General features: G+C 40.7%; 3 protein-coding genes across 3 annotated transcripts; all 3 read right to left on the bottom strand.

Moving 5' to 3' along the window:
- Positions 1–21,662: 21,662 nt before the first annotated feature.
- On the bottom strand, positions 21,663–25,373 carry SPTSSA (serine palmitoyltransferase small subunit A). The gene is made up of 2 exons (XM_057428649.1): positions 25,192–25,373; positions 21,663–22,164 (listed from the first exon to the last, which is right to left on the bottom strand). Exons 1-2 carry the CDS (start codon positions 25,292–25,294, stop codon positions 22,061–22,063), a joined length of 207 nt encoding a protein of 68 aa, XP_057284632.1. The 5' UTR covers positions 25,295–25,373; the 3' UTR covers positions 21,663–22,060.
- Positions 25,374–28,267: 2,894 nt separating this feature from the next.
- Positions 28,268–33,440, bottom strand: EAPP (E2F associated phosphoprotein). The gene is made up of 6 exons (XM_057428572.1): positions 33,298–33,440; positions 32,649–32,830; positions 31,509–31,607; positions 31,055–31,178; positions 30,087–30,200; positions 28,268–28,574 (listed from the first exon to the last, which is right to left on the bottom strand). The coding sequence occupies exons 1-6, from the start codon at positions 33,369–33,371 to the stop codon at positions 28,310–28,312; spliced, it is 858 nt and encodes a 285-aa protein (XP_057284555.1). The 5' UTR covers positions 33,372–33,440; the 3' UTR covers positions 28,268–28,309.
- Positions 33,441–33,640: 200 nt separating this feature from the next.
- SNX6 (sorting nexin 6) lies at positions 33,641–62,459 on the bottom strand. The gene is made up of 14 exons (XM_057428488.1): positions 62,351–62,459; positions 62,148–62,195; positions 56,591–56,695; positions 55,700–55,810; positions 53,959–54,080; positions 51,827–51,950; positions 50,735–50,830; positions 49,292–49,397; positions 46,732–46,807; positions 45,398–45,437; positions 44,135–44,221; positions 43,052–43,211; positions 41,916–42,001; positions 33,641–35,526 (listed from the first exon to the last, which is right to left on the bottom strand). Exons 1-14 carry the CDS (start codon positions 62,354–62,356, stop codon positions 35,473–35,475), a joined length of 1,221 nt encoding a protein of 406 aa, XP_057284471.1. The 5' UTR covers positions 62,357–62,459; the 3' UTR covers positions 33,641–35,472.
- Positions 62,460–72,089: the final 9,630 nt, after the last annotated feature.

Genomic DNA, 72,089 nt, shown 5'->3' with positions numbered 1-72,089 from the left:
TCATCGTGCCAGAGGTGCTGCCGTCATTTCTGCTCCATCTCAGTAACTCGCAGTATAATGGGATCTTCTGGCCACACAACCCATCTTCCCCCAAACAAGCTTCTCTCTCCTTTGGTCTTGATCAGATTTAATTTTAAACATTAATTTATTTTGCTACACACATTTATTCCAGGAAAGAGTGGTTGCTTTGCTGCTATGTATAAATCAATTGTTCATTCTTTGCCTGAGAAATATATGCAGTTCTGCTTGCTCCATCACAAAAGGGATGCATCAGCAAAGGGAGTGTTTCTGGGACAAATGTTATGGATCATTAGAAACCCAGGAAAAGTATAGAGGCAGCACAATGAAACAGGCTGTTATCTAAGAAAGAAGATGGGTGCTTCAATATACCCTTTAAAAAAAACACAGATACTGTGTACCTGATAAGGCACAAAATATTTTATTTCAGTGATTTAACATGGGATATTCTAAGATATACAGTAGGCACCGTTGCTATAACAACATGCCAAGAGTGCTACTGCCATAGCATTAAAACTGCAGGTATTTGTGATGGAGTTTGATTCATAAGCAAAGAGACAAAAGCCTAGAAGGCTGCAATAAGCAGAAGCCTGAGGTCAAGTCACATACTTTTACTTTTGGGGAAAGAGGAGGAAAATAAAGAGCTGCAGGATTCAAATGAAGAAAAACCGGCATTAGATGGTTCTAATGACCACACACAGCCTGAACAACTGCCTAGCATCAACACTGCTTCTCCATAACGGATTCAGTTTTGTTGCAATGACAAAAAATGGCCCATGTCAATACAAGGAAGAGCTCTTTTTCACCTCTTGAATGACTAAGCAATGAGGCTAACCTACCATCCAAGGTGCCCATTTAATGGTGAGCTCTTCTGTTCCTGGCTTATCTTGGGAAAGATGAATTTGTTCTCATTTTGCTCACTGTGGTGTGTCAATCCTCTGGAGAAATGACAGGTATTGCAGTCTAGATGAATTTATTGATGAGCAACTGACTCATATATTTTTGACAAGTAATAGTTTTGGTGTCTCCTGGAGTTTTATCAAGGGAACTCTTTCCTAGCAATAACACATGAGGCAGAACATCAACAGAGAGGAGCTCAGTCTTTATGGCACCTACCACTGAGAGGGCTTAGTACCTCATTGCTATTTTCATTAAGTCACCCAAGTGCCGAGTGACTTTGCACAGGAACAATTCGTATAGGAACCGATTTCACAAAGAAGCTGACCAATCAGGATTAGTCTCAGAGGTACAGCAACTGAACATTGGGCAACTCAGCCTGCTCCCAAATGAGTCACAAAAATCTCCTCATCGGGGTAAATGCCAAGATATACCAGCTACAAGTCACAGCCGTCATGCTCCATTTTAAAAGATTTGTATCCTTATGAACTGTTAGTGGGATCGAGACAGAAGCATGATGCTGCTAACCTTGAAACACTGGAATTAACCATTTCCACAATCATTTAGATGGCTCTGTCCTGTAGCACTGATTCAGATGACTGAATTATCTCCTGGACCAGAAAGGAGACAATTTGTATATATATATATGGGAAAGAACAAGAACTATCAGAAATTTAGAACCTCACCTAAGCAATATATTTTGCATCTCAAGAATTATATGAGATAAATCTAATTTAAAGGTTGTGGGTTACTGTCTCCTTTTGTGTTTTCTTGTACATCCTGTACAACCTAGGGATGGGGATTACTCTGAATACAAACAATCTTAGCAAAATAAACATGGGAGAAACTGCAAGAAATATTATAGATATTTTTCCATCACCTGAGAAAAGAGTGGGTCTTATTCAGGAGATACAAATCAATAACCAAAGCCAAATTGAGGAAAGCCTTGCCTGTTTTTTTCAGACAAATATGGTCCATTCATGCCAGCCTGATAAACACAGTGATGTACTAACACAAATTAACTAATCTTGCTGTCACACAGTTTGCAGCTTTGTAATCATTTGTAGCTCAGTTCATTGTCACTTTTCAATGTGTCTTAATTGGCTGTAAATTACTGCATTGTATTTTATATACCTGGCTTTGTTGCAATTTCAATTAACACTGCTGACATTGTATTTTCATTATTGTTATTATGCTGACAAGGAACACGTTTGCATGTGTTTTCTGTTGGCCTCCGGAACATCAGCTTTATGATAGGCTGTAAGGTTCACCATTACTGAGCTGTCCCTCAATATTAAGTTCAGAAAACAGCAAACACCTAAAACCACAGAATTTGGCCAGTGCAGAGTCAACCTTCTCCTCGCAGTGCTGAGAGCTAACTGTATGGTACATGACACAAGCACTGCATCCAGGCCACCCATGTGCAGCATCAGCACCCATCCCCAAGGATCGCAGAACAGACCTACAAAAGGTGGGCACTCTCCAGCACAGTTCACCCACATCTGCTTCCCTTCTCCATGACCATCACAAAATCCAGGAGGTGCACAGGGATGTTATGAAATCACCATCACTGGGGACCTTTCAGGTTAGACAGACTTCAGTTCAGCAGATGATGCTTGCTGATCTACACAGCTGGTCCGGCACTTGAGTGGAAGATGAGTAAGGCAATGTCCAGCCTCATTGTCTCTATGGATCTCAGATTTTGCTATCCTAGCATTGACTTGACTTTCCCCCTTCCCTATTCATGAAAACAAACATCTTGTTTACTTAAAAACTCACAAATGTGCAAAGAATTGAGTGCTGCATCCCCTTCACAGCAGTCTAACTGGTTTTGACCATTAGTACACTGATCATTAGACTGTTTCAGAAAACATAAGTAAATTGCCACACTTGTGAGCAGAGGGAAACAGAAAAGGGGCACTGCACTGGCCAGTGTGCTCAAAAATCACCTCACCACCAAAAGCACTCACCACAGCATGGAACCATACCAGTCTGCTCTGTCCAAATATGTGGATGGATTGCCCAAGAGTACCTGGAACAGTTAAGATCAAGAAGACAGGTAAAATACCTGCTAGATTAGACATAAAGCTGCAGTGCAATTAGAGGTGTGGTAGGAGCATACCCGAGCCTGAGGCTTCCTCACCTACGGGGACAGGAGCAGAGGTGCTGGGGGCCACTGGTCCTGGACAGCCTGTCCACAGCCAGGTCCCTCCACATACACTGCCAGGAAGCCCCCAGGTGGGAGCCCTGTGAAACACCAAGCACCAGTCTGACTACAGTAATCTCAAAGGATCAGGAAGCCACAGCTGGTAAAACTTTGCTTTAAAGATGGGCCCAGAGAAGCCAAGATCACTGCACAGTTGGGCTGTTAAGACCAAAGAAAACAGACACTAGCACGGCATCGCCTGGGCACTGCTGTCATTGTGCTCTGCATACCAGGTATGACAGCAAAAGCTGAACCTACAAGAGCCTTCCCATATGGAATGGGATGCATCTCAGCTGTACAAGTCATTTGGTCCTTGTATTTCAAAGGCAACCACTGTTGGTGGCAAACAAAAAAGCAAAAACACATACTTCTACCAGGTTTCACCAGAGAGCCATGATTTACACGTGCTTTTGAAATCTACAAAAGCAGGTATTTGTTCCTTCCCCATACCAAATGCTTCTGGTAACAAGAAGTAACAAGCCTTCCCTGACAATGAGGGGAAACTTCCATTAGCATATAAAACCTGCGGGCTGGAGTAAGCAGTAGGTCATAATCAGGAGTAATTTTATGGCAGACAAAGTCAGAGCAATGTACTGGACTGTGGCTCACCAGCAGAGCTCCTAGGTAATCTATAACTAGCACTCCACATTTCTTTTCAAACCAATCTATCTACAGCTGCTGCATGAAAACAACCTCAGCAAGTAAGTACAACACAAGTGTAAATCTAGGTGTAGAGAAAGCTCAAAGAGAGCTGGGTAAGCAAACAGGAAGAGTTGTTATTGCACAGGTTATGTTAAAAATCAAACCAAATAAAACCAGAACAGTAGGGTAATAAATACAGAAACTATGTTATCCATAATCTAAAATGCAGATGTCCTTGCCTAAAAAGCCTTAAGGAAAAGATAACCAGACAAAAGCTAAGAAAATGGGATGAACCTGGAAACAGACTTGTAGTACAACCAGAAAGGACATAAATTTGAAACAGCACATGAACTGAAAGGGAAAAGACAGAGCAAAGAGGGACAACAGCAGAAGAAAAGCAGGAGGACAACAGAAAAAGAACAGTCTTGTTATCTTCCTAAACTCATTTTGTTTATTAAAGATTTTGACTGTATGCAGAGCCTGGGCTTGGGTGTGCCTTGTTTGGCAATGAATTGCAATATAAACAAACTCCAGCTGTGATGCACGGAAGGTCTAGGAGCAGTGGGGAGCTTAATGTCTCTAATGCCTGGTCCTAAAATGAGGCATGGGAGGCTCCAGATAAACTTTGGCATGTAACACATTTCTGAGGGGAATTAGGAACTGGATAAATAAGAGTTTGTCACTGCTGTGCTCTGGATATATTTGCAAAATGGAAGTGGTGATGAGATCAGAGTATTTCCTTCTGCATTGTGCCCAGGCAGTCATCCTTGTGCCTCCTTTTTAACTGCAAGAGCTATGGTAGATCAAGAAGAGGGGAGAGACGTAAAGGAATACTGTGTTTAACTTACCTTCAGGCCTACCCTTTAAGCATTGCAGCTATGTCCAGATTTGACTTGAAATATAAGCCACCTAAAGTATGGGTTTGTGCCACTGTAACATAGTAAGTTTTTTCCATGCATATAAGCTTTTCAAAACAAAAAGTAAGTGTCTGGAAGTCAGCTTTAAGTAAAGATAAACAACACTATGTTTTCAAAGCTTTCATTAAACCCACAAGCTGGAAAACAATCATAACCTTTCCAGTCTCTGTGCATCACAAGAAGAAAGCGCACAGGGACCACATTCCTCCATTGTGGGGAAGCAGAGTACATTTGTGGGCACAAGCTATCCCCACTCAGCTCCACCGCCCTCAGAGCACAGAGCTTTATTTGACTCCATATTTGCCTGCTGAGGTTTTCAGAGGCAGAGATAAAAGCACAATTAAGGACAGCATATAAAACCTCTGTGCCTGAATTCACAGTCCAGAAGTGAGGATTTTTACTCTTCATCTCAGTACTACTCCTTACCAAGCAATGCTATGTACTTCTATGCTGTTGTTTTGTTACCTAGGCTCCCATTAGTGCTTACTTACCCAAGTTTGACCACAAGTACTTACATCCATAATAAAAAGATGTCTAACCCGCCACCCTGGTATGCAGCATACCTCTCACCCTTCACAAACATCAGGAAAACATCACTACAGGTCTGGCTCTGAGGCCAAGGTTTGGGAGCTGCAGAGGCTAGTACAGACACTGAACCATGCTTCCCAGTCTCCAAAGATTAGTTGGAGCCAGTTCTGGAAAATAAATGGGAGATGAGGCTGATGAGGGACAGCAAGCAAGGTGGTGATGGCAATGACTCAGATAAGAAGTAATGCCCTAAAGACAAAGAATTATTTCAGCTTCTTGAGTATAAGAAGAGACTTCAGATACCAAGAACACAGCAAAGTTGCTTTCTTCCACAGGCGTCTGGTAGGATATATCATAGTAGTATGCTCACAGAGTGCAAAAATTACTTATCAACAGCACAAACAACAACAAAATACACACACACTCTGTGTGTGTGATAAGCCAGTGCAAATCAAAAAGTCAGTGCCCCAGTTCCCAAAGCAAAGCATGATGCTGTGGACACCTACACACCCTCTAGCACACAGACTGATAGGAAAAGGCCTGGCTCTTACCCAGTACATCCAGTTAACCCACCTCCTCAGCTGCCCATTTTCCAGCCAGGCCACAGCCTTCAGAAGCAGATTCTGGGAAGAAGGAGTCAGTAATGCCTCATGCACGGCTCCATCTCCCTTCAGAAACACTTTGTGAGCCAGAATTTGGTTTAATCCAGTTTCTTGTTGTCTTCAGCCACAGATGGCCATTGCAATTATCTATCTAGTGGCTTCTAATAAAAATAATAATTAATAATCAACATTACTGGTGTAATTATGAGCTTCCACTGAGCAACACATGAACACCCAATACCAGGCAATCCCATCTCTCGGGTTATTACCAGTTTTTCAAGACACTATCATATAAAATGGTCCTTACTTCAAGTCAGGACTGAATCATCCTATCATCCTACCAAAAGCAGGTTAAATTAAGATGTATGGATGTTTACCACTGCCAATCACTCACCAATTATGATAAAAAAGGTTAATTCTGAAATTAACCTTTTAATTTTGTTTATTTTGATGATTTTTTAAATTTTGTTTCTATCACCAAAATATAATGCATTAGGAAAATGCCTTTTTTTTTTTCTCCTCTTTTTTTAAGAAATGCTTGGATTTCCACGGGCCAATAAGAGCCAAGAAGTACATACGACAGGTAAGTTCACACGAAGTATCCACATTTATTCCATCCTTTAGAAATGCCTGTTCCTTGGAGTAAAGTTTTGAATACTCTTCAGCTTGAGGTTCCAGCTTTAACCCAACCTAGAACACAGTTAGTATCAGCAGACAGAAAGGAGGCATGAAATTCATCCCTGGCAGTGCTAAAAGCCAGGCTGGACAGGGCCTTGCGTGACATGAGCTAGCGGGAGGCATCCCTGCCATGGCAGGGGAGTTGGAATCATGTGATCTTAAGGTCTTTTCCAACCCAAACCATTCTGTGATTTTATTACTGGATTACCCCCTTTTCAACCCTTCATTATGCCAAGAGACTGCATTTAGCACCGGTATATGTCTGCAGGAATTGAAAATCTCTGATGTTTTTCCTTCTGTTATCCCTTGTTACCTTCCGCTTCCTCAGCTGTTGCCAGGCTCGCCATTAAAGTTAGCAGGAATGGATCTGCAGAAGACGGTAAGCAATGGAAACTTTTCTCCCGAATTTTTCAGGGCACTCTCCAGTCTCATCCATCACATTCTGGTGCTGATGAGTGATGATAACACCATCACCAGTGGTGTAGCATAGAGCTGGTAGTGCAATAAGCGTGCAACCCGAGGATGAGGTAGGGTTTCATAAGGCTTTGAGAGGTCTGAAACAGTATCCTAAAGTTAATGCAAGTAGGTCCTATTTGAACATCTCTCAAGGGAAGGCAAAGAGCCCTGTCCACCCAAATGTCTTAAGCACAGCCTAAAGTGCAGTCTAAACCGTGAGAGGGTTTTTAGGCAGTTTGCCAGAGATACACTCATTACAAAGTGCAGCAAATGGACTTTCATCAGAAAATGTATTTTGATTTTATTCTTCACTGAAGTTCAATGTAGTTCAATGTACCTAACTGCCCTAAATAAGAAGTAAAAAAATCTCACATGGATCCGCTCTGTGCTGCCACAGACTGAACTATACCCCATACTGTAGTCAGCTCAGGCTATCTGCAGTTCTCAATCCCGTGCAGAACGGAGCTGTTCAGCCAAGGATTTTGCATCAGCAGTTCCCTGTTGATTTGCCTTGAGGATAGAGATCTCTCACTTCAGAGCCTTCAAACAGACACCACACTTCACCAGCACCAAGCTCACTTTACAGAAGCATTTACTCTGAGCGAAAGGAAATACAAGTTTTTCGCAACTATTCAACTCCATTGGATTTAGTTGGTTTAAGGTTTGAATTTTAAGTACCCACTTAACAGAGGGAGAACAAATAAGTGGTAAATACACTACACTCAGCACACAATACAGCAAGGTAGCATGATCTCTCCTAACAGTTCAGACACACTGAGTTGAAATCACAACACTTGGCACATCAGTGACACCAATCCCACTGATTTGAATGTGGCTGGGATTGCCCAACATTTTGACCAGGCTAATTCCTAATCCCTGCACTATCTATCTGAAGACAACTGGGAAACTGAGGAGGAAAGGAAGAGCACTGGCTCAAGACAAGCAGAGGCCTGTCCTCCACTCCACTTGTTGCTATGCTATCACCATTACGGCGTGGGGCTCATGAGGTCCAAACCAGGGTGCTCCTCACCGCAGCACCACGGAGCCTGCAGCCAAGGCACTGGACCTGCTGCAAGCACACACTAAGTGGAAAAAGGAAGGAGCCAAGTGAAGGCAATGGGCTTCACCATTTCTTAGGAGTAGCTGAAGTGATAGGCTGTACCACTGCCAGCTTCAGCACAGTTTCAAAACAAGCTATATTTTCCCCAGTGAGAATCCAAATAAAATCTTCTAAAGACAAAGAAACATCACAAAATTATTATCTGCTGCTAGAATATTTACATCCTACACTCCTGTTCCTTTCCCATTACTCTGTTTCCCTTGAGTCACCAAGAAGGGGGCTTTCACCAGTGAGCATCAGAAAACCACCCAGGGTTTCTGTACAAGTTGTTGGCTTTTTCAAATTCAATTTTCCCAGCCTCAGTGTCCAAAGCTCTGCTCTCCACTTCAAAGACCAGCCCTATTGACATGCTTTGACCCTCATCTCCCTTCAGCTTCATTACCTGTATCAGGTAGCCTTGGATAGATACGCTTGCATTAAATAACACTGAACTGCCTCATTTATTCAGGCTGAGATGAGCCCTACAGAGAATGTGTTTAGCTCAGGGTTTCGAACAGCACGCCCTGCTGCCCTCCCTGCAGCCAGCCCTCCTTATCTTTCACCACCACTTTCCATCTCCAGTTCTCTCTCCCCTGCTCCACAAAGAACATATCCAGCCTCTGGAGCCTTCAACCTCAGCTCTGCCCTCTCGCAGCTTCACCAACCACAAATGCTGCACACTTTTTACAGCTGCCAGGAAGGACAACATTTTGGGAAAGAAGAGTATTTTCTGGAAGTGGAGTGGGTATTACTATCTCTTCCCAAACATACTTCACAGTCACTCTTTATTCCTCTTCAGACATTGCATACAAGCTGTTTGCTAAGATGCCTAAGAAGCATTCCTGGGATGGGAAGAAGGGTGCCTATCAGCCAACCAGGGGCTGCAGTGCTGACAGCCAGAAATGATCAAGACTTGTAATTGATTAGGCCACATGACCTTCTTTGCTACATATTCAGTGGCCTTATGACACATGTCCTCACTTCCTTAACAACTGATCTGCACCTCTTCCCTTCTACATCTCCTCCTCACATCCCTTGGTACAGGTCAATGCTGCATACAGGAGAGGAGCAAGGAGGTATTCATCCACAGGCCATCGGCTTTGCCCTATCACATACATGTGAACAGGCAGTATTTCTTCTGGAAGGACAGGTAAGATAAAAAGATTCTGCCTTTTACTCTGAGAATGCTGTGAGGTCTGGACCGCATCAGGAGTTAATCACAGAAAGCTCTTCAACGACCTCAGATAAAAACAGGGATGTGTACAGAAAACAATCTAGGTCACATTACTAAAGATGAGTATAAGACAGAGGATAGCAGGAGTGCCTAGGGACAAAATCAGGAATGGGAAGATAAAGTGAGATGTTAACTAGAAAGGGACATTAACACAAATTCTTCAGCAACTGGAAGAACAGGAAATCCAGAATAGGAATTCGGAAAAGAAAAATATCCCAAAATGGCACAAGTCCAAGACAATTTTTAACCCAAAAGCCCCAATAAGAAGAATAGGTTGTGATAACTTGGCCATCTTTTGCATATTTGTTCATATAATGTTCTTTGTTCTAGAATAATTAAAAAAAAAAAAAACAACCAATCAACCAACAACAACCAGAGGAATTAATCCCAGAAGTGTTGATGGTCATCCTGGAGAACTCACAGACAGTTTCTGGCAGACAGAAAATCTACTGCACCTCTAACAAGTGGAGGAAAAAGAGGAGTTGGAAATTTAAAACCTGCTATGTCGAATTACCAGAATATTTACAAGAATCAAGCACACCATCTGCAAACCCACCAAAGGTACTAAAGCAGATGAATGCTAGGGAATGAATCACACCAAGCCAATCTGGTTTCCTTTCACAACAGAGCAACAGGCCTGTGGACAGGGAAGAAGCAATCAATGCCAAAACTCAATTTCAGTAAAGGCCTTTGATGTCACCTAACATGACAATTTTGTAAGCAAGGTGCAGAAACAAAAATTAGATCAAACCACCATAGGATGGCTGCAAAAGTCATCAGACACTGTTCCTAAGGGTAATTATCCACAGCCCCCTGTCAAAAAGGAAAGATGCATTGAACTGGATAACTGCACCATTTCCAGCTACATTTAGTGTTTTCACTCAGAATTTGGACAATGGAATAAACCTTATTAAATCTGCACATGAGAAAATAGGGAGAACTGCAAGTATACTGGACGGCAAACAGAATTCAAAATAAAACTGGAGAAGCACTTGGGAAAAGGAGACAAATGGAGCAGGAGCTTACATCAAGCATTACATTTTCATAGCAACATCCAACAGAATGACTTTGGGACATTGTGAGGTAACAGGCCTAAGAGGATGGGAAAGCAATAGATATCAAGTGGAAGGCAAGTCAATATAACTCCACTGTGAACAGGCAAACATCAGACAGGGATGTATGAACAGGACTATTTCATGTGTCTTTCAGAATTTTTCCATTTTAGTTGGCACTGATAAAGCCTCAGATGAGATAACATCCAGTTTCAGAAAAGATTTGAGGCACCTTAGCTTATAGGAGATAGTTAATTCCCTGCCTCATCCCTCCAGCCTTGAAATATCTAAAAGCCTGCTGCAAAGAGAAAAGGAACAATCAGTCACCTTTGCACACAGTGGACAGGACAGGTAGCAACAGGCTTAGATGGGAGCAGAACTGTGGTTAGAAATGAGGAAAATCTTCATAATTGGAAGGGTAACAGCCCCACCCCACAAACAGATTGCCTAGTTTGTTCCTTTATTTGTACAAGCATATGATGCATGCAAAAAGCATCTTGAAAAGACATGTAAGGACAAGAACAACCAGATCTCTTGGCTCCCAAAACTGGAGATGATCCACTGATCACAAAGACTGCCTTCTTTTCAAGGCCAGGCACTGCTTTTTGCTGGGCTAGCAGTTACCAAAATGAATCTGTAATTCAAACAGAGCTTTGCAAAAGCACAGAGCTGGGAGCAGCTGGGGAATCAGCCACTTCCAGACAGATGGATGACATTTAATTTTCACTAGTGCAAACTCCCTGCTCACTAACAGCACTCTCAGCAAAGGGTGATTCTTGGGGGATGGTTGTTGCTTGATGGCTTTGCAGGAAGGTTGATTTGACTACAAACCTTAAACTTACAGCTTGTTTAAAAGCATAGCAGTTGTTTGATGTTTGTAATCCACTTGACATTCTGGCTTGTTATACCAGTACATCAAGCTGGTATGACAAACAGGCTAATTAAATGGAGAGCAGGGACTATTTTCACAAGTTTCACCCATACCATAGAGATAAGCTCTAATTCCTTGTGTGCTGTCACTCAAAACAAGTCACTGTGTTTCGAGTTATTGCCAGGGGGGTTGCAGGGATCAGGTAGTTACCCTGATACATCAGTTGCCAGTGGGAAATCTGTCTCATTCCCAGAGTGAAATAATCGGTCTTTCAGTTGTAAAGCAAAGTTGGAAGCATTTGGGGCCAAACACATACAGTGGATCAAGGGATACCTAGCCTGGACATGTTCTAATAAGGATGTAACAGTCTTCCTGATGCTCTCCTAAATTCATTTGGATGTGAAAGCAAGGACTGGAAGCCAGGTTCCCCCAGGTGTGTCACCATACTACTGCATTTTAGCTACCCAAGTAAAGTTGGTGTTAACCTCAGCTACCAAGGGTACCCATATCCTGTACCAGTTAAGACAGACATACTGACAAGAGAAATTAAGATTCTCATTTTGTCAGTATCTCACAGCCCTTATAGTCCAAAGAAGCTAAAAATTACTTTAGACAAGAGCAAAAGCTCCTCCCCACCCTTTTCAACTACTGCAAAAGGACACCAAATAAAGGTCTAGTCTCTGACTGAAGGCACATAAGTGGCACTTTTTTAGGGTTCTGACACCTACAAAGAAAAAAGTTCTTTACAAAGTGGGGGGTTTTCTTGAGGAAGATCCAGGACTGGAAGACAACAAAGCATTCCTTTTTAACAGTTCTTCTTAACCACACATTGTTTGGGAATTCACAAAACAACATCAACAGCAATTCTGTAATAACCAAAAGGAAGGAAAACAAATTACTCCACAAAAACTAACTGCAAAACCAGGCTTGTTTTCCCTGGTTCACAGTTTCAGGCCTTTCATAAGAGCAACCACCTCCCATAAGTAAGCTATCTTCAAATTTACAGGGAACAGCCTCAAACTAAATTAGTGGGAATTAGATTCTACTCTTTGCTCTCTTCCAAAACCAATACTTTACTGAAAATGGAGATGAGACTTTTGGATTTCTTAACAGCAGCCATTCATGACTATGACATGCTAAGTTTCAAGTATAAGTCTCCAGCTCTGGATATGGACAAATCAATGTTTAAGCCCAAGAGAGAACTTGGAACATGCACTGGGGGGGGGGGGGCAGTGGGCGGGATCACTTTAACAATGTACTAACAACAAGGCATGGGGCAAGTCCATGAGACACCTATTCTGAAAATACAGCTCATCAGAAGGTACATAATTCTGCTCAGTTCATAAGCTGTTCAGTTTTACAGGAAACTGATTTCAAAACATTGCAGCACATGCTCCTCCTGATTCTTTTTTTCTCATTTCAAGCTCAGAAAACAGCACTCTGTGCTCTTTAGTTTTTTCAGTCTCATTAACTATAACTTTCTTATTGGCTAATAGTAGAACTGAGGGAAATACAATCTTGCTGACCTTGCTATAAAGGCCATCTTGGGACCACGTCACCATCATCATCTCACACATTCCCTGTACTTCGTCATCCTGAGAGATCCTAATACTTCAAGTTCTATATAATTCTCCTAATGCCTACTGCTTCAGTTGTCATTATAGAATCATAGAATCATAGAATCGTTAGGGTTGGAAAAGACCTTAAGATCATCTAGTTCCAACCCCCCTGCCATGGGCAGGGACACCTCACGCTAAATCATATCACCCAAGGCCTTGTCCAACCTGGCCTCAAACACTGCCAGGGATGGAGCATTCACAACCTCCCTGGGCAACCCATTCCAGTGCCTCACCACCCTAACAGGAAAGAATTTCCTCCTTATATCCAATCTAAACTTCCCCTGTTTAAGTTTGAACCCGTTACCCCTTGTCCTGTCACTACAGTCTCTAATGAAGAGTCCCTCTCCAGCATCCCTATAGGCCCCCTTCAGATACTGGAAGGCTGCTATGAGGTCTCCACGCAGCCTTCTCTTCTCCAGGCTGAACAGCCCCAACTTCCTGTCTTCATACAGGAGGTGCTCCCGTCCCCTGATCATCCTTGTGGCCCTCCTCTGGACTTGTTCCAACAGTTCCATGTCCTTTTTATGTTGAGGACACCAAAACTGCACACAATACTCCAGGTGAGGTCTCACGAGAGCAGAGTAGAGGAGCAGGATCACCTCCTTTGACCTGCTGGTCACCCTCCTTTTGATGCAGCCCAGGATACGGTTGGCTTTCTGGGCTGCAAGCGCACACTTAAGCTGGCTCATGTTCATTTTCTCATCAACCAACACCCCCAAGTCCTTCTCCACAGGGCTGCTCTGAATCTCTTCTCTGCCCAACCTGTAGTTGTGCCTGGGATTGCTTCGACCCAAGTGTAGGACCTTGCACTTGGCATGGTTAAACTTCATGAGGTTGGCATCAGCCCACCTCACAAGCATGTCAAGGTCCCTCTGGATGGCATTCCTTCCCTCCAGCGTATCAACTGAACCACACAGCTTGGTGTCATCGGCAAACTTGCTGAGGGCACACTCAATCCCACTGTCCTTGTCAGCGACAAAGATGTTGAACAAGACTGGTCCCAACACCGATCCCTGAGGGACACCATTCGTTACTGGTCTCCAGCTGGACATTGAGGCATTGACCACAACTGTTTGCGTGTGGCCATCCAGCCAGTTCTTTATCCACCGAGTGGTCCATCCATCAAATTGATGTCTCTCCAATTTAGAGACAAGGATGTCATGTGGGACAGTGTCGAATGCTTTGCACAAGTCCAGGTAGATGACATCAGCTGCTCTACCCCGTCCATCAGTTCCATAGCCCCATCATAGAAGGCCACCAAATTGGTCAGGCAGGATTTCCCCTTAGTGAAGCCATGCTGGCTGTCACCAAGCACCTTGTTGATTTTCATGTGCCTTAGCATGCCTTCCAGGAGAATCTGCTCCAGGATTTTGCCAGGCACAGAGGTGAGACTGACTGGTCTGTAATTATGATCCATGTAAATGTTTTGGTATCACTCCTTCACCTGACTTCTTCATTAGTCCTTAAGGAACAATAGAAAAGCTGGTTCAAACTGATTTCTAGAGATCACCTAGTCCAACCTCCCACTGAAAGCAGGACTGCTGCCAGCAGTAGTTCCAGTCAGGTTAGTCATGGCTTTATCCAGCCAAGTCTTGAAAACCTTCAAGGACAGAGGTTTCACAACTGCTCTAAGAAACTTGCTCCTGACTCCTAACCATCTTTGTAGCCTCTTCTGGATAGTTTCTCACCATGCTTCTGGAAAAAAATAGCCCCAAACCAGACAGAGTACTGCAGCTACAGCCTCAAAAGCACAAAAAGGATAATAATCTCCCTCGATCTGGTGGCCATGTTTTCCTACGCAAACAGACTGATGTATTTGTGTTGTAAACTCACTGTTGACTCACATTCAGCACATGCCACTGTAACTCTCAGCATCTCTCTCAACAAAGTGGAGAGTTCTGCACTTCTCTTCATCAAACTGCATGAGGTTTCTATCAGCTGAATCTTGAATCCCAGCTCTATCTTTCAACATATTCTTTCTCTTCCTCACAGAGGAATGCTGTAATAATCAGGGTCATGATACTAGTAGAGATGATGTTTAGTAAAGATACTAAACCTCAAACCCAGTATCACCTTACAGAGTATTCCACTTTTAGCTACCTTACAAATGAACAATGAGCAACTGATTTGAGCCCAGTGGTCCAGCCAGTTCAAGCCACCAAACAGTCCATTCACTTTACTCATACCTCCTCTGGTCCAAATGAAAACACTCTGGGAGATTGTGTCAAAAGCCATTCTAAAGTCAAGGTACATGAACATCCACCACTGCCCTCATCCACATAAGTTGTCATTTAATCATATAAGGCCACCTGGTTGTCTAAGCAATCCTTTTACACATCTCTACAGCCTGTCCTTAGTTCTTCACGCTTCTTGTGTGCTCTTCTTCAGCCTTCTAGTTCACTAACAAGCACCTTGTTTACATAAGTAAGCCTTTTGCTTATACTCGGGGCTTTCTCTCCAAATGTTAGTTTTGAGCCAGTAACATAAGCAAAAGAATAAGCTGATGCGAGTCTGACACCTGTAACTAGGTACTTGTGTGGTTTAAGCTTAGCCAGTAACTCAGAACCATGCAGCCGCTCGCCCACTTCCCTCCCTTCTTCCTCCCCATCTCTCGAGGAGCTGAACCCAGGGCAGTACTCAAAATCAGACCTAGCGTGCCTTTGGTAACTCCGCAGATGATCTGACAGCACAATCCTGTTATGCCAGCAAGAATATTATGCAAAGACATCTTCCAGCATTTCGTAACCTTACCGGTATGTATTAAATGGCAACACTGTAAAATGTATTCTGAGGCATCAATTTCCTGCTATTTGAAATACACGAAGCAAGAACAGCTTGAAGGAAAAACAAAGAGCAGACAACAGCTAAGCAGGAGAGGAACACAAACTTAGACCAGAGGATTTTTGCTTTAAATTCTTATCTGGTCATACTTAACTTTGTCTCCCAAGGTAGCAAACAAACTTCATAGAAAAGGCAAATACAGATCAATCATTGCTAAGATGATTTTTTCCCCAAAGAATTCTTTTGGGATAGTACATCTTGTCATTGTGAAATATGGGCCTGAGATACACTGTTCATCTCAGATTACAGGAAGCATAAAATGCAAGCTATGACAAGACAATTCCACCTGCAGATGTGCGCATGAATAAAAAACAATTGTATGAACATTAGTGAAATGTGATCATCTATTAGTTCCAACCATGAGATTTCTTAGAGCAAGCAGGAACATGTAGGCTTATGAAGATTTACATCCATGTACTGTCAGTTTTAATGAAAAAGCAACCAGCTACAACTATAAAGTGAATCTTGTGCTTCTTTAATAAAGAGGTTATCCAGATAATGTTTAGCAGGATTAAATAAAATACTATGGTTTTTGGTTGTTTTCTTTTTTGTGGGAAGATAGTAGTAAGCTGTTTATTAATCATATGCTTCATTTCTAAGCATTAAAGACTAGAAGTCTTTATTGCTATTTATTTCAAGCAATAAAGACTAGAGGAGCCATCTATGAAATCAGTCACCTTTTTACTGTTAAAACACCCTCAACATAATACAGCCTACTGAAACTGCTGTGACAAAACTGATACTGTCCACAGCACACACCCTTAAAGAAAGAGGAACAAAAAACCAAAAAAAGGATTTTCCTTTAACCTATAAAAGTACGTTTCAGCCAGTAATAGGCTGCAACAGAAAATCACCAACACGAAGGATGGCTGCTCCCTGCAGAGACACACAGCCTTTTCTAAGATTCTTACATTTAGTGTGTAGCTGCAACTGGCAAATCCTATATCCAATTTAGTGATTTTTGCTCCATGATTATCTGTCTGCAACTGGCATGTCCTATATCCAATTTAGTGATTACTGCTCCACAATTCTCTGTCTAGCTTAAGACAGGTGTCAAGGCTGCAGGGTTTTCCATCAGTTTATTTCATCAAAACATCCATTTACGCAACACAAGATATAACAGTAAAGCCTTTAGGATGATTACTTAGTCCCTAATCCCAAACACCATCACTCCAAACCTCTAAATAAATATATAAATCACTGTCACATCCTACCAGAGCTAGCAGGTGCCTTTTTGGCATAAAGGTTCTCCAACCTAGATAAAAACCCATGGGTACACACATTCCAACCACACAGCCTAAATATGCAGCTGTATTACCAGGGTAGTATTATCCACTCTTAAACCAACTCTTTTAGCTTGGCAGCCATTATGTTTATATGATATACTTTCTTTTGTCTAGTAAGTTTTGGGGCTTAGCACAGGGATCAGCTTCAGATTTGAAAACAAAGCTACACTTTCTGTTTAAAAAAATAACTCCTACATTATTCAAAACATTAGAAAAACCAATTTTATAAATATTTAAGTTTCACAGAAACCAGAGGCTTTGTAAAAGAGTTTTCATCCCTCAGCTCACCCTGTCACTTGCTCAAAGATAAACAAAATTTTCATTTCCAGTCTGTCTTTGGTATCACTTGCACTTGTATGCACCTTCCCTTCGATTTTACATAATGACCCAATTTTATATAGCTGAAACTCATTTAAAAACTCCTGCAGAATGAAGAATGCCATTAAGAGAGGGTCTTCTCCACACAACAGAGTATAATCTGTAACAGACTTCAAAATGTCAAGCAGTTACATACTTGTGGGATTACAAATTTTAACAACAGCAAAACAAAGGGAACAGTTGTAAGTATAAAACAGGAGTCTGATACTTGACAAGTCTCCCTCCAAAATAAAGCATGTCTCTGTACATTCATATTATAAAGTCTAAACACCTGATCCATAAATAGATGCAGCTTATAAATTGTACATATATATCATCAACTTATTCATTATTAAAATAAGCAGTGCCATCTACAAAATAAAGTGCTAGCCAGTGCCTTAGTTTGGTTTTGGGGGTGTTGGTTATTTTTTTTCTTTTAATACGACAAGAACTCCACCAACAAAAGGATAAATTTTGTTATGTGTACGTGCTGGATGGCTCATAGAATCCACGAGAGCACTGCAAAGAGGCAGAGCAGCAACACAACCTCGGCATAGTCTGACTTTCAGCCAAGGCCGCCTACCAGCTTTTGTATATTGTGTTAAACATTTAGTGATAAGGTATTGCATAACATAATTCACTGTTTTACTTAACTGTAAGTACTTGCAACATTTGAGAGAGACACCTGCTGCCATTGCAAAACTGCTGTGAAGAAAAAGCTCAACCTTAGTGATGCTTTAGAAATCAGATCAGCATTTGAATCAGGTTTACATCAAGGCCTGTTCAACTCTTATACAGGTAAACTCTCAAGGAGAGTGGATATTAGTAATTTCTCAGTCTTCAACCATGCAAAGACTGTTTCGATGGGTTAAGGATCTTGTCACAACAGGTTACAAAAAGCAAATGGGTTTCTGCTGAAATTCCACACTGCGATCAAGATCAGATCTAGTATTTAATCTCTCCCTTTTACACAGAGAGGAAGTTGGATCCAGCTCTGGATTACGATGCCAGATTTTCTCCTTAAACCACCATTACACAGACACAAGGCAGAGAAGACAGCAGCTCTTGTGCTCAATGATGACTGCTGTCTAAGGCTGATCTAGCAGACCAAATGGAGAAAACACCGCCAGCCACTCAGAAAGCTTCATGATTTTGTCTTAAAAAAACAAAACAAAACAAAAAAACAAACACTGGTGTCAGGATAACAGGTCAGCAAGAGGGGAAGAAACTTTCCCTACAATAGTAGTCACAGAAACCATGAGCAAATTAGCAGATGAAAGGAACTCTTGGCACCGAAAACATTTACTGGGGTCCCAAGTCCAGAGTATGCTGCTCTGGCATTTCAGAGGATAGCTGCTGCCTCCACAGCTTTATGCACAGCCCACTAACCCCATGGTATCAGATCTCTTTCAAGTTTTGTCTCTTCACCTCAGTAAAAACTCTATTTGTCATTAGCCAACAGCAGATACCACTTCTTCAGTATTTATAATGCACACTTCATTACTGCATCTGAATGAAACAGGGCAACACTTCACACCATACCAGTTACACCAATTTGCACTACTACAGGGCACATCTGTAATGTAAGACACATCTTTACAACGTCATGCACTTCTCACACCTATTTCTTTTTAATATTGAGTATTAACACAAAAGCACAAATGTCTTTCTTGCTAAATTTTGACAACATCTCACTTCAGGATTCTCTGGTGATTTCCTTCACAGGGTAGTTAAGAAACCAGAAAACAAAACAGTAACACAGCCTGTCTCTAAACTAATTACGACATAATAATTTCTGACAAGAAATAAACTGGTTTTATGTATCTGTGTGTATATACATATATTTTGTGTGTGTGTCTATAAATATATATACAAAAAATAACTGACCCAGGACACACATACATACACAGATCCTGGATCTGTTTCCATCTCCAGACTGACTTTCTGCAATACTATGCCTCAGTTTCCTCTTTTGGTTAAGGTAGCCCCTACTGCAAAGGTTTTTAATGATTACTTCTTCAGCACCCAGCCCTGATGCCAGCCAAGGTGCCCCTGCAGAGCTGGCTCTGGAAGCCACCAGGGTGAGAGCCTATGCAAGGGTCCCTGCCAGGGCAAGCAGCACAGCAAGTCATCCCACTGAGCAGGTGTCCCAGCCACACCTTCTGCCAGCCCCAGGCAGGGGCCTACTGATGGAGCTGGTATGCTCAGTCATGCTGTTAACACAGTTAATGTATTTCTGATGACTCAATCTAAACTCTAAGAGCTATTGCTATCAAAAGACTAGTATAAAGCCACTTACAGAGCGCTCGATTTTTTTCCCTCATTTCTCACAATTATTTTTTCCCACTTTATCTAAATTACTGATGGCTCAATTATTATCACCCTCTTTAAGCAGAGGCATAATTGACCAGCTACCTCCACCAAATGGTATTTAAGCTACCTTCCAACTCCAGTTTGCACACAAAAAGTTCACATTTCTATCATACGGTAGATATGATCCCCCAACTAACATGACAATAAAGCAGACCGCAGTGGGAAAACAATTTGGCAGCCTTGACTCATCTATTATTCAAATTTAATGATTAATTAAATCCCTATCAACACTCTTACCTGAAAAAAGAAAACTTACTCTGCTTCATAATTATTATTCCTTGAACCATCACTTCACTAGGTCAACTTTAGGAAAAGGACACGCTGCAGAAACTTTCTTCTAGAAATTCAAACTCCAGTAACATACAGTATTTTATTAATGAAAATATTCCATCTTTAACAAAGTATCCAGAATCTAAAATAACAGCCCAAGACTATGAGATTCTTGGTTTATAATTAAAAACAGAAATGCTGAAAAAGACTGCACTGAAATTAACAAATTGAATCCAAGTATGATATCGATCAAGCCCACTCCAACGTAACACAGTTGGAGGTTACAGTTTCTCTTTTTTCCCCTCTCAACAAGAAGCAGATGGCTGATAAGTCAGTATATCAAAGCCCTTCTATAAAACCTTTCACAATTAAAAGTTATGTTTACTGTTCCTAATGCCACCACACAGAAGGGCTTCCCCACATACAACTAAAACCCTTTCTCAGCAGTAGATGTGTATCAATCACAGAAGTAGCTCAAAAGAAATAAACATCACAGTACCAGTTTGATCCATGGACAGCAGGAATTTATGCTACATAACTTCAAAAAGAGTATGTTAACCTATCTTTATCTCCATATATACTTAAAATACTCATATAAAAAAACAAACACAAACACAAACATACACACAAAAGCCACCACCCCAAAAACCTACTATGTTTAGATATCCAACTATTTAATAAGCGAAGGCACTTGCTGAGAATTGGGAGACTCCTACTAACTTTGGTAAAGCTAGGGTTCACCTAAGAAGCTTACAGATCCCAAGATGATAATGGAGTTTTTAATCAAATACATATGAAGTTCTTAAATACAGGGGGGAAACCCACTCTTTTAAGTATGGACTTGAGAAAATTAAATACACCTAAAAGACCTTTGTCAAGTATCTTTTACCCCTTCTTGGAAAGTTCTGAAAAAAGCAAGCAGCATTCAGAAACACATTAACTTCTCCAAGAAAGCTCTGCATCAAAGCTCTGCTTTTAAACTTTTATTTTTTTAAACAACAACAAAAAAAAAACCCGCACTTAGGAAAGTTGCCATCATCTTACATTTCAGGATACAAAACTGAAAAAAATCCCTATTAAAAAAAAGACAGGACTTCAGCCAAGTATTCAGCTACTTATTGCTGTAGTTGTAACTCAAGTCCATTTAAGCCCCTATGTTTTGGTCATTTGTAGTGAGAACATGTTTGGAACACTAGCAGCAATAGAAAACCCCTTTCAAACCCAGACATAGCTACACTGTTGAGTGAACATTAGCAGAAACCACAACCACGGGGACATAATAAAGCATCCTGTAAAAGTACAATTGAATTGATAGCTAGAAAAACAGGGATGATTTAAAGTGCTATCCCAAAGCCATATGTGGGCCTATGTCAGTAAAGAAAAGTACTTTTCCCACCACTAGATAAAGCCCCAGACCACAGTAGTACTCCAAACATAATGAATACGGTCTTCATCCTGCCTCAATGCCTCATCTCCCCTCCCTCCTCCAACAGGTAGCATACAGAAACTTGAAGGAATTGCTAATTCCAAATGTAGGTGATACTCACAAATATACTGTTGAACAAAGTCTGAACAGCAAAGAGTACACCTGAGTTCAGTCGTACAAACTAACTTCTGTAAATAGCGTTAGACGAATATATTCATGTCTCTAATATGAATCTAAATGTATTTTCTTACAAAACGCATTAATAGAAATATCCAGGCAAGTACATACCATACAATAGCAAAAGCTTTAAGCCCCATTTAATAAGATGACTTTTCAATTAAAAATAGAAGGCAATTAAGATTTACTCAAAATTACAATTAAGAAAAGCTTTCACAGTGCAATATTGAAACTGTCACAAAGTTAAGAAAATACTGATATCAAAGTACAATCACAATGTTAAAGTAGACAAAACTACTATACAAGGGCCTATCCTGTAAAACTAAAAGGAATGAACACAACATAGGGGACATCTCACGTCCCTGCTCTACGTATCTTGTTTGCTAATTTTCAGAGTCATAACTGTGTCTTTCTGACATCAGCAGAAGTCTTGTTAGAAGTAAGATGTTCATTCTTCTTGTTCACAGACCAGATTTCAAAGCCAAATTACTTCTTGAAAATACGGTCTTCATCACTGCACAATTTCAAAGTAGTGCAATATTGCCATGATGTGCTGAGGCATGAACACGTAGCCCGTGTACAGTGCCATTCCAACGATGGAAACGAGCATGGAATCTGAATTACAGTTGAGGAAAAGAGCATTTGAAATAGAAAGTGCATCAGACATCACACAGCATTAAAACTTTCCTGGTAACTATCTTACAAGACTGCATGTTTAAATCAGACGGGGTCAACTGTATTTAGCAATTAAAGACTGGAAGAACCACCTGAACATCAAAAAAACAGAACACCAGTTTCAGCAATGAGCTGAATTACAGAATGATGCCTTGCAAGTTATCCACTGCCTCCTCAGGGACTCAAGAGGACAGGCTAAAGTATGGGAAGCGTGATGGAAGAACAGAAAATGGGCACTGAGAATACACAACTTCTTAACATGCATCTTCCCAGGTGCTAAGCAAGTCTTGCAAAAGCCAGTGCCATGCAGCCAAGCAGAAAAAAAGTCAACCATTGCAAAAAATAGCCCAACAAACCAAACAAAAAACACAATAATAGGAGTAGCTGTACTGAGTAAGAGGTTTTATTTGTGCATGTCCTACTCATTTTTAAGCACACAGCATTAGAGATTGACCTCAGCTTCCTGGAACAGAATGACCTAATAAATTTAACTCATGATGCACAGAGCACATCTGCTGTGAAAGTTGTACTGTTAGCACAATAAAGTCAGAAAACCTCACATCCACTCCTAGCTGCCAGTGTCCTCTAGGCTCTAAGTCACTACATTATTTGGTCCATTTCTCCACCCACATGTACTCAGACCCTTTCTCATGGGCAAGCACCTCAATTTATGTGCTTTGGAGGCATTTAGGAAAAAGAAACCGCAGGAGAAGTGAAAAGTATGAGTAACATTGTGACATGCACCTATTTCACTCACAAAGCCTCAGCATCAGCATGGCTTCAAGTCACGTGCTTAAGTAAACGGACACTCATTAGAAGATCACACTGCAAAACAAGCTTCACATGAAGCTAAACAATTTTAAGATGACTACTTGATCAGTTGAACTCCTAACAGGGACCTCCTGTAAAACACACATAGAGAAGTCAGACAACAGCTTATGATGTGTACGTACAACTGGACCTTTGCTCAGCTTTAGGGTTCCTGCAGCTTTATCTACAGAAATTATGGCATCAGATTACTGAAAGATTATGCCATTCAAAGTTTAAGGTTACATAAATTCAGAAGTACTTGAAATTAACAATAAGCTGTTGATTTCATCCAACTACCTGCATTCAGTAAACTTAAGACAGGAACACTATAAAAAGCACTGCAGATTAACAAGCATGATAACAGTGGACAGCAGTACTCAGTTTCCACAGGTGAAACCAGAGGAGCTCCACATCTTTGAGAAATCAAGTCACCACAGCACCCATGTAACATGCTCTGTGACCAACTTCCCTGTGGCAGAGCAGAGGTGTTAGTTGTGCTTATTAGAGCATACTAACTGCTTGGTGTGTTTTTAGTCCCAGAAGATTATACAATATGAGATGCTAAAATGAAGGTCAACTCATAAATCCCTGTTTCCGTATCAGCGCTCACTCCTGATTCTGGAGCATGAGCAGCAATAAGGCACACAGCAACAGAGCCACACACTATTAGTTCCCAAGGCCGCTGCGTCCATGCTGCACTCATACAGACCTGGCCCTCCAACAGCGAAAGCATCCCGTGTGAGGATGCAAAACTACTTTGCTGACCCGGGATGGCAAGTGATACTTGTGCCACTCACATTTGTAAACTAAGTGGCAATTACTTCACTGCATTTTATAACAGTAAACATGCACACACACCTTAATTTACCTAAATACCTTGCACAAGTTAAAATGCTCCATGGCTAGCACAAAGAAAAAACAACAAAAAAACCAAACTCATTACTAATATAATTGAAGAGAAAGCAAACATGAAGCTTCCTTGGTGACAAAGACACAGCATAAAGAGAGGAAGATACGGTAGCAAGGAACACTTGCTTGAAGGTAAGATCCCCCACCCAAACAATTACGCACAGTCTATAAATACTAGAAAAGAGAGGATGTTATCTCCACTTCTACTGACTTTACACAGTAAAAAAAAACCCTAAATCACACAGCTGTAACTTGAGCAACCACTTTTATATAATAAATGCAAGTTCCTTTACAAAATTGTCCAGTATCTCAGTAAAAACAGCTTCTCACTACTACTTATACCCCTATCTTTGTTGATGTTTTGGCTAATTACTCTTTGCCTTTCAACATTAACTGGAGATGGCTCGGGGTCATCCCTGTCAGACATCATTTTAAGTCAAGATCAAAACAACCACATTTAAGACAAAAATACTTGTGATGCCTTAACAACAGCCGGGAGAGTATACTGCCTGTCTGAAAGGGGCGGGTAAAGAAGCCGACCTGTAAGCAGTCTTTAAACACATGCCTTCATGTAAGCATCTATCAAGTTCTTCCACTCCAAAAGAGCCAAGCAAACTTACCAGTTGGAGGATTAAATACTCATCTAACACAAGCCATATGACAAAACGCCATAAGCTTAAACATAAGCTTCCAAGGTTTTGCAGCGCGCATGTTTACTTTCCAGTAAGCAAAAATACAAAAGAATTAATAAAAGACACCAGTGCTTAAGGGAAAGCTTGAGATTTCAGTGCAAAAGACGCGAGAAAGTGCTACCATAACCCTAGAGAAGGAAAATTAAAGAAGTAACTTCGAGATATAAACCTATGCTCGGCGACAGGATGAGGAACACCAGCATGACGATTACTCCCCAGCGTTAGCTTGTGACCGTGAGGAGCCGTGCCTGCCAGGAGGGGACAAGCGCCGGTGCCGGGCGGAGGCTGCCGCTCCTCCGCTGGCGCCTCAGGCCAGCTGCCCCAAGCACGGCGCGGCACAGCCCCGCTCCCCGGCACGGCCTCGCTCCCCTCCCGCCGAGCCGCGGGCCCCAGCCTCGGAGAGCCCCGCCACCGGCCAGCCGCCCTCAGCAGGGCCACGGCCCTGCCGCTTCCCCGGCACCGCACCCGTCGGGGCCGCCACACCAGCCGGTGGCCTCAAGGGAAGGGGACGGGAAGAAAGGAGAAAGCAGCCCCCGGCGTGCCGGCGAAAGGATACTGAAGACGGTGCGCTCCCAAGGCTCCAGCATGTACAGCGCGGTGATCAGCAGGTACTGGTAGTACAGCCACGACATCTGCTTCCACGCCGAACCCAGCGCCATGGCGCGCCTCGCCCTCTGCCCCCCCCGCCAGCGGCCGTGCGCCGGGCCCAGGCCGAGCGGAGACGGGGCGGTGGCAGCCCGAGACCCGCCCTCCCTCCCGCAGCCACGCCACGCCCCGCCCCGTGCCCGGGCAGCCCCCTGAAATGGAGGCGCGGAGGGGGTGGCAGCGGACTCGCTCGCCCTGGGGTGGGCCGCGGCGCAGCAGGGAGCCGTGAGACCCGGCCTCCTTAAATCGCATGGCTGCTGTGAAGCCCGAGCGGTCTGCTTTTCTGAATCAGGCCCAGGAGACGGTGCTGCAGCCGGTTGTCCTCATCCTCTGTAATCTAAACCGATGTTCTGGGAAGTACCGAAAGCCCGGACACTGTGCTCCGTGGGGCACAAGGAAAGCATGTTGAAAATGCTCAGCGGCTGTCTTCACTGGGCAAAACCCACCCAAAAACATGGCTGAGATAAATGAGACCTTAACATCAGCCGACTCTGACCAGGTTAATCCCTTATGAGCAGGAAGAATAAGGATGCCATAGATCAACTGTTAGCTGTAACTGTTGCTAACTTGGTGCTTCCCTAGGGCACCTGGGCCAGAAAGCAGAGGGTGTGGGACGCCCTGCCCTGGCTGCTGATCAGCTTGATACGGAGAAATTCCCAGAGCCTGGCCTGGGACCGCATGATTAGAAAGCCTGTTGGCAGCCTATGGTCGCACTCTAGTTTGGAAGACAGAAGATGGAAGCCCACTGGAAAGCAGTATACACAACCTTCAGGCTCCATGACTAAGCACAGGGCCGGCCCCCGTGCGCCAGACATGCACACCGCAGATTAGAAACTGCTATCGATACTCGCCCCGCATAGTAAATGTTTGTGATTATGTCACTGTGTTGTGTGATTCTGTTCTTGCAGCACCCCCCCCCCCCACCTTCAGCTGCACCATTAGTACAATGAGTAATGAGGAAACAAGAGTCACAGGAGGATGCACACAGGCATTACTTACACAGCTGCAAAATACAACCATGGTACTAGCAGATAACTGAAAAAGTATTTTGTGTGGCAGAATCCGAAAAGAGATTTAATTCAACCAGAAGACATTTAGACACCCTTTACCTATTCAGACTTACTTCAGCACAAGAAGAAAGGAGAGCATTCACACAATTAATACCCTGCAGCAACTGGCTACAGGAGCCACAGTCCCTATCCAAGACTGCTGCTGCTTGTTGCAAGTGCTGCTGGAGAAGTCTTGTGTTAGTGTTGCTGCTTGAAAACACAGTAATCATGAAAGCCTCCTTTCTATATAAACAAGTACAAAGTTCAAGGACAGGTGGGGTGTTCAGCACAACTAAAGCATTACTCCCATTCAAAGGTGCAAGAACATTATCCATATGGGTGGGGCAAACGGGTCCCAGTCCTGCCTGCTCCTGTGCTTCCTAGCTAGGAGCTCTGCAATTCAAATGATAAGCAAGAAGAAACAGCAAGAAAGGGATGAAAGACAGTATCTAGAGGCATGCCAGCTTCAAAATCTGCCCTAACCCACCACGCCCCTTATGCCTTTTCAGTATGGCACATACTCAAAGGTTTGCTAGTTAGCCCCTTAAGAAGACAGTATTCTTCTGTATAGTTTCCCCTCCTTTGTCAGCTCCATTCTACCCCTGCTTAGGGACTGCCATCACATAGTTCTTCCTGCTGCCACCCACATCGACATTTGAGCCCTTGAACTACATACATTCCCACACGCTCACATTTCCAGTAGCTCAGTGCAAAGACCCTTAACCTGGAGCTACAACAGAGCCCTCACACTTCACCTGGAATGGAAAGACAGCTACACAGAGGCCAGCATGCCCTGCAGCAGAAACTTAACCTACATTTGACGAAGAAAACTGTCGAGGTAGCTGCTGAACACTTGGACAAAAGGTAACCAGAGAGTCACAAGATTTTGTTATCATCCCAGGCACAGAGGAAGTATGTTCTCCAGGCTCCTACCTCCCAAGTTTAATTATTTCTGACAGTTCCTCAAAGCACATGTAACAAATTCTTCCCAGTACTATTAAAAGCATAAAGATGAGAATTTTTTCAGACAGAGCCCTGCTCGAAGTGTTAAAACAATATCAGCCTATAAAGAGGAAACATTACTTACTAATAAAAAAACCCCAAGGGGAGGGGTTTTTTGGAAGCATGCCCAGAAGAAAAAAAAGGGAAGGGTCCACTGTTAACACTGCACTGGCAACAAAGACTAAGCATGATATCTAAATATCAAGTAGCAAAAGCTCTTTATGCTTCCCTAAAGCTGTAAACGTACTGAAGAAACAGAAAAAGCATATGAACTAGCTCTATGATCATAGATCTGACCATAAATTTCTTCTTAAAATGTGTCACTGTAAGGAAAAAGGACATGAGAAAGAAAAGTATTTTCTTCATATACATATATTCATTTAACGCTCTTAACTGCATTACTAAGCATTAATACTTGATTTAAATTATCCATGCCAGCAAACTCAATATAAGCTAATCTTCCACTCTGTATAAATGAAAGTTTCCATTTTTGAGATCTTAATAGGCCAAAAATCCAAATATGACAATTTCTTATCAAACCTACCTGTGCGCAGATCTACCAGGAATACCAGTGTAAAGAAGCCAAATACCCTGAAAGTTATTCCCCATGTGCCACAGAAATGAGCAATATAGAGAGAAGCAGTTACTATACAGTATTTATTCTAAGCAGCAGTTATAACACATGCTGAGTTAATGAATAGTGTATATATACAGAGAATGATCATAACATACAAAACTTACATTGTATTTACAAAATTTTGAATCCCCAATGATGCAACCGCCTGACAGAGTGGAAGAATACTGCTTTCAAATGCATGCTGTGAACTGTATTCCCTTCATTAACTTTGCACAAAGTTTAGAAGTTCTCCAATGAAATGTACACTTAGGAGATCGTACTTAAAAAAGGCTAATATGCCTGCATTTCTAACACAGTCTTATAGCAGGTGCAGGGTTTTTTTCCCCCGCTGCTTTTGCACATTAGCAGTGGCTGGCTAGAACATTGAAGAAGTGAAAAACTTCATCTTTATCCATTACTGCCACTTCAGTTGAGCATTCAGTACACAGTACTGGATGATACACTTCCTCCTCTTCTTGATTTGACTGTAGAGAGGTAGTTTCTTTGTTGTGCTTCATTTTCTTATTTCTTTTCTTTGACTTCTTCCTGTATTTCAGAATTTCCTCTTTATTAACAACGCAGTTCATCACAAACATGGCTCTGTATTGTGTTTTGTAAGATTCATGTCTATAGAGAAGGGGAGAAAATGCAAGTCATACCATTGGTAAAACTCTGCTTCCAAGAAATCTGTTATCGTCACTGGAAATGGGATTAAATACAGCAAGTACCATGTCAAAGAGCTGAACACCGAATAAACACGAAATTTTATAAACAAACGTTAACAACTACAAAAAACATTAAAAAAATGGAATTGCAACCATTTGTCCCGTTTTTAAAGCATTTTAAAAAACACACTGGTTATTGATGAAATAAACACCCCGGAGTACAATGGTTGATACAATTCAGAATACCACAGAATTATGCATTGCTATGTGTAGCTGACAGTAGGCAAAAGATCATGAAGGTGTGAGTGCAAATGACTCAACTACTGGCACCAATATCCTAAAATGTCTTGCAAGCCTGAGATTCCTTATTTATAAATAATAAGCATTGACACACCACACTTAAAATAGCATGTCTATAATGAAATATAAAACACAGTTTCAGCTGTCATCAGTGTAACAACTGTAACTGGAGTATGTAGCAAAATTCAGGGCTGCAGTTCAATTCAATTCAACACCACATCCCTCGGGCTGCAGTTTTACAGCAGCCTAAGCCCACATAACAGGTGGCTGCAGAAATCCTGTCTCGACTTTGGCTGGCTTTACTGCTTGTATAAGGCTGGGTTGAGTTATTTCAGTTTATTAGACCCACAAAAGGCCAGTCTGACACCAAAACCATATGGTTTTCTGCCAGCTTAGCAAACTGAAATACTTAACTGTAGAACAGGGTCAAGCAGTACCTAAAGCCAGCAAAGGGGAGAGAAACAGCACTCAGTACTTTGATGATTTTAGGCTTCTGTGAATTTCATCCTCAATCACCAAAAATACTCAGTAAATGAGAGGCATTTACTCCTCATCGCACATTTGTTTCTCATTTTCTCCCAGTGCAGGAGTCCCCTCCTTAGCACACGTTCACAGTACTAACTAGTTTTGCAGTGCAGCCAGATACTGGAGAGCTGCAAAACACACTGAAGAATCTCACCTAAATGCTTACCAAGCATTTTAAAATATAACTATACTCAAAACCACAACTGCTGAGACTGAAACCAAGCTAGAATACACTATCTTGATTTTGCTTAGTCCTCCCCTAAACAAGGCACTTTTACACAAAAATAACCTGGAATAATTTCACACATCTAAATAGCAAGGCAACATACTAAAAAAAAAAACAACAAACAAAACAACTCAGCCTCAACTGCCTGTTTAGTCTTCATGATTTTTTTTTAATAGTTTACATTCTCCACTATGCTGAAGTTCTTCCCTGTTCTTCCTCATCTCCATGTTGCAGGTTGAACTGCAATTCTTACAAAATAGCATTCATCCCTAAATGTGATTCACATGTATGTACCTTCTCTTTATTAGTGCCACCTTGTAATACAGAATTGATAAAATCAATTTATCAAATTAAGTACCCTAAAAATACTACCAGCCAAAAAAAAAGACATTTCAAAAAGACCCTCTGTTATTCATTAATTACCTCTGGCAGTCCAGGCATAAGGTTGTCATGCAAGCAGGGCAATTCAAAACAGCATCACTGTTTGGAACAGCTGTAGGTTTCTGCTGCTGCTGCGGCACCCTTTGATTACGGTACCTAGCAATTCAGGCAAGGAGGAAGTAGAGACAACAAATGACACCACATGCTCTTGCTGTCAGGCATATCAGTTCAACTGTCAAGCCTTTTTTATGTTAAAATACATCAATTAATACTCGTCTCCTTCTGGACACCTTTGTCAGTAACTCAAAGCACATGAATATATAAACCAGAGAAAAACTATACCAGTCTTTTCATTTACTTTGTAGGAAGGATTTCATTTGGTGAGACAAATACATCCAGCACAAGAATTTGTGCCTAATGACCCTCTCCTCCAACAAGGTGGGTATCTCAAGTGCAGGGAACATATACTAATATTATCCTTTTCATAAGATTTATGTGGAGAATTTTACTTTTCCTGCAACAATCATTTTCTACTTCACCCTTCAAAACCCCTCAGTAAAGCAGCTTTGTGCTGTTCCTATTTTATCTGAACATTTTGTAGCTTGCTAAAAATCAAAAGTTTTCCAAAACTAAAACCAAAAGTTTTCTAAAACTAAAACCAATTAGCAGGAACAGAGATTAATTCAGCAAAGTACCTCACAACCTTTTCATCCACTGCACAGTTGTTTAGATGAGATCTGTTGACAAATCTGGCTTGCAGAACTAGGAAGTCTCGAGTTTTAAAAAAGTGCAACTTTTGACATTGCGTAATTTTGAAGACTTGACTTCCATTGCATACATATAAAAATTTTACAGGCTTTTAAGTTTCACCTGCTATAAACTCTAAATAAAAATATTTTCACTGAATGGACTTGACAGCATGAGCTTTTTCTCCATATTAACCATTTTCATTTACATTTTCAGCTTATGTTAAGCATCCTACAATTCAAATATTTATTCTGGTCTCTTACCCCCTCCTCTGTGAGTCTACCCACTCTTGGTCTCTACTGTCTTCCTCTGGGTCGTACAGCAGTTCATCATTGGAAAGAATCTGACGTTGCTGATGTTTTCTGGTTTTCCGGATGTCCTGTGTAACTGGAAAGATTTGTGCATGTTACATCCCTCAGACATATGACGATTCTCTACTTAAGTAATCAAAATACCAGTTTTTCTTTTTTCATACTCGCAATAAATCTAAGGGTCTAGCTCATTCTCCTCACCCCAAAGCATTAACACACCTTACATACACTGGGATGCATACATGCATCATAAAGTTGCAGGAGGCACACTGAGATGATACAGGCTAGTAATTCTCCCCAAAAGGCCACCTTTGGGAACAGCCCCTTAATGCCTCAAGAGGACTGTACATCATCCGAGAGTGCTACTGTAAAGATGTCCTCCTCTCTCCTCTCCTCAGTCATTTACCTGTTTTATCTTCATCCTCTGAATCAGAATCGAAGTAAATGTCATCATAGTATTTTGAAGTGGCAGCAGGTCTAGCCTGCCCAGAACTGGAGGATGTACCTGTGAAATTAGAGAAGTGGTAAGAACAACCCAACAAAAGGACAGCAAGTATACAGCCCAGAACCAACCTTCATTTTTAAGTTACTCTATCTAGAAGTACTCTGCTTTATCTGGTTATATTAAGTAATAGCTCTCCCAGTTTACTCCCACATCCTGATCATCCACATTGCTTATGTCATTTCATTTACAGGTGCTCTCTCGGAGCAAAGCTGCTCACTCTGAGATGAACCTCAGGTAGAGCTCAAAGGAAAGTTTCTCCTGAGGTACACTCCTTCAGACATTGAGGACACCACATAAAATATGCCTGCCTTTGCCCCATATAACCAATGCAGTCCCAGACACTCCACAGATCTTCAGTCATGTGGAAGAAATACAGCTGTGGCACATTGTTTCACAGACATTTTCCATTGATTAAAAGAGAAGGGCTTAGAGTTGCTAGGATCCTGGCCTGAGTGCCTTGCTTAAGTACTTAAAGTCAAGGGTGGACGAATCAGAATCTAAATGCTGTACAAACATTCTTCATAATTTTAAGTTCTAGATAACAGTCATCTTTCTAAAGCACATGTGCAAACTTCAGGCATTTTATGATGACTTAATATTATTTTGGCTAGAAAAGGCAAGTGTAAAATAAATCATCTGAATGGATATTATATATTGCATTATCAGAGAATTTCTGGCTGCCCTATCCCTGGCAGTGTTCAAGGACAGGCTGGCTGGGGCTTTGAGCAACCTGGTCTAGTGGAAGGTGTCCTCGCCCACTGCAAGAGGTTGGAATTAGATGGTCTTTAAGGTTCCTTTCATCCCAAACCATTCTAGGAAACATTCAATTCACTGAAATGGCACCTGGTGAATATCTTCTGCAGACACAATCAGCCATTTTAAGGCTTTTCTGTAGGCTTCATATAGCACTTAGCTGCCACCACCCCCTCAACCCCACCCTTCAGCTACAAGAATTAACTTCACGCCTTAAGTGCGCCCACCTTAAACAGACACCACTCAACTGACAATTTCACGTGCAAGTGGATGTTAAGCATGATTTACCCATTTCTGGCAATTGCCATTTGCCTTCCATAGTCCTCATGGTGGTGTTCAGTTCCGCTTCCATCTCCTTTTGGAACTCATCGTCACTGGAGGACTCGCTCTCCCCAGTGAGGCACTCCCGTATCAGCTTCCGCTTCTGGTCAGGAGTGCCGTGTAAGAGCACATCCACCTCATCCTCTGAGCTACAGATATGTAAGGGTTACACACCAAATTATTACAAACAGCTTACAACACCGAGTCACACAGAGAACGAACACCTGAACTGTGTGCCTGCACTGGGAAGCGCCATGTGTTTATAAGAAATATATTATTACAATATTCTATTACTAGTTTTGATGCAAAAGAGCTTCAGGCTGCGGCCTGCCAGGCTGCCTCTGAGGCTCCGGTCAGCGCGGTCCCGCGTCGGAGCAGAGAGCTGTTTACACACTGAAGGTTGCACGGTTACAGGTGTAAACACACCGGGTTCAGGGAAGACAACCGCGGCGGGATCGTTGCGGTGATCGATCCTGCCGCGACCCACGGGCGGCCCCACCGCGCACCGCAGCGCTCGGGCCTGCCACCCCGCCGGGCCCGCGGCCGCTCCCCACACCCCCGCCAGGAGACTCCAGGCGACAGCGGGGAGCGAAAGAAAGCGGGGGGCGGCCCACACCTGCTGAGCGCTCGCTCCTCGTCGCTGGGCTCCTCCACCAGGTACGGGTCATCCTCCTCCCGCAGGCAGCTCATGGCGGCAACCACTACCAGCTCACCGCTGAAGCCAGGCCCGGCCCGGCCCCTTCCGGGGCCTCTGCCACCTTCCGGCGGCCCAGCTCCGCCCGCACCGGCATCGTCCCGCGGGTCGGCCGCAGCGGCTACCAGCCAGCCACGGAGCTAGCCGGGCTGCTCCTCCCGGCCCAGGGGGGCGCTTCCTTTTGGAGCTGCACAGCCCCGGGCCGCGTTTTAAGTCCGTTTCTCCAGTTACAGAGGCGGGGTTTAAGAGACACACCCGATACCAAGAGGCTTGAAAAAGATTTAATGAGCCAGTCACACTGAACAACGAGGACTAATCTAAAAACTGTTCCCACATCCTAATTAAAATATTTACAATTTTGTTAACTGTATGTACATTGTAATCTTTGTCCCTTATATAGTCTATTTATAGATGAGTTCCTTAGGAATTATATCTGTTATATTTGGAAGATGAACAGCACAGTATTAGTGTAGTAGCAACTGCTGGAAAACATTATATATAGCAGGTGAGTTGTTAATAGCTGTTGGGCACTGGTAATCAAAGTCTGAGGCTATGCGTACACAACTCGACGCACAAGGCAAACAGCATGTTCAGCTAAGAAATGTCTCTGCCTCTGAAACTCTCCGATGCGCAAGGCAGCAGGGTAATAAGCGTACTACACTGTGCAGTTCACCCTGTTCAGGAAAAAAAGCAACACAACCCCAAACCACACACCTCTGTGCGGGAGTACAGGGAGTCTGTAATCACAGAGACATTGACTTACACAGATCTGCACCTCCAAACATCCCATTCACCCAAAATTCTGCTGCTCCATAGAAGGTCTACAAACCCATATGAAGCAGGAATACCACTGTGAAGAGCAATTCATTAAGTAAAGCCTAATTTTACAACATCCTGAAATTACACTGCAGAACAGCACCTCTTGGAAAAGTTTCATGGTTCAACTAAGAGAGACAAAGCAATACAACAGATAAAAACCAGATTGATAGCTTTAAGTCCAGTTAGCAGAATGAGATCTTTTCCAGGCACTCGTTTACTGGATACCTTCACTTCTGTTCTGAAGCAAAGCTCCTTACCTGTACCAAAGTGCGGCAGTATTACCTTTCATCAATATCTTAACCCATTTTCTGAACTCCTTTCTGCTACTTTATTTCCCCTTTCTGGAAAGAAACCCAAGAAGTTCTCTGAAAAGCCAAAGAAATTCTGCGAAAGAAATTACAGTCAGCCACCAAGCTCGAAACAATTTTAAGTACACTGGATAGGAAAGTCACAGACAAACAGATAAACCTGAGAATGCAAGTGAGAAATTACTGGGCGAGTAGTGCCAGACCAATCCAATACTTGCTCAATGGTTTTACAGGGTGAACAGAGAAAAAGCTAATTAAATTAATCTGATTTACTAGAAAATATTAAGCTTACAGATGATACAATGTCTGCATAATTTTAGAAAAATCATTGATTTCATGGTTTATTTTACAATAATTGGATTAGTCTACAAGTTAAGGCAAACATACTAACGCATTTGCTTTTCTTTTTAAATCATAGTTACAAAGGTTACACAAAGTTCTCCAAAATTTCTAAGAAATGTTCACAATTGAAAAAAAGATTAAGTTTCTTGATATCAGTACATGGAAAAAAAAACAACAAACAAACTAAGACAGTGTATACAATGCCATTATAGTAACAATATTCAAATATCTAATGGTAATATTTAGGCCATTTGAACAATGTGTTTCAAATGGTTAACTTCAGAAAGTACTTACAAAGGTAAATAAGATTGGCAGCTGTATCATAGTATTCATAACATGAACATAATTATATTGGCTGTTTTCACAAAAAAACGAGCATTTGGTTTCTGAACAATGAAAGCATATAATGATTAAATAAACATGAATATGTATGTATAACAAGTATGCTGTTGCTTCATATAGTCTGGAGCTACTTTCAGGTGTTTGTTTTAATTCTTCTGAAAGGAGGAGCTTGCTTTATATGCACTTTGTCAAATGTTTCTCCAAGGAACTGTAAGTGCCTATTTAAAGTCATGAAAACAAAATCCAGAGGAGGGCAGCCCTTGTCAGTGGGAGGACGGAGCGTAGCTTATGTGTCACCATTTAACACAGCAAGGCAGCTCTGCAGCAGCTGTAAGTTACCCTGTAAAAATAAAGGAAAACATGACCACAGTTCCCTACTTTTTTTACACTTGTGACAAAAGAAGATGGTTTTCAAATAGCAATGACACCACTAAAGGAGAACTGATGGGCATTAAGCTTATGTAGAGATATTTGTGCAGGGAACTTTTATCTTAAACAGTTTTTGGAACATAGAAGCATTGTGCCTTGGAATTAAATGGAGCCAATTTAAGATTCAAAAATAAGCATTTCCATGTTTCTTCCTGAAGATCTAGTCTGATCACAAAAACTAGTAACTACGGAACACTCTGAGCAATAAAGTTCAAAGTTACAAAATCTTCATGTTTTACATAGTATTGCCATTACTCTGTTACTTGAATATTATTCCCAAAGCGGAAGTCTTCATATGAATTCACCAAGAAGCATTAACCAATTCACAGCACTCTGGATCTCCTCACTAGGAGAGGATCCATCTAAGCTCATAGGTCTGTTCAAGACAAGGACTTGTTTAAAGACAGACTGATCTACGTGCTCAGCCAGGTGATTTAGCCAAAGTTGAGTTTAGCCATTAGAGCCAAGGCTCCCGAAGCGATTATCACAACATTAACTAAGCTTTATCACTAAGGCCAAGCTCTGCCCCTTTTTTTCAGACACCTGTAGGTCAATTTTTAACCTTATTTAAAGCATTCTGATTCTACCATAAAAACATACAGGCTGACTTCAGATTTATGAATGAATTTACAGAACTGACGCGTAAAAAGATACCCTTGTTGATTAAGCATATGTGATTGACAAGTAAGCCAGGATTTATTTTCCAGGAAACAATCAACTACCCACCCCACCCCCCCCAACCCAAAACCAAATCAACCAGACAAAAAAACCTGCCAAAAAAAAAAAAAAAAAGCACACACCCCCACCCCGGTATTCACATTGTTTCATGCATTCATTTATGCTTAGATAACTTTATGAAATAGCTGTATCAGACTGGTTCCCAAATCTGAAAGCTCTATGTAAGCAACAGTGCTGGGCTGTTGACAGCATGAAGAGTAATCCCTATCAGGTTCAGATAAAATGCAGGAACAAAACAGTCTGAATGAACAGTACAGCTATGATAACAGCCCAGTTATGTACACAGGAGAAACGGCTTCCTTCTAAAAAGTCTTTGGATCTGAAACTTCAAACAGACAAAAGCATGTCATTAAACAGTATCAGTAGCTGTGATTTGCAAGGCCTTGATAAACAGTCTACGCAAGTACTAAAGAATTTGTCATTCTTACTTTTTCAGCTGAAAGCATTCCAAATGACCTGTGGTACTGAAGGACACTTGTCCCTCAGCCCGAAAGGTAAGAAATAGTAATTCAATTCCCCATTAAGGTTCCTATAATCCAGATTAAGCAATTAACTAAATTAAAGGCTTCAAAGCAGAAGATTCCCAGTTGTGCCTACTGAATCCTTTTTGGTCTTATCCAGAAGACATCAGTTTCAGTTATGGTTTCAACAGCTTCTGAGAGATGAACAAGTTCCATGTATGTGAAATGCATGGGGACTTGGTGGCCCATCTTTGTTGTGTAGAGGATGCATAAATCTAAGGCCTCTGTTACTGAAGCTGATTACTGGCTGTAATGAATAAAAAGGAATACTTCAGTCTGAAGTCTTCAGTCTTCAAATGAAATACCTCAGTCTGAAGTACACCTGTGGACTACGCACAAGTTATCTATAACAAAAGCATGACAGTGATCTTTTGGCCACCTCTTTATAGCTCAGCAGCAGCAGGAAGTATATTTGCAGTTCACAGACCACTACATAGCACCCTGAAGAAAAGACAGTACCAGGACATCCTTTACACAGCAGTAATTTCTAGACTCAACCAGCCAGTCTACTGGAATTTTCCAAACAGGCACATCATTCCTCTTGATTAGACCAAATGAACAAAGTTCACAAGAACAGCCTTCTTTAAATTAAAATAAATCAAGGAAAATAGAGGCTGTGAGCTATTACACTTTCTGGCTGCAGAATCTGATATTCTTGACTTACATCACATAGCTCGAGAAAGTCCTACCAATTCAGACTCAGAACAACCTTTCTTGCCAACTCAGTCTCCTACGCTCTACATATTACAGTTACTGGCAAAACCATTGTGACAGAAACATTCTTTGCTAGAAAGAAAGAATTACTGACAAAGCATACAACCAAATCCCTTGGCATTGGATTTTGCTTACTCTATTCTTCTGTCAGTTCCAAACAGACATCTGTTGCAAGTATAGCACAACTAATTCTTTTTCCAAAAAAAACCCACAAAGGCAAGAGCACATATACTAATATTTGTGGAAAGAGAATTTTTTATTTGAGGGAACTGGCTATTTTACTCAGTTCCAATTCATATGTCAAAAGATTCTAAAAGTATAGCCATGGCTACAAATGCTTTTAAGTATATGATTATAGCCTTAGCAGTTTCACCAACTATCAAACCTCCCTTCTTGAGCATGAAGTCCAACACAGGATTTCCACAAAATCCATTTAAAATACTGAATAGGTTTAAATGCAGCTTTTGCACTAAATATCAAAACACTTAATCATGTCTTACATTAGCTACAGCTGCAGGAAGCCACAAAGAAACACAGAGCTAGTAAAACAGAAGCTAAACACTACCTAGGGGGATAATCAGACAGATCAGCCATAGAAAAAGAAACATCGATCTGTTTAGTACAGGTCAGAGACCAAGCAGAACCTGAAGCTGCAGTCTGACAGCTATTTTAAGTAAATCTAGGGTACATGCTGCTGCTAAGAAGGCAGCCGTCTTTTAATCCCAGACCCTCCCAGCCAAAACTGTGTGTTCTGACACAAGGGATGCTGTGAAAACAAAGCTGAAAGTAAAGCTCAGAAAAAAACAGAGCAACTTTTAGCTCCATCTTACAACACAGCTGCAAACATAATAGTGCCAGCATAAGTGAAAGGAACAGAGTTATGCATCATCATCATCCTTCCTGGCAGCAGTCTGCACTTGCATCAACTTAAAGCAATGTCAACCCACAGTCTAGCTTTTTCAAAAGGCTGGAGCTGCAATCGGGAAAGGACAAGAAGATATTAGCAAGTATTTTATAAGGAAGTGTTATAAACGTAACTAGGCAGAGAGTGTGTGCTTAGTATTTGGATATACAGTGTCCTTGATTTACTAACACAGTTTGATTTCCCTATCACCTTCCAGTCTTTTACAGCCATACAGCCAGACACAGCTCAGGGTATGCAAGCTGTGTCTCTGAACCTTCTGCCAATACTCTGGTCATTCTGAGTTTTTTGGTGCAGCTATCTCCATTTTGGGATTTATGTTCTTTCTGCACAGAGCAAATAACTTTTAACAGTAAATCATGTAGCAGCCTTCGCTGTGATTTGAGTTCTTCCCAAAGACAGCCTCTCAGGTGAGTTCCAGCACCCACTGGTGCATCAGATTTGACCTCCATGCTTTCTGTGCTAGGCAACTCCAAGTCCAGAAGCTAGACTGCTTCAGAGACAGATGCCTCTGCATGACATCTAGTCTGGAGGTACTTGTTCCAGCAAAAAAAAAAAAAAAAAAAAAACAACAAAACACCACAATAGAAGACTTGAAGTGAAAACCTGCAGCAGTGTTATCTGTTGCCCCCAGCCCCTGCTCACCAGTTAGAATTTTTGCTGGAAAGCGCACTTACACCTGAGTAACAGATAATGCTGCAAAGCCTGGGAGTGCTGTGCTTCACATGCCGTTGAAAAGACAAGCACTTCCCAGTTTGGGGTTGCTAAATTTCACCTGCCTCCTGTAGCTGCATAAGCATGAAGACAGGGACTGCCACAGCATCAAGCAAAGTCTTTTGTCCAGAACCTTAAAAGCAGGGAGCTTTTAATTTGACTGCCTTAATTTATTACCTACATGAAAAAGCAGCTTTCTTTTTGCTTCTACCAGCCCTCTTTTGACTCTACTGCAAGAGTAACTGGGTGTCTACAAACACCCCAGCTTAGCCCAGCCAAAACCAGGGTCACTTGTCTTCTTTTCAGAGGGAGCACTATTCATGATTTGCACTGCAACAACTATAAAAACATCCTCTCTGGGACAAGGAGAAACGTTCATATTCCCCTAACACTGTTCTTCACACATCAGGGCACAATGCTACCTCAAAATAACCCACGAGTCTTTTCATATCTTCTCTGTTCCTTTCACGGAACTACCTCAGAAAGTCTCCGTCAAACCATTTTATCCTTCAATACTCTGTACTGAATAATAAAAACCCATCCGTAAGACTGTGCTCAAATACACTGGTTATAGTGTTAATAATAAAATTTCCCATTATATAAAATTGAAAAATATGATCTATTGCACTTGTAAATTCTGTAATAATCCAACTCAGAATCTGCAGAAACAAAAGCACAGCAACCAAAGTGATCTACCTGTAGTAGCTTGCCTTGAATAAATATGAAACACAGGCTTGGAAAACAGAACTTTCAAACTTAGTGAGAAACAAAATATCTTTTCATTCAACATTTGTTAACATTTCAAAAAGCATCACTTTTAGTCCAAATCCTTTAAATACTCAAAACCGTCTAGTGAATCTTACAGCGCTCCATAACAAAGTAGGTGAAAAGGTTCAGTAAAAAGAAAAAGTTCACCTTCAAAACCAGGACTACAGTTCAAAACTTCTAATATAGCCTTATATACTCCTTGTTAGTAAATTTACTAACAGTTGCAGACTGAGACAGGACAGACTATCTAAAGACCTCCATCTTAAACATGGATTGTGGTGACAAATGAAGAATGGCTAAAAAAAAGTTCAAGCTCTTCCAGGTAAACTAAGGACATCAGGAAGCATGCATCAAGGAAGTTAAAAGCTACAGAAACTAATCATTTTCCCTCTGCCTTCCACAGTTATTGGCTGTCAAAATTCAAGAGAATATTGCTACAAGATTTTGACTTGTACAGAAATTTAATACAGTGATTCTTTAAGGATAATTTAGAAGATAGAGACATTGTTAAAACATTCTCCTTGAGGGCACACAGGAACTTCAGCAAGGGTCAGTTACAAGAGATGATGAAGAGTCAGTAACTGAAGTAAGACCTAAGTGGTGTGGATTCGTTCCCTTATTAAAGCATGACACAGCAAATCAATAAAAACTGTTGCAAGTATGACTGTTAGGACTATTAATTTCACTAAAACACGTAACTGGTACCTTCGTGACCAGACACGGGGATTTCTGGAAGACTCAGGGCTGGATAAAGAACTGTTACACACAGAGAAGTAGGAAGGCTGAACAGTGCCAAGTATTACGAGAAGTTTTAAAACGGTAGGGGAAATACAGCTGAATTTCTGATATAGCACATTATTCCTTTCTCAGGGTTTAAAGTATTCCAAACCTTATTATTACCCGCAAAACATCCCATCAAGCTGACCTTATACTTACAAAGATAAAAAAATGTCCCCCAAAGAACCCTTTATATAGTGCATTAATTTTACAAACAATGGGTTTGGCAGAACGAAGAATGACACTGCCAACACTGCTGAAAGGAGTGGGAAGCAGTAACAAATTAACTCAGCAACACTAGACACTCTTACCTAGTCCTTTTAACAGATACATTCTGAGTTAATTCAAAGCCTGGTAGTCAACACACTTTCAGATTTGTGATAATAATGAGAAATGCTAAAAAACTTCCTTTTTAAAAGAAAGCCGCCTCCTGGTATAAGACTGTCAAAGTAACAGACTGTTGTACTTGTCTATGAAACCAGAGCAGTTAACCCCATTTAGCCAAAACCAGTAATTTCATATGGATTAGAAGAATCAAATATATTGTGAAATTTAAGGACAGTACATGCCCCTTAAGTTTTTTCCTGCAAAAATTTATTTTACTGAAAAGGCTATCTGCAACATTCCTCTTTTGTTAGCATTTTATAGTTTAAAGGCAAAAAGGTTTAAAAACCAGAGTAACACTGATCTGACTTCAGGTATTTCCTGTGTGATCTCAATACTTAATAGTTAGGCTATCCTATGCACCAAGTCCCCAACATCTGGATAACAGCAGAAACCACTTCTTATCTCACAGTAAAATGGGCAAGATGGGGTTTTAAAAATAGGCGGGTATTCAAACTTTGCCTCTATAAGTATCAAAACAGCTAGAGAAACATAAAACTGAAACCAAAACTGTCTTCAAGGAGATGAGTCTTCCAAAGGCACCTCAAGCACACCAGTCCCTCTGAGATATTTCACCTACGTACTTCCCCACCACCCCCCTTATTCAAGAATACTCCTCCACCTTTCTGGATGGTGCCTAACTTTGAATTCCTCTTCCTGAAAGTGAAGTGCATATCACACAATAAATGTAATCATTTTGGTTATCCAAGCATTTAATATTTAAAATCAATTTAAGTACTGGCCAAAAAAGATCACAATTACCTTAGCATGCTTTAATTCCAGTTCTGCTAGTTCCACCAGATTTTTTCTGAATGCTGCAACTCTTCTTGTCTTAAAGTCTATCAGTTCTGTAGAAAATAAAAATGTATTCATTAACAGTATTGTGCTAGTGCCCTGAACTGCTGACAGACTTTCTTCAGGATGGATAAATAAAGGGTGAGAGAAACAACAGGGGAAAAAACCAAGCTAAAGATATTGCTATATTGTTGGATGAAAGCAAATCATCGTTGCAGTTCCTCATCTCCAGCTAACCTTTTGTGGACACAAAGCTCTTTTGACAGAAGACTGTAATGTGGGTGCTTTTAAACATTTCATTCTCTTATTCCATGTGCATTGTTCTTCCAAGGCTTTATGTAAAAGTCTTTAGGGAAGACACTAAGCTAAAATTAGCACGTATGCCTTATGCATACACTTTTGTGGTTAACAGGATCACTCATTCTCCACTGTCTCATTTATAGGAATCATTAGTCAGACTTACAGGGTCAAACACCACTTAAATGATAAAAACAGAACAGCATGGTGTTTAAGCCTTTAACAAACCTGCCACAATTAATGAGCTAGATGACCACTAATTCAAAACAATTTCAACCTAAAAAAAAGAAAAGAATAAGTTCTCAGGAAAAGGGCAACACGTAAATAAGGTTCCTTTTCTCTAGAGCCACTGTAAATCTGCAACTTCAGTGAAATCTCATTTCATGTCTCTCCCTTTTTTATCATGTAGTAGCATTTTATCATGTATGTAGTATCATCTCTGTGACAGACTGCTGCCTTCGCAGTAGAATGCATAAAACCAAAACGGGAATTTCAACCATACATTAAAAGATGAGGTTTGCCATTACTGCTAGCAATTACCATTTTGTATCCTATCCCATGCATAAATACTACAAAAATAAATTAAAAAAGTGGTTAATAAATAATCTACACCTAGACTTTGCTCTGCCTAATGGTGCTATGAGGAGCCAAAGGAAAGCATTATTTCACCTTCCTAAAATAAGCAAATACTGACTGAAAGATAATAGCTCTGCTTAGGAAACAGAACAACAATTTATTCTCACTAACCATATTCTAAAATCTGTTAATTTTCAACTAGTGACATACAATCAAAGACCACCGAGTACCTTGCTTTGCAGATTCAGAAATTTTCTCAAATTTCTGACAGCATATTTGCTGAGTAGTTTCAGCTTGCAGTACATCTTTATTTTTTGCCCTTGCTTTATCCAATGCCTTATTAGCATTTTCATAATCCACTAGTGACCTAGATCTTCTATATAAGAGATCCTACAAAAAAAAAAGCACATAAAGGTTATATAGAGTTTACAAGAATCTACCCAAGGATTTTTAGTATATACTGAATATATATATATATGAAAATACCAGATTAATTTTAGTCTTTCTTGCTGTATTTCAGCTCCTAGTGAATTACCTGCATTCACTTTATTTTATCCTGCAAGTCACAGCAATGTCCATACCAAATGAGACATGCAACATTGTTTGGTCTACATCTTGCCTGACAGAGGCTAGCAACAGATGGCTTAGATGATACCCCAAAGAGCCTAAGAAAGGCCAATCACGGGAAATTTCACAGCTTCTTAGATTAGAAACCAACTACATTTAGATTATGTATTTGAAATATACACAGGGCCCAAGAAATAGCAGTAGCATTTTTTGTGCAACAGTTACTGCTGTGATCTTCCAACTACACAAATTTTCTGTCAAATGCTTCCTAATTCTGTCATATTACTCAATTACCTTACATCAAATAGCATTAAGAATCAAATTTTATGTAGGTACAGAATATCAATTTTGGCCCATGTGTTTTTGTATCAGCACTTGCACATCATCTGGAACATCCACTTTTAATATTAAAAAAAAAAATAAATTGCTTACAGTCTACAAGCAGCAAACACATGAAAAATTCACCAACAGCTCTTCCATTGTTTTTAATTATACTGCACAATTTGGCATTGATAAGTGGATCACACAGTTCCAAGTGGTCCCACAGTCAGCAAATGCATTGTTACTCCTTATATACAACACAGATCCAGGTTTTACACTTGAGGGATAAATTGCAGGCTAGTGGTGGTAGCATTTTAACCTACCTACTGTGTATTTCTCAGGATGATCCCTTATCTCTACCCCCTCCCCCTTTTTTTTTTTTTTAAGTAAATACTATTGCACTGAACAAAAGCCCATAAATTCACCTTAGCGGCTTGAGATTCCCTTAGGTAGTATTTCAGAAGATCAGAAAGTTTAAGGTCTTCATCAGCAGATACCCGGGCCTCTATTTTCTGGAAAAACAACAAGTAAAAGCATCAATTTAAAAACATCCAGACCTTGGGTATTCACCTGTATGATGTAAATAATCTGTCATGTATTATTGTATATTTTATGTTTATCTTTTTCAAAAACCAAGATGATGCATTTGTGACAGAGTACTTAAAAAAATGCATCATGAGAGGCAGTATTATGATTTTGTATTAAAATGTAAGCAAAAAACAACCATACAAGCAGTAATTGACAACTGGCTATTTTAATGAATGCTTTCCTCCAAATTTCAACTGTACATATCAAATACTAGAAAGACAGCAGAGAAACAAAAACCTTACCTAGTACAAAGAGTTGCACAAGAAGTTGTGTTGTTTTTGAGATCAAAGGAAAACAAATTTTTAAGGCACCTTTGCAGACTAGTTGTGTAACTGTGTGTATTAAGTTCATTGGTCTCTTGGACCATTTATTTGCTTTTATTTGAAACACATTTCTATGAATTTAGAAACAGAGTCTGCAAGTACATTTTTAATCAAAAAGGCAACATTTTAGGTCAAAGCAAATAATTCTGTTAACTTCATTTTCTTTAAAGTATGTACTTATACAGGTACAATTGCTTGTGTGTAGGAAATGCACACATTTCTTTATTTGAAAGTCTTCCTGATACATGGCATGCATCTCCTGCTCTACTAAGCCAAGCAAATAAGGCAAAATAAATAAGATATTTGAAAATCTAGTTAGGAGCATCAGCAATAGTATTTATGAGTCAAAAAACTGCAGAAACAGATCTTAGCTCCAGAAAAAAAAGCAGCATGACTACCATTTTTTGATTAAGGATTACATTCCTGATTTTCTTTTTGTTCCATAGCAAGTTCTGTGATAACTCAGTAACAAGTTTTGAAACCAATAACAAGTATTGAAGCATTTTAAAGGAACAGCAGCTTTACTAGTGTATTACATATAAGACAGGAAGACTGTTTAGAAAGTGCAGTAGTCTGAAGAGTCCTAAAGACCAATCATCTTACAAAATGTATGACTGAAATCTTATGCTTTTTCACTCCCTACCACACACTGCTTAAATGCTTCATATAGAAGCATCCATAAGACATCCACATATTAACGTCTAGTTGACACAAGATGTCCTGCCACTTGCAGGACATACACAAAAAATTTATCTAAAAAGGTTTCACAGTACATACCCTTGTTTTGTCAAATAACTCTGATACCTTCAGAAAAAACCTGCATAAAGGAAACAGCTTATATTACAACATTAATTTCAACAGCCTAATTACTTTCTAGAACTCAAAATATAACCTGCATCTGGCAATAAAGTCTGTAAAGGCACTGCTCAGAATTGTAATTCACAGAACTCAGAGAACATAATGGTTTCAAATTGTAGTGCTTCAAACATCTGGGAATTGTACAACTAAGAAAAGGGACAAAAAGCATAAGGGATGGATGTTTTTTACCAAAGAATAATTGCACAGCTCCTCAGGGATTCTTTATGCTTTTGCAAATGAAACCCCAACCACCACCACACTGGTTAATGGTCCTATGCTATTATCAAGTGTCCTTCACTTAGATTTGAACGTGCTTTTCTGCATGCAGGAAACATGACGCACACCCAACTTGGAATTCAGGGAGGCTGAGCAACAATGTGGCACATCGTTATCACAGGAGACAATACAAGGGTTCAGTGTGACAGCAGACTCAATTACAGTCAAATCATACTGTTTCAATACAAGTCAGACACAATTCCTAACAGACCCCATCAAATCTCAGTACTGCCATCAAAGTAATTGGTATGTAAGCTATCACCAGATCTGGAACTGTATCATGGTAATTCAGGTAAATTACTGAAAATAAGTTAGACACCTTTCATACCAATCTCCTGTCATCACACTGACTCTACTAAAAATATACATTCACAAGCATCAGCATCTTTAAGCTAGTGAACCAAATTTTACTTTCAGATAAATGTTCAAAGTTCATACTCGGGTAAACCACTGAGAGATAAAAGGACGAACATCTGTACATAGAGACCCTCTTCTATTTTTAGAGTTCTACTGATCTGTGTAGATCCCTTTCTTTTCCAAGAAAGTTGCAGTAAAGTTGCCAGAACAGCAAAACTATTTTTCAAGATGTTGGTGCAGGAAACACCCACAAAAGTCAGTGTACTCAGCCCAAGATCTGTTCTTGCTGCACATGTCGAAGCACTTAAAACGTTTAGGAAAAAAAAAAAATCTGGTGAGTTGTTGTTTTTTTTTTTTCTTGTTCTATGAGGACTTTTCCATCTCATCTGTGTTATTTTCTACAAACTGCAAAAACCAGCATTTTTTTCCAGACAAAGAGTAAAGCAAAAATATTAAAGCAGCCTTCACAGAAAAAAAATACTAGAGAAGAAAATCTCTTCATGTGATATAACCATAATAAATTCTAGTTTTCTCATAACAAGAGAACTACTGATCCCAGCAGGCCACCATTTAGACTGCTACTTAGCAAATTCCCCCATAAGTTATTAACAATATCTTACTTGCATATATCTGTGGAGTCCTGTGTTCCTAATGCGTATAATGAAGAACCAATTCTATTATAGTCATCCGCCACATCTAGAAAAACAAGTAAGCACTAGTTTTACTATTTCATTCCTCCTCTCTCTGAAAATTTTGAAGTTGCTCTCTTTCTTCAGGCAGAGATATTTTCCTAAAAGGAACATGCTATAACACAAGAGCAGAAGTAAAATTCCAATCATGTCATTTATTATGAAGAATAACTTCACACAACAAACATGGCGCCCCCATTGAATAGTGAAGTCTGTAATTTATTTAGGAGTATTTAATACAACTAGTACCTCCTGGGTAAATTTATGTGCAACTTAGTTAGGTTTTATTTTGGTGGAAGATGGACAAACTCATTGGCTAAAGTCTGAATTTAAATCTGAATCTGAAGTCTAAAACTATTCAAAAAAATAATCACTGTCCAACAATAATGAAGAGTAAGTCTGTGTGCTTGAGAGCAGTAAACTGAATACAGATTCCTAACTACCACAATACAGTGCTGTATGCACAACACTTTCTAGTGCATACCTCATTTCCAGGAAACCCTTACCTCATGAAAAAGTGATCACTGTTTGAAATAACATTAAAGCATTTTAAACAATGAAATTAGAAGCAGGGTTCATAAAGAAAGCTGCATAACTTGACTAGTGAGGTATTACTATACAGTAATCATAAACATAAAATCTTTGCACAGACAGCTTTTTTGAAAAGCTCTTAGTATAAACTCAGTGGATGATGAAAACGTTAACAGATCCAAGCAATGAACAGGAAAATACATTGGCTTCTTATTTTTGAAGTTTATATGCCTTCAAGCAAAAATTTTTTTTTTTTTTTAAATAACACAACCTTGCTTTAACAGATTGAGTGGGTCTCCTGCCTCCCAATTCATTACTCCATAGATCCCAAGGGAATCAGTGAAGCTGGTTACAGTGCAGAATGGTATTAGGAAGCCGTTAATCTCCCCTTCTATTCCTCCCATTTAAATGCAAAAATAGATTTTCTGCTGGAAATAGGAAGCTAGTATTTGCAAGCGCTGCAGCTCTCTGTCAATAAGTTTTCCATACTTACATGGTTTTTTTTTTTACTACATCTTTACTACAGGTTGCCCATTTCCAAAACAGGTTTCCCAGTCATTGCTCTACTCCACTAGCCAGAATTTCTAAAGGGGCCCTTTCTCTCAATTTGCAATTTGATAGAAGTTACCAGTAAACATCCTAGATGATTTGAGCTTGAAAACCAGTGCAGCTTTGTCACGAGTTTGATCAATCCTTTCCCATCACATCCTCTACAACCTAATTTCTAACCATTTTCCTGGTTCTACAACCAACATGAAACACTCTCTCACCACCTGAAGTCTGGTACCTACCTACCGTGAATGAAGTTCAGTTTTCATTTCAAGAAAGCAAACAATACACCAGAAGCCACACTGGGTGGGAACTAAATGAAGACACAGGGTCCCTTAGTAATGCATTAAGCCATAAATGACTCTCTCCATCTCCTAACATAAACACTAAAGTTACAGAAGACTCATTCTTCATGAATGAGAAACAGCAAGAGAAACATCTGAAGAGCTCTGTAAATTCTTTGTTTAATGTCTCATTCACTATCCATTTAGAGTCCTTACCAATGAAGTCTCACAAAAGGTTTGCAGCCTGGTTTTGTGTGAACTGTGTTACCATTGATAGCAAAGATGGAATCTATGAATCAGACACAACTTTCAAGAAAGTAGATGGAATCTAGTAGTTGTTCAATTCTGATTTATTGACACTAAAAGCTCAAAGTCAAGGGCAATAAAGGTCAGCTTCTTTCCAAGCTTCTCAAACCACTGTAATCCTAAACCAAACATAGTAATCCTAAAACAAAGACTTTCCATTTTTGCAAATAAATGCACTGCACTTTAGAGGACTATCTTGAGCTTCCAGAAATCACATTAGCTAGCACTCAGCTCAGGAAGCTAAGTGGAAAATCTTGCCTCAATAAGAAAAGGGGTTATGCAAATCAAGCTATTGCGTGTACACATTCCCATCTCCATTCTAAAAAGCTGAAAAATGGAAATCTGACTTCCCGGTCTAGAACTAATAGCCCAAATAGGAATTTGTTGCTCAGTAAGGTAATGCAATGCTTAGTGTGGCAAGAAATTGTCCTCTGATGAATGCAAGCTCATCCAGTTAAGAGCAACTTCCCTGTGAGTAAAATCACACACACTGCTATATTGCAGACCTCCACATACAAGACTAAGAATCAGACTTTGAAAAAATATTATTACTGAAAGTGTGTTTCTCTTCCAGAGGGACAACATGAAGCATTAAGATATCTTCAGTGCTGCATCAGGCTGTTCTTACTCCCATCTAGTCTATTACAACAAAGGCTAAACTTTGAAAGTCAGGTTAAACTTCTTCAGACTTTTTGAAGACTACATTTGGAGAAATTAATTCACTTTTTACATGCAAACCAAAACCTAAAAAATACTACTCCTCATGAACCACTTCTGTACATTTTAACCAGCGTTATTTTCACCCTGGAGAAAGAACTCACTTTTATGTGATCTTGTCATTTTATCAGATTTGGCAGAGGCATCTTTGACTCTGTTGTGATATTCTACAAGGAATGTTCTTTCATGTTCAAAGAAGTCATCCACATCCTACAAAAAAACAAGAACAACTTAAAAAAAAACAGGATTCCACTCACTCTGTACAGAGCAACTGCAGAGTTAATTTGCATATATTGCTGCTGCTGTGACATGAAATGCAATCTATTTTTACTGCTTGAAACACCATTTATGTAAACTGATTTCTTCATTTAGTTTGTTAGGATCTAAAGTTTTATTAAGAATTTAATAAGAACTCAGTAAGAAATCATACCAATTGTCTTAAAGGTCTAAATGGCTAAACCTGAAGTGAAGGAAATAGTTTAACTGCTAACTACCACTTTCATGACAGAAAAATACAATAAATGTCAAGTACTTAATAAAAGGACATCTACCTAGAAAAATGGGGTGGGGGTGGGGGAAGGGGGACAGGGGAAAGAGAGACACCCAGTTGCATAGATGCTGAAGTCACAGCAGAGACAATATGAACTTCTAGCTCAGGAATGCTGATCTTGATGAGAGATTTCTTTCAAGCTGGTAATAGAGGTAAAATTTAATATTTTCTGTATTACAATTGGAGATATTTAGTTTATAGTTATTTTTAAAAATAAATAATATTTCTAAAATAGCACAGATGCTCATTACCATGGAATAGCCTACAACATGGGCTTTGAACAATGTGCTTTTGAAAGCCCCTGATTATTCGGACTTTGTATTTTCCTCCAAGTCATAATTCACAGTTACAGAAACTATCCAGCAGTTCCAAAACTCAAGATTTTACAACTAGGAACTTCAGCTTCTCTTACTGGCTTGTAAAATGAAAGTTAGCACTGGGAAGAAAGGAGATCAAAATAATCTTCTGCAGAATTTATGACTGTTACAAAACCAATCTTTCTACTTTTGGAAAAGTCAAAATGAAACAGAATTTTCATTAAAATTCTTTTTTTTGGCTTTTTTTTTTGGTCTCAGTTATATTCTTGTATCTATGGGGAAAAACAGTGCCAGCTTTATCATTACTCTTAGTTTTGAAACAGTAGAAGGATGTTACAAGGCTGGTAAAATGCACACTTGTTTTAGCAACTTCTGAGCTGCAGCAGTTGGGAAAGCTTTCCAACTATAGAAAATGACAGGCCAGATTATCAGTTTTATATGGATTTAAAAATTACTTAATTTTATAAATCAGGGGAAAGAGTACTGAAAGCCCTCAGACAGATCTCACTTATCTTGCATCCAGGGCTACAGGTTCCTTTCCATACTCTGCCTCTTAACAATTAAGTTAGACATTGCTAGAAAAATCCATTTCATGTAGCTATGTAAAATTCTGCTTCATTAAAAAAAGGGGACAACAAAGTTAATATATTTTAAATCTCAACAAATTAAGCAGTAATCACCTTTACTCCTGAAACAATGACACCATCTGCTGATTTAACCATATTTTTAAAGAAGTCTTCGAGTTTCTCTTTCTTATTTTTCCCACGAACACTCAACTGAAAAACAAATTCATTTATCAAGTTGGATCATTTTCTGAAGGCAACAGAAGCTTTAAAAAAAATAATAAACAGATAATCTTACACTCTGCATTAATACCAACAAACCCACCAGAACCCCCCCAAACAACCCACAGCAACAAAAAACATAAAACCCAGCAACATTCTAGCACCTACAAATAATACCAATGTACAAGATGTACATTTCAGTTATCAGTAATACAGTGTTGATCAAATGGCAGATCTTTGACTTTCTCTGAAAGCGTTTACTCCTCAGTGCACTGAAGATGTTGGTTTCAATCTCGGACTCTTCCTATCTAAATTTGCCCAATTTAAGTAAACTGAGTTCATGAACCAGTAAGCATTTCTACATCAAGAAACAAGAGGATGCCCTGTAACATATTTTGAAGTTACGCATGTATTCAGTTGAGCCAGTCTTTCCAATGATTTCTTCAACATTTAATGCCAATTTCTGCAATTTTAAAAAGCAACTAAGAACTGCTCACGGGATACAAGCAATCACTAACTGACACCAGTCATCATGAATCCAGTAAGTCTCCATTAACTCAAAAATTAGATAGCAATTCAGTATGTAACATGCAGATACCCACAGTAGTCCAATATCTAGGAAAAAAAAATGGAATAAATTTTCACCTAATTAACAAAAAGGCTCTACGTATCAGAACATTTCCTTAGAAATCATCTCTAGTTTTGTTAGCAACCCCACAAAAAATAAACAACCCAAAACATACTGAATTATCATTAGTATTTTTGAAGCTGAGGCTAGAGCACATAGTGCATTTGGTTCCCCAGGGGGCAGGAAAATGAACTCATACAGCCTAAATGAATTTCTACCTTTTATGATACAAGTATGTCTGGAATGAAGGAATTGATGCCATTTACTCCAGGAGGTAAAGCCCTTTTAATCAATTTTCCATCCTACCATAAAAGTACATCTTGATTTCTCTTCCCAGCAATTCAGTTTTCAATACTCACATCCTGATTATATTCCAAGAATACATGGAAATTTAAATCCTTTCTCAAAATAGGATGTGCTGCCACACGACACAAAAATACTTCATGCATTGCAACTGTCTTCTTGAATATTGCCAAATACTCACTGAAAACAAGAAACAAGATAAGACATAAGAATTTAACACAAAGCAATTAAGCTTGAGGTAAGCCTAGTGAGCATCTTTAAAGGATCCTCAGTAAGGCTACAAAATTATAAGCTGATGTTGTAGAGGTTATCACTCCAGTATTTGATATATGCATAAATAAATAGTACAATGTTAATACTAGTGGGAAATCAGAAGCCTGAACACATTACAGAGAGGCTTTTAATGAAGGCGCAACAAACGCATTCTGATTTTCAGGGCTAGCTAACATACGTTTGCTGAAAGTGTAACCTTGTTTGATGGTCCTTTCCCCAACTCCCCAAAACAAACAAAAAAAAAACTGAAATACAGATTACAGTCACTAGGCACAATATATCTGATGTGCAAATTCCTTCCTCCCCATCTCCATCCCCTTGCCTATTTGCACCCTCCTTACTTATTTAAGTGTTCTTGTAGTTTTGTTAGCTGTTTAGATGGAAGTCTTTCATTCCATGTTAAAGCACCTAGCCTTTGGGGACAAAGCTTACATGAATGTCTTGCTTCATAGTGGTTCTAAAAGCGAAATTAAGTATTGCATTTGGCAGGTACAACCAAAAAAAAAAAAAGGGGGGAATCACATTTAACCATGACAATCACATAGTTGCCCAGCTGAGCCAACTCAAGATTAAAGCATTTGTAATTTAATGGGAAGGCTTTCTTATCAATACAAGTTTGCTAGAATTCATTTTGCTTTGGAAATTCAGTAAGATAGAACCTGTCTAGAAATGAGGAAGGGGCTTCTTTCCCCATTCTGAGGTCAAACGGTGAAATGATAATTAACACTTTTGCTTCCACTATGTGCAAGGAGGTTAAGATTTACATACCAGCAAACCAGCAGGGCCAGTGTTGGGAGATGTTTGATCTCAGTGAGAGTAGTAGTCATTCAGTGAAGACAAAAAAGGAGGATGCAGAGGATGGAGGTGGCAGTAGAAGAAACCCAAAGTTTTCTGTGTTATCCAACCCCTAACCAGACCACAAGAGAATCATGATCAGGGCCGCTGGAAAACCACAGATTCTTTAAAATCTATAGTGTTTTGCTAATTTCCAGTTTTCTGCATATGAAGTGTATATCTACTCTGCTATAAATTATGTTGTGTATATAACACTAGTAACAGAGCTTTTTAAGACATTTGCTCACAGCAGCTGGAGTTTGGAGAGAAAGCAGCAGTTCTAAGAGTTCTATGTACTTTTCTTGCCAATTCAGAGCTCTTGATAGTAGTCTAGAAGCAGTGTAAATATACACTTGAAAACTGAAACCAATGACAGGAAAAAGATCAAAGAAGTGAATGCATGATAAGGAAAGTGGATGAAGCAAGGAGAAACTTCACTGTGTAACTCAGAATGAAACAAAAAGCATTAGAGCTGGTATTTCAATACACATTAAATTCACAGTAAAGGAAAATACTATTTTCAGGAAGTACATTCTCCTTGTCCAAGAGAAGAAAAAAAAAAAAGAAAGAAAGAAAAAGGGAGTGCCAGAAGACAAAAAAAAAAAAAAAAGTATTTTCCAGTAATCTTCATATTTCTTGGGGAATAGAAAGTTGGCATCCACATTTACAGTACCAACTGCATCCAAAACTCCCTACTTCAGTCACTACATGTATAAACCTTAAAGTCTCACTCTGCTTATAAACTGTGGAACACCAGAACTAAGACAGAGGTTACCTCCTCCCTTTGCATATATTCTGTGAAGAAAGGGATCTAACTAGCCTTTTTCTTATAAAAGAATGCTCAAGAATAGCCTGATTTTTTTTTCTTGCTTCAGAAGATCTTCCATGAAATTTCTACAATTTTCCTAATGGCTCTGATCATGATCACTAAGATAACCCTGGTTACGTAGCAACTGGATTCTCAAGCCTATAACTCACAGAGAACCATTATAGTAAAATCAGAAATATGAAATAGCAGACAGCATTAAAAATTGAGAGATACAGGAAAAAAGAGAATAAAGTAGTAATCAAGTTTACATACGCCTCCAGTTCTTGTTTCATCTTGGTGAATTCTTCTTTAGTCATCGATCCTTCCCCTTCTCCAAGTTTCTGCAATTTCTCCCTTGAGGCATCAAAGTCAGGCCTGGGTGGTGCTGGTGGAATCTGGAATTGAATCAATTTTCTTTTAATTGCTCTTCTCAGTCAAACAACACCCATTCAGTACAGGAACTGTAGATTGCCTGCAGCTTTTTAATACATGGCGCTCTTTTTTGTCACTCATTACAGCATACATGGATAAAGTACTTCATTCATGAGTTAGACATGCTGCATTACTATACCAATTTTGGCCAAGTGTTCTTGAAGATTAAGAAAGTGTCAGTTAATACTTTATTAATGTACTCTTGGCTTCAATGGTTTAATAATTAGAGAAACTAAGTAATACCTAGATACCTAGCTTTCTCATGACAACAAACTAAACCTTGAAATCATTATTTTTTTAGTTGGTTTTGGTTTAGCTTATTTGGTAAGAATATTTCTTGTTTAAAGAAAAAAATAAAAATAAATTCACAACTGTTTCCACACCATCCATTTATAAACCCCCAAAACTTTAAACCAAAAAACCCATTCCATATTGTTTGCAGGCACTAGATCTTTCTTGCAGCACTGTTGACATTAAAGATACATCTGTTGAAATAACAAAGCACACATTAAGAAAGTCTCTATGTTAATCTTGTAATACAGTATATTAAGATTGAAAAAGAAAACACTGCATTCAAACTAATCCTCAATTGCTGAAAGAAAAGGGACATGGAACAAAGTTAAACTATGCTTAAATTTTATGTCACCCCTATCTGTCCATTACATTAACACCTTACCAAAAAAAAATAAATCTGGCATCAGTGTAGCCAACTGTCTGAAACTAGTTACTGCCACACTGAAGGTCTAGTCTTTCTGACTAAAAAAAGACTAGCTCGAGAATGGTATGACACATCACAGGTTATATTCATCATAATGTACCCCCATGTCAATTAGAAATATGTTTACCTTGTGAATCAGTAGACATGCTCTCCCCAAAACAAAATTAATACCTAACTTTCACATAAAGATGACAAAAATTACTATTTGTAATTAAAGTGTGAACAGCAGCACTCATTTTTAATAGGTAGCATTGTAACATTGTAAGGTGGCTATTTTGTGACCTCTGCTCCCTGGAGGCCTGAAATAAACTTCAAACCATAAATTGTTCAGTTGTGTATTAAGGTTCTCTGTAGTTCTAGATGGTATTTGCCTTGCTTTTTTTTTTTTTCCCCTTCAACTGATTTATGGTAAAATGATTCTGATCTTCATCATGAAAACTGGAAAAATGTAATTACTAGAGCTCAGTTACTGTACTCTGCCATTTCAGCTAAAACAAAGGCAACATGAAACTTGAAACTAGGTTAAACATTAGCTTGCAAAAACAATACCACCAAGTTATACAGTTCACCTATCCCCCACAATTTTAGCATGGTGGACTGAAGATATACTTGGATACAGATTAAACTACTCAGTCCTTTGGAGAAAAAAGGCAAGAAAGTATGACAACTACATTAACTTTCCTCCAACCTTGCTTCAACCATTAATTTTGTGTAACTGCATAAAATGAAGTATTAGAGCATCTCATCTGATTTTAGAAGGAATGAACATCTGCCATTTCCACAGCATTTAAAAGCAGCCACAAGTACTTCAGATACAGCCCACAGAAAACAGTGCACATAAACCAAAAGAACTGTAATACTTACAATATAGCCAGCATAGTCCTCATTTTCAACAAAAGAATCATGAAGCCAAATAAACTCTTCATGTTGCCGGACAACAGAAAATTCATTTTGTTTGAAATTTGGTAAGGAACTCTAGAAAGGAAAAAGGAAGAAGAATAATGAAAAGTTTTCCATTACTACAGGAAAAGCACCCTAAAGGAGCAACAGAATATCCCTGTAAAAATAAAAATAACCCAATCATCCAAGTATTGATTTGACCAAAAGCAAAGTTCATAAAACAGTAATTACCCCCATCTTTATTAGTGCAGCAGTCAATTGGAATGAGCTGCCCAAAGAGGTTATAGAGTCTCCACCCTCAGAGATATTCATAACCCAAATGGACAAGTTCTGGGCAATGAGCTCTGGTTCACTCAATTTAGTGGTGGGAGGGAGGAGATGAGACTAAATGATCTCCAGAAATTTTATTCAACTATTTTGTGATTCTGCAATCAATAAACATTCAAATCTAAGAAAGAAAAGCCATAAAAAAGCAGTAACTAAAAATTACTCTTGCATGTAATTCCATTATGAAATACATTTTAATATCTGAAACCACAGCTAAACAAACAAAAAACCCCCTACACTGAAGTATATTGAGATAAAGATTCTACCTGCAATCAGGCCAATTTATAAGCATGGGAATGGCATGACAATGTAACAATACAAAAACTGGAATGTCATTTTTTTCTAAACAGTTTTTTAACCCCTTAAATTTTAGTCAACTTTAGCACTGCAGCCACAGAGTCTCTTAAACAGGACGTAAACCTACCCTTTCACTTCATCTGGATTGTGCTACATTTGTTTCAATATATAAAGAAACTTTCTTTTCTATATAACTAAGAAGTTGTTCAGTGTACAAACCCAAGCTTTTACCTTTGTATGGACAGTGAATTTCACTTTGTCCCTCTCACTGAGTGCATCTGAGATATCCACTTGCAGAGCAGCATCAGTCTGGAGATCTACATTTATTGCTCTAAGCTAAACAAAGAAAAACCTCTTTAGCTTAATTTTAAAAAAAATGACAATACAAGCAATTTCCCTTACCATACTCCTTGTTAGTACACTATTTTTATTTCTGTGTGTCGTTAACTTGCTAGTAATGATATGGTCAAAGTATACTTACAGACAGCAGCAAGTTCAGAAGGTGTTTTTATTTATTTCTCTCTTCATTCCCCCTACTCTCCCAAACTGACAAACTGCTGTAAATAAATGTACTTGTAAAGGTAATTATGGGATAAAAGTGGTCTGATATTCCAAAGAAGCAAGAGCTACTAAAGACATGGTTTACTCACACTGTCTTAACACTATTCTTTTGTTTAACATTTCCCATGACATACTGAAAAAGCTTAAAAAAAAAAAAAAACAAAAAACCCTGAACTTCACAGACCTAAATACCACGTGCCGGAGAAACGGGGCGGGGGGGGGGGGGGGGGGGGGAAAACCCACCAAAACCCACACACAGAGAAAAAACACTCCAACACACAAACAACTAAAACTAAGATTTCAGTCTCTTCAGAAACACCATGAGTAATGGCAAAAATGAAAGGAATACACACTTTTTCTTCCACAAGACATGAAACCTTAACTGTCTCACAGAATAATTCTGAAGTCACATTGGGAAAAAAAGAAAAAAAAAGAGAGAGACAATGGTCAAATACAGAAAAATTTGAAGATGACTGAACACTGCAATGTTTGGCAGCAACTGGACAAAAGGCTTCAACAGTATTTGGTGAAACTAATCTCATCTAGACCCCAACCAGGAATTTGAGTCCCCTCACCTTTGCACCCTCCTCACTGTTCTAGAGCAGTGTGTCCCATGACGATTTCATCATCATGATCAACAGACATTCAGAATATTGTTATAAGTAGTAAGGCTAACTCTGAAATCTTCTCCAATGAGTGTCAAAAAAAGGTTCAATGCCATGCTCATGAGGCCTACTCCTTACTGAGACCCTGTGTTTTTTTCTGTGCTGCAATTTTCCTAGAAATTCTACATTACATTCTACAGCATAAAAATACTTTGATATACAAGGACAAAGACTTTGTCCTCACAAGCATTCTCAGGACTGCATTTTGAAGTTGATACTCAAGTACAAAAATGCTTTCTTTAAGTATCAGCAACACAGAGTACAAAGGTTACAAACAAGTAGATTCAGAAGGTAACTGCAAGGCACTGAACAGCACTAGGAGAGAAGCATCAACTGCCACATCTTGTTTTCCACCAGTTATCTTAACCCTTATCTTAAATCACAGTGGTCAGCACCCATTCTAGTTTTCTTGTTAACCTCAATGCTTATGTAGCAGCAACCAGACTAGCATATTTTAGAATTAATGTATTAAAGTAAAACCAAAATCATACAGTCTAGCATATGCTGCTAAACTAGCAAAATATAACAGTTCAATAGCTATTACACAAATAGTTATAGCTTTTCCTAACAACAAAGTTGGAAATCATTAAAACCACTGCACAGTAACATATTTGGACATGTGATTCAGGCATCGCTTTTTGTTTTGTTCTTCCAAGGTTTAGCGGGTCACAGCCTCACACAAAGGCATATTATCATGCGACGATCCCTTGCAGATCACTTCTGAGAGGCAGAATCTCCTAGCTCCTACCGAGTTTCCAATGTGCTTACCATCTAATTTAGGAAAGAAAAATATAATCTGACATACCAATGTCTGCCTTATGTCATGACACCACATTTTTCAGCTTGCAAAAAAGTTTTTAGTAGCTACACTGTCTGAGGTAGTTTTTCACCGGTCCCCCAGGATACATTAACCTAATAATCTCAGCAAATAAACTGGATTATCCAAAAGGATTTTCTAGTCTTTCACAGGTCACAAAAGTTTCTACTCAAATGCATTTTTCCGCCTTTTTTAAAAAGTGGTACAACACAAAATTCTAAGTTTCAGTGTAACAGCTGTTTGAGTTTGTCACTAGCGTGTATGCAGTCTCTAGCGCAGTGCACCTTGGCCATATGCACTATTCACAACTCCAGAAACAACGTGCTTACCAGTGCTGAGAAAATTAGAACCAAAACATGACAACTTCACTCATGACATACAACTGTAAAGAACTATTTGTTTGATTCATACTAGTTACGTTTGTAACAGTTTTGAAGAGTCTAATCATATGTTAAACTATGCTGTGTAGCCTGACTGCCAACAGGGAACCTTTTCATCTGCAATGGTAATGAAGCATTTATGAAAGGTGTCAAAGACAATCAGAAAGTTGAAAGACTTTATATGTATTCATGTGACACAATGGTTCACACTGTATTACCAGCAATTAAATTCACAAACAACATTATCACACAACAAACTTAAGCAATCTCTTCATCTGCTTCCACAAGAAAACCGCCACCATGGTTTTCCAGTCACAAAGAATAGAAAAAAAAAAAAAAAAAAAGCTACAAAACCTGATCTGGGTGAAAAATCTGATCTGGATGAAAACTGAAATGGAAGTACCTTAAATTCAAGAAAAAAATGGAGGTGGGATACAGTCCCTTTGTATCTTGCCCCTCTCTCCCAAACTAATACATACAACACCACAGTAATTTTATGCTTAGATGCTAGTACTCTACACCCATGCTGAACAACTCGCAAAACAAAAGCTAACTTAATTTACGTGCTTTACACTTTCCTATGCAATACCAAGAAAGTCTCAGTTTTATTCAGAGCCTTGAAAACACAAGAAGCCAAGGGCTAAGCAATGTTAGAGTACTAACAGAACAATGCAGGGAGAAGATTTAGCTCTTGCTCAAGCATCAATTACACTTCAAATGGTAATGAAAGGAAGCTCGTGGAGACAAGGGAAACAATCAAATCCTACATTCCTAGGTAATGTCATCCATTAACAACAGTAACTTTTGTACTCTAAGTTCTTTTAAAACTGTTAAGAGAAAAAGGACTCTTCCTTCAGTGGGTTCTTTACAGGCAGATAAATACCATAAGGCAAGGAAACAAACAATACTTTTACAACAAGAGATTACGGTGTCTTCACAGCATTAAGTTCCTAGCAGACCTGTTCCAAGGGGGTAGCTCGTTTTCCCTGAATGACTAGACAAGAGCATTAGCCAAGTCGGCTTAAGTTTACATCTATATAAAATACACAGGACAATACCAGTAGAGCAACACTATACCACCTTTCAAAGCATGTATTGTTTACAGTAGAGAGAGCATAAAAAACCCCCGACAGGAACAGTTACTCCAAGCAAACTCAATAGTATCTTCCTAAGTGAGATTCAGAAAAGCAACTCCAGCAAGTTCATTTTATGCAGACCATTTATAGTAAATTCCTTCTACAGACCACCCACTGCTACTTCCTCAAAGATGATTCTCAGTGCTCTGACAATTCTCCAGAAAGGCTCCATATGGCATCACACAATTGTTTGAGAATTACTGTTCTATGTGGCATCAGCATAATTTCCAGCCCACCTTCTGTCCCACTGCCCCACGTTAAACTTAACACAACTGTAGCTGACCAAAATGATTCTGAAGAATCAGAAGCATATGATCATAGCAATATCTGAATTCTAGAGAGGAAAGAATACTTGTTCTATTACTCTAACCAGAACTTGCCATCCATGCCTTCAAATAAAGGCGTGACCTGCTCCTTTTTTAATTGCAAATAGAGAAAGGCAACAAATCAGAATGAGGGAAACACTTTATGAAGAGTTGCTTATTTTTACTACTGCTAAGAAAAAGTTACTGTTTTGAAGATTGAAGTACAGCAACTCCATTCATTAACAGATTGACAGTATTGCTTTTGATTAGATGTTCTGTTATCAAAATCATGCAAATACCCTGTGTTTTAACCCCAGGGATTTACACAGCAGTGAGAAAATTAAAACCCCAGTGACTGAAAATAAGCAACCTAAAAAAATTAGTGAAAGGAGGAGGACACTGCTCTCGTTTAATTCCTCAGTGCTGGATGAAGATGGGGGAGGGGAAGGAAAATGAAGAGCTGCACTTGGCCAACTGAGATGATGTAAGTTGTCCAACAGCACAAACAAGGCTGCTAAGAGATTTCTTAAGGCTTTCAAAGTACCTTGTGAACTCTGACTACCCACAGCCTTAGAGGGAAAACTAACAACCCGCCAAACAAACAAACACAGGTTTCACACAGGACCAGATCTGTGTTGTTGTGTTCTACCTGTACCTTCAGGTAAAAAGACAACCTAACTGTGCACTTCAGTGTCTGTTCCTATACCCGGGGGATGACCTATGTAAAATACCACTCCATAAATAACAAGTTCTTCAGGCCTTGCTCTGAAGATGCTCAAAACAATTTCCTCTTTCTCTCTTTTCATCCAGTATTCTTATTAAGTAGCTGTATAATTAAAGACAAAAGCTCTACAGTGGTTTGAACTGGCCTAACACGATACTTGAATTCCTTTTTTAATTTCTGGCCATAAGCTGAACATAAAACACACTGAATGCCTACCACATACATACAGTCAAAAAATGCTTAATACTTAACATTATATTTGATGCTTGAGTATGGCATGCCTGACAACAAGATATACCAACATAGTGTTTTTTCAGATTTTGTATTTTTAGCAATGTACTAGATGCAACAGCCTAGGCAACCCAGAAGCTGCTCTCCTACCTTGCTCGGTCATTCTTTCTTAATATTCCAACCAAGAGGGGCAATCAGTCTGAGTAAGTTACACTCGATTAGCTGATTTGTTGCTTAAATAAGGCAGACAAGTTAAAGAAAGATGGATGCAGCAGTCGGAAGAGAAATGAAGGCCAGAAACAGCAGGGCAGAGAAAAGGTTTTCTCAGTAAGGAACATAATCGTAGCATCCTGTCCCAGTGACAGAACTTCTTTCCAATAAAGAGTTTATTATGCAGTGTGTGCCTGTAAATGTCCCATTGTTATCTATGGGAGAGCCTCTAGGGCCTAAAGACAGAAGAGAGGGCAGGGCTATTTCACACAGGCCCTGGCTCACGAATAAAGATGGAACCTGGTGCTCTCCACCAGGCTGGTCAGCCTGGTCAGGAGGACCGGACAACCTGGGGGTGTGCAGAGGGAGAGGGCCCACATCAGAGCAGGGAAGGACACGGAGAGGGGACGTGAATCTCCAGCACAGACATAACATCCCCTCCCAAGCCAGCCGCACAGAAGCACGGAAGAACTGCCCTTCCAAAACTTGGGTGACAGAACAATGAAAAATTCACGGCAAGACACATGGACACCAGATCCAGAGGGAGGCCGTGTTATCCCCACGTCCGCAGACCCTGGGAGACACACACCCCGTGCCCCGGCTGCCTGCCTCCGCCAAGCATCCCGCCTCCCTCCGGGTACCCAACAGTGAGCTCGGGCCGGGCAGCAGCGACCGGGCCCCGGGGAAAGGGGCCAACCCGCCCTCACCCGCTCCAGCCCCCAGGCACCGGGGTCCCCAACGCCTCCCCGCGGCACTTACACCTCGGTCCTCCTCCGAGAGGAAATCCGGGCCGTCGTCCGAGCCTTCCTGCTGGGGGCGAAGGGGAGGAGGAGGCGGAGCGGGCCGGGGGGACGCGGAGGGGCACGGCCAGCAGCGGGACGGTGCGGGGAGAAACAAAGCGCACAGGTTAGCGACCCAGCCGCCCGCGCCCGCCCCGGCACCGCGACCGCCCCGAGACCCACCATCATGGCTGCCCGCCGCGCTGCGCGCCCGCCGGCCCTCCCCCGACAGCCCGCCCGCGGCCCGGCGGCGAGGCGAGCCGAGGCGAGGCGGGGCGGGGCTGCGGAGAGCTGCACCTCTCGCGAGGGAGCGGCGCTCCCCTCCCTGCGCCGGCTGTAGGCGGCTGCTGAGGAGAGGGCCCGCAGAGCTGGCGGGAGTCGGGCCCTTCCCGCGGAGGGAGGAGAAGGGGGGGGTAGCTGCCGGCCCGGTTTTATCTTTCGATCCGCTGCAGGAGCAGCGCAGGTCCTGGGGCTGCTCGGTGGCTGTGGCGGCCACTGGGACCCTGGCCTTCAAAGTGCGTCCGCGCCTCGATGGTGGATGTTTCTCGTGTGCGGTTTGCAGAACGGAGAGCGGCTTTGTTCACGTGTACAAACCCCGACTGCTTTGCACACCGAGGGCAAGTGTGCAGAACCCCCGAAAACGTGCAGAAGAGGCAGAGCTCTGCTGCCATCCCTGATCTGTATGCATAACCGACGGCTTATGTGCTGTCCTGTTTTTCTATCCATCATCCCTGTGAGAGATGGGCTTCCCAGCCCTTCACCCCGTGCATTTTTACAAGCATGTGTGTGAAACGGACTGTGCAATTACACGGTGCTAGAAATTTAAGTGGTTTATAATACGCCTTGGGTCTGTGGGTAGTTAACGTGACTAAGGCTGATGATGCCTTTCATTCAGGCTGAGAAACAGCCGCTAAATGCCACTTCGTCTAATGACAGTGGAAAACATCAGCATCCGCAGACGAAACCGGACATAAGCGTGGAGGGCAGGGAGTCCAAGCCCAGGACAGCATTTTTTCTGTGAATTAGAACAGTCGAGAAATGGCCTCAGGGTGAGGTTTAATTATCAGCATAAACTGATGTAAGAGTGTGCCGTTGCTGAGAGATGGCGGCAGGTGTGGACACTCGTACTCCCGCGGGCATACTACTGTATGACAGACAAGGGCATCGGTCCAGCTGCACATTAATCTTGCAACAAATGATTAGTTTACATCAGTCAGGTCCATAATCCAGCCAAGCCCATAGTTGTACCAGCACTAGTGGGACAACAGGACCACCGCCTGCCACAGTGGCTCCATGGATTTATAGGGGATCTGGAAACTACACCTTGAGAAAAGCTACTCATGCAGCCTCAAGATAAGAGAAGGGAAAGCTTCCTCAGCATTGTATTGCTTAGAAGTGGGCTTTGGAATTCAGAAATGGAAATTGCCTCTTGGAAATTTTTCTTGGTACAGCTGTGGAAAGAGGCCTTTGAATATGCATTTTGTAAGTAATTAAAAAAGCTGCTCTTTAAACAATTTTCATGTGCACAGTCTCTCTCAGGTTTGATACCGACATACACAACACATTCCAAAGTACTGACTTACTACTTGGGTCAAGAGAAGTAAAAGTACTTTACAAGATTCTGAGAAAGACTGTGTGACCACTGTTTAAACACCAACCTTGTCATGCTGAAGGGGTACAGACAGAGGCAAGCAGGAAAATTATTTCTGGGTGTTGACCTGCATGTGTTAGCATCCTGTCTGGTGCACAGCCTGGGCTCAGCACCGTACCACCACTCCATCTAGTAAGCATCTACTTTCCTAGGAAAACTAAAATCAGCAACAGAATGAGTGCGTTTTTTTAACGTTCATTATTTATTGTTAATACATTTTTGTAGGACCAAACAACCTAAGTCAAAGACTTGAGAAAAGGCTTCACAAGTATTAGAGACATGTCCCTCTTCCAGGGAACAACCAAGTAATCCAGTTGATGGGCAGGAATCTGGCAGGATGACCATCTGAGGTGCATCTACAAAATGTGGTGTCCAGTTGGTTCTGGGATCAGTTCAGTCATGTTTTGGATGGCTCAGGAGGGACATACTCCAAAGCAACAGCAGTGCTGTGGCTCTAAGGGTGCTCTGTACCAAATGACACTAAAACTTCCAAACAGCAATATTATCCATGAACCTAATCTTTCATACTGCCTTGATCAACTTGTCCCAGCTCCATGTCTTGTCCTACATCTGTCCCCATGCTCCTCTCCACTGGCATAGCAATGCTTGCTGCATTATGTTTCTACTTCAGCAGCTGGTAGATAGGTCATATATGCCATGGGGACACCCTAGCTGGTAGCTGGGTAATGAGCACTACCTCCTCTCAGTGCTCTTTTGGTCAAGACTCAGTTTAATAAGCCTGCTCCGAGGCTGCAGGATCATATTCAGTTTCCTTTGACAGCTGAGCCCACCCCACCTAAGGAGTTTCCATCTTGGCTGTTTACACGCTGACCTTGATGTCCACCTAACAATAATAAGCTAGGTCAATTGAACTAAATATAACCCAGCAAGAATGAAATTGCATATTGTAACTGACACAATCTTTACAGCCCTTTGGTACCATCACATTCCTCCCATCCTTCTTCACACACCTGGCTGTCTACTTTACACCAGCTCTGGTCTTCAGCAGGCCCTGACTCCAGTCAGTCCGTCACACCAGCAGACAAACTACACGGGATGAATGAAGGGAGAAGTGTTTTGACAGTGAGTTGCCCTGGCTCTGAGGAAGATGCAGAAGTTTGAAGCCAGAAGAAAGGAAAGTCGTGGGACTTTCAAATGACACTTAAGAAATTACTCCCTTTACCACCAACACCTCACTTTTGCCCCATGACATGCTCTGATTCACTTGGCTACTTATCTTTTGTCTCATTTTTTCCTCCCTGTTTTCCTCATTTTTTTCTTTCCGGCTACTGCGCTTTATTTTATCTCATTTTTTAGCTGCTAAACTCTTGAGGCAGGGATTGTAATTAATCTGAGTTTACAGAGAAAAAAGCAGAAAGAGGGACTGATCCTGCACCAATTAGGGGAAAACTGCTGCCCTATTGTAATGCATAGGTCTTCAGGTTTAAAAACATTCTCCTGCAAAGACTCATAACGTCAGTAGATGGTGCTATATACATATTTTTAGGAATGCTTCGCGGCTTTTTACCTAAGTAATATTCCCTTGTGTTTGAGTGTGATATCCCTGGAAACCTAGAAGCCACACAATTTAATATTTTGGCTTTTATCAGAGTCACTGCAGAGATCTAAAGGCTTTCCACACCGTGGCATCATGTCATATAGCACTACCTGTACTGTGTGACTAATCATGGAGTGTTTCAATGAATGCATTTGATGCCTGCAAGTGCTGTAGTTCTGATATTTCATTAGCTGATACACATCTTTAAAAAGCGTGAGGAACTATTCTCCATGCACTTTTCTCTTTCGAGAAGTCTCTCGACCTTCCCCTCTAAACCTAATTAACTCTCAGTTTCCCTTAACCAACATCATGTGTTGTTAATATGGTGCTCAAATACAACATCTTGCAGACAAACTGTGGGCAGCAGGACCAGCTTTTCTGTATCTGTTCCAGACTGATTCCTCCTTTTTTGTCTTTGAGATGAAAATATTTTATTCCCGTACATACGTTATCTAAATTTTCTCTAGTGCTGCTAACTGAAACTGTATTAAGGAACCAACAATATCATTAAAGCTACATTGCAAGGCTTTTTGTGGCAGAGCAGATAATTACATTTTAAAAAGATAAATCAATATTTACCTCTTATTTCTGTTGAAAAATAGAGCTTTTAAGTGTAATATTTTCAGACAATTAAGACTCGAGGAGAAAAAGGCTTCAAAATCTTATTATAAAACCCGTCTGAAAAGCTCAGTTAGCAATAGAGGCTTTTTACGTGTTATATGGAGATAGATCACTTCATAGCAGAAGATGACTATCAAACTGATCATATTCCTTTAGAAACACAAAGAGGATGTAAGCTGTAGGATTAAAAGAACAGAGAGGAAAAAAATAATTATGATATTCTAGAGAAGAAAGCAAAATATAGCTTAGTACATTATGTGCCAAGTAACTTCTAGCTACTCTGAGGAACAATAATTTCCATCAGAAAAAAAAAAATCTGTTTCCCAGTGTGGAATAGACTTCTGTGAATTCCAGAGCATAATGGGGCCATATGCAAATAATAAGGATGTGTGGGTTTCTATTCAGACTGCAGGGATCCTGAAAAGGCTCACTCTGCACTTTTAAAAATCCTGGCCTCCTTGTGCCAGATGCTGACTATACGTATGCATATAGATTGTAATGCAATTCAGCACACTTCTTCCCTACTAAAGAATCAGATTTTTTCTTTTTGCCTTTTTAAAATTCATTTACATGGCATTATAGACACATTCTGTCTTTGTCTGCCATGAATGACTTCATGCCCGTATACAGCTACACTGATGCAGAAAACTGAACTATCTAAAGCCTCATTTTTCACCAAAGCTATGAACTAATGGCAAGAAGCTGTAAGGGGAAGAATATATTATCCAGTTAACAGAGGTAAAAATCCCTTATTCTGAGCTCTGAACCTTTTTTTTCGTTCTTTAGATTGCATATTGTTATTAACCTAATTGTCATATTTCTGTAAACAGATTGTAGGCAATCATTGCTCTACACAAATACTTCATTGCAAATGGGTGCACAAGGAAACTGCAGCTCCCATAGCCCCTATAGGGTTGTCTAGGAAAGAGCCAATAAAGCATCTCTCTCCTTCCCTGGCACACAAGGATGCATAAAAATGTTTACAAATAAACTCACAGACTGATCAGCATTTCAGCTGCCTACTCTGGACTTAACAACGCCATTGAGCTCATCTCTTCCTAAACTCCAGTCCCTTCTCCTTTATAAACCACCTGAAACATGGAGCACTTCAGAGAATATTCTGAGAGAATCCTTTATTATTCTTCCAAATTCTTAATACATCTTTCTTCAAGAGAAAGCCAGAACTTCTGGCCTCACCTTTGCTTCAGTCTACGGGTTTTGCCTGCACCAAGTACTTGCACAAAATTCTTTAAATTATTTCAACAGAATTAATTATTACAACAGAAACAAAAACCTTTTTGTTTACATCATCAGCCTCAGTAACTGCAGTGGTAGGAGCATTATGGGCGACTTCCCCAAAGCAGTTGTATTACTCTTTTCACATCAGATGTGGATGAGTGTGAGGTAAAAATATGGAAGGCTATTTACAGTAGTGCTTTCATCAGTGCTAGCGCTGACGATTCTTGTCAGGGCTAGGGAATAGTAAAATTGATTCAGTAAAAAGCCTCAGTATAAATAAGGCCTTGTTGATGAACGTGTGGCCAAGAAGGATAAAAAGCAGATTTGCTAACACTGACCTCTTACACGTCATTCCTCAAAGGCCAGCTCTGCCCCAGCAGGACAGCACCAGGCGGGGCAGACAAAGCAGCTCTTGTCATGTCTTGTCACTGGTACAATAATGGGTATCAGGAAGGACTGCACAATGCTGCTTATTTTGCCAGAACAGACTGAATGACACTTTCTGCCTAATTCAGTAGATACCTATTGTTGGGGACTATTAGTCATTAGTATTTGTCTTTTGCTCCTTGTTATCTTATTTCCTTTTCTTTTACTACTTTTTTGTTTGCTTTTCAATTATTTTTCCCCTCTTTTTATTATTTACCATTTTCCCTTCCTAATCTCTCATTCTCCTTCCAACTTGTCTCTTCCTTTCTCTTTATCAATCACCCCACTCCCTGGCCCAGTTTCCTTTGGTCTTGCCTAACTGTTCTAGCTCATCAAAAAATGTCACCCCTCCCCTCATTCCCAAGCCTTCAGGTCCTCTGTAATCAGTCCCAGCTTGTTCCATTTTTGTCTTTTCTTATTCTCAGTCTTACATTCAGTCTTCTGTTCTTCTCATGTGCTCTTCACTGTCTTCTTATCATAGAACCATAGCATCAACTAGGTTGGAAAAGACCTTTAAGATCATCAAGTCCAAACTTTACCACAGTGCTGCCAAGTTCACTAAACCATGTCACTGATGGCCTCACCTACACATTTTTTTGAACACTTCTAGGGATGGTGATTCCACCACTCCTGGGCAGCCTGTTCCAATGCCTGAGCATCCCCTCTGTGAAGAAATTTTATCTTGTATCCTGTATAAATCTTCCCTGGTGCAGCTTGAGGCCGTTACCTCTTGCCCTGTCACTTGCTACTTGGGAGAAATGACCAGCCACCTCCTCTCTCTATCCTCCTTTCAGGTAGCTGTAGAGAACAATAAGGTCCCCCCTGAGCTTTCTCTCCTCCATACTAAACAACCCCAGTTCCCTCATAAGACTTGTGCTCCAGACCCTTCACCATCTTTGCTGCCCTTCTTTGGACCCGCTCCAGGACCTCCATGTCTCTCTTGTAGTGACGGGCCCTGAACTGAGAACAGTATTTGAGGTGCAGCCTCATCAGTGCCAAGTACAGGGGGATGATCACTGCCCTGGCCATGCTGGCTGCGTTGTTTCTGTTGCAGGCCAGGATGCTGTTGGCCTTCTTGGCTACCTGGGTGCAGGATGGCTCATGTTCAGCAGCCATCAGGTCCCTTTCCACCAAGCAGCTTTCCAGCCACTCTTCCCCAAGCCTGCAGCATTGCATGGGGTTGTTGTGGCCCAGATGCAGGACCCAGCACTTTGCCTTGTTGAACTTCATACCACTGGACACAGCCCATCAATCCAGCCTGTCCAGATACCTCTGCAGCCTTCCTGAGATCAACACTTCCAGCCAACTCAGTACCATCCACAAATTTACTGAGGGTGCACTCAATCTCCTCATCCAGATCATTAATGAAGATATTAAACAACACTGTCCCTAACGCATAGCCCTGAGGGACACCACTAGTGACCAGTTGCCAACTAGATGTGACACCATTTACCTATCCTATTACACCTATCGAGGCCATGAGCAGCCAATTTTTTCAGAAGAATGATGTGGGAGACAATGTCAAATGCTTTACTAAAGTCCAAATAGACAATATCTACAGCCTTTCTCTCCTCAACCAGGCAGCTCACTTCCTTATTTAAATGTCATTGTTACCCTCTTTTATGTCTGGCTGGTAGCCACAATCTTCTGAGTTCTCCCCTGAAAACCTTGGATGAAAACCTAGCATGTCCCATGAAGGATAGTAGTATTAGAGCACCACTTGCAGCATAAGACAATATGATGGCCACTGACCTGGTCTGCTTGAGGCAACATTCACAAGTTGGCTAAACGTAACAGTGCATCTTGTATCTTCCTGCACATATCAGGTGAGCCTACCTGACCATCATCCTAAAGGTACCAAAGGGGTCTCATTCCAAATGATCGAACATAAGCCAAGAAAATTAAAAACAAAAACAAACAAACAAACAAAAAACCACCAGAAACACCTGCATCTCTGGCTTTCATTTCCTGACTTAACAGCTATAGAGATGTAGGTGCCTGCTAATTTTAAATTGTGTTGGATAGCCAGTAGGCATGGGTTAAGATGCAGCCACATAGAGCACTCACTGTTAGGCTTACTGCAGTTTTATTTCCAGCTGTATGGTTTTGAGTCAGTGTCTCCTGGGACAGCTTGATTTGACTGATGGTGCTTACTGCAAAACAGGCAGGACGTGCAGGGCAGGTGTAGCTGCCCTGAATAACTGATTCCCACAGTACAGCCACCAGCACTGGAGCTGCAGCCCATCTTCCAGACAGGCCCATTTTGTCTGGTTTATCACACCATCTTTCTGGATCTGGAGGTGCTCAATGTGAAACAACTATAGAGCACATTTTAGGTTAAGCCCCTCATGGTTTAACCTCAGTTGGACAACTAAGTACCACACAGCCACTTGCTCACTCCCTGCACACACACCCCAGTGCGATGGGGAGGAGAATGAGAAAAAGGTAAAACCTGTGGGTTGAGGTAAGAACAGTTTAATAACTGAAATAAAGATAATGAGGATGATGGTGGTGGTGATGAAGAAAAGGGAGATAACAAAAATAGAAAGAGGAATAAAACACAATAAACACAAATGATGCATAATACAATTACGAGCCACTGACTGATACCCAGACCATCCCTGAGCAATGATTAATCCCTCCCAGCCAACTCCCCCCAGTTTATATACAAGGCATGATGTGCTGTGGTATAGAATATCCCTTTGGCTACTTTGGGTCAGGTGTCCTGTCTCTGCTCTCTCCCGTCTTCTTGTGCCCCTCCTCACTGGCAGAGCCAGTGAAAAGTCCTTGATCAGGGTAAGTGCTGCTGAGCAACAACTAAAATATTGGTGTGTTATCATTATTCTTGTACTAAATCCAAAGCACAGCACTGCACCAGCTACTAGGAAGAAAATTAACTCTTTCCCATCTGAAACCAAGACACGCATCAAAGGCCATGCTGCTGCTGGAGGAGAAATCCTGCTTCCCCTGTGCCCCTACTCCCACTGCTGTCCCAGTGCTCCCTCAGTACAGCCCCAGGGACAGGCAAATGAGGGAGCTGATCCCATTTACCTGTTTTTCTTGCAGGATCAGTTTACAGCCAGCTCACTTGAGCCAGTACAATAGGAACAAAGGGAGAATATGAAGGGTAGCACCCCACTTTTCAGCAGCAGCACCACCACCACTTTAGATTGACTTAAACCAATCAGGAAGCCTTGTGGCATTACTAATGGATTACCTCAACCTGCATGTCAGCAAAGACGAGCTCACAGGTACATTACAATAAAGCACCCCACTGTGAAAACCCAGTGAGTACACCAGGAAAAAATTCAAGTGGCTCCTACTATGGTGTCTTAGAGTAGTGTGGTAATCTTCACTGATGAACAGGATGTGCACCAGGCAACCACCAAGCCTGTTTCAGCCCAAATTCAGGTGGGATAGCTTGCATCACAACAGAGGTCTGCACAGTGCATGTATGCCTACAGCTAACAAAGGCACTTGTCCATCAGCATCTAGCCAGCACAGCTTTCTGATGTTGAGTAGGACAGGCTATAATCTGAAATAAAGGCTAATGGAATAGCATTTGGATCTCCATTAGCACTTTACTGAGTTGCAATAGTCCTGTGATGAAGGCAGAGGTAATATGATGAGAGGCTGTATATTTGTAGCCAGAAATTAGAACTGTAATTCTGTGAGAGCAAACAAGCTGCGTGCTGCAATGTGGGGATCTGAAGTGTTCGGTATTTGAGACACTGACCTTCACTGCATGTGTTCAGAAAGACACACACTTGTAATGTCCACAGGCATGTCCAGGATTGGCTCTTCAGTGCTTCAGAGAGCACTGTTACAGGATCAGGTCTTCCGAGCAGTGTTACGGATGCTTTTTGTCCCAGCTGTGCAATGCATGGTGGAGGGAAGAAAGAAAAGCAGAGGTGCTTTGGCTTTGTTCTTTCTTTTTCCACACTCATGCCTTTTAACTTACAGATTTTTGCATCTGGGTGCATGGATCTGATGGTGAACAGGTGAACCAGCCTCACTGGGAACTCTATATGTGGCCAAAGGGAATGCTGGGATATATGGGTGGCCCTGCAAACGAGGACTGAGCAATGGGAAACAGCCTAGGAAATGCTTCCACTCCTCCTGCTGGGATGAAGATCTCTCCTTCCCAAGGTATAAAATCAAATCCACATTAGTTTAGGTTTAGTTTGAACTCTTGTGTTCAGATCTGTTCGCGATTATCACAGCAACCATGACATGTAGGGCCAAATCCTGCTGATACATGAAATAACATGGGCACCAAAAATTCTTCTATTAGGGCAGTGTTTGACTCCATGCAAAAGGCAGGAGTTCAGAGTATTGTTCATTGTTGCCGAGTTCCCAAGCCTCCCTGTTATGCCCTTATGGTAGACACAGTTCACAAAGCAATAAATATCAGGAGCGGAGCAGGG

The sequence above is a fragment of the Pezoporus wallicus genome, unplaced genomic scaffold (assembly GCF_028554395.1).
Source record: "Pezoporus wallicus isolate ANWC-B61680 ecotype Strahan unplaced genomic scaffold, APGP_CSIRO_Pwel_v1 contig_3486, whole genome shotgun sequence".
Lineage (NCBI taxonomy): Eukaryota > Metazoa > Chordata > Aves > Psittaciformes > Psittacidae > Pezoporus > Pezoporus wallicus.
The sequence above is the reverse complement of the archived record's forward strand: the minus strand, read 5'-3'. Positions and strand labels throughout refer to the sequence as shown.

Excerpts from the sequence above, each read along its gene's own strand:
- SPTSSA (XM_057428649.1), bottom strand. The coding sequence starts at position 25,294 with ATGGCGCTGGGTTCGGCGTGGAAGCAGATGTCGTGGCTGTACTACCAG. Across the intron at positions 22,165-25,191 it reads TTGGGAGCGCACCGTCTTCA|ATTCCATGCTCGTTTCCATC; the intron begins GTATCCTTTCGC and ends ACTGTAATTCAG.
- EAPP (XM_057428572.1), bottom strand. The coding sequence starts at position 33,371 with ATGAGCTGCCTGCGGGAGGAGGATGACCCGTACCTGGTGGAGGAGCCC. Across the intron at positions 32,831-33,297 it reads GAGGAGCGAGCGCTCAGCAG|CTCAGAGGATGAGGTGGATG; the intron begins GTGTGGGCCGCC and ends ACATATCTGTAG. Across the intron at positions 31,608-32,648 it reads ATGGCAATTGCCAGAAATGG|GTACATCCTCCAGTTCTGGG; the intron begins GTAAATCATGCT and ends CTAATTTCACAG.
- SNX6 (XM_057428488.1), bottom strand. Across the intron at positions 56,696-62,147 it reads TCTCGGAGGAGGACCGAGGT|CTTAGAGCAATAAATGTAGA; the intron begins GTAAGTGCCGCG and ends TTCTTTGTTTAG. Across the intron at positions 50,831-51,826 it reads TCTTGGAATATAATCAGGAT|TTGAGTGTTCGTGGGAAAAA; the intron begins GTGAGTATTGAA and ends TTTGTTTTTCAG.